Below are 72,089 nucleotides of genomic sequence, written 5' to 3'. Positions count from 1 at the left end.
TTTCCATCCGTTTAACAGAAAGTCTCACAAGTGCTTCTATACTGCTTTAGACAAAAAGGAGGACAGCATTCAGAGAAAATACATAAATTTTGACAACATAGTCCACAGAGAGCAGTGACCTGATTGTATCTTTAAAAATGGACAGTCGAGATAGCAATAACTTTTCTTTATTAACCGGTTTCGGCGTATCTACCAGCCATCTTCAGAATTTTTTGGCCCCCTATGGCTGGTGTTGGCAGCTCCTCGGATTTTTTGTAATACCACGATCGCCATCTGAAGATGGCTTGTAGATACGCCGAAACCACTTAATAAAGAAATATTATTGCGATTGAATAAAAATTCAGGGAAAAGCAACCTAACTGGAATGAATTGGACGTAATTCCAGTTTTTCATAAGATTTTCATTTGAACGTAAGCATAAATGCACTCTGCGACAAAAAGATAAAAAAACTAAAAAACGCACTATCAAGAAGTTATCGGCACGGGACACAAATCGGTAGGTGTGATGTATGTGAACAGAGAAATAAGTTATTACAATTCCAGAAATTTTGGATCACTTATTTAAGAGATGTTGGATGTCCTCTTAAGGCATATCGTGCCAAATCCTGTCCAGTTAGCGTGTTAGGTCGCTAGAATCCCGCGCTGGTTGGAGGTCCCTGCCCATAATGCTCCAGATGTTCTCAACTGGGAGAGATTCGGCGACCTTGCTGTTAATTTTGGCAAGCACGAAGACAACCAGGAGAAACTCTCGCCGTCAACTGGCAGGCATCATCTTGTTGAAATGTAGGCCCACGAAGGCTTGCCATGAAGGGCGACAAAACTGGGCGTAGAATATTTTCGACGTACCGCCGTGTTTGAAGAGTACCGCGGATAACAATCAAACGGGTTCTGCTATGAAAAGAAATGGCACCCCTGACCATCACTCCTGGTTGTCGTGTCGTATGGCAGACGACAGTCAGGTTAGTATCCTACCTCTGTCTCCAGACAGGCCTTCACTGGTCACTGGAGATCGATTCGAAGCGCGACTGATCAGTGAAGGCAGTTATGCTACAGTCTGTGAAATTCCAGGGCGAAGAGGAGTCTGCAGACACCCCAGACAGCGGTGGCTTACCAACCTGACTGTCGCCCACCATACACCCCAACAACAGGAAGTCTGAGATTCCATTTGTTTTCATAGCAACACCCTATTGGTTGCCATCCGCAGCAACATTACAGCACAGTGGTACGCTGGCAATATTCTATGCCCCGCTTTGTTGCCCTTCATAGCAAGACATCCTGGGCTTACATTTCAACAAGATAGTGCCCGACCGCACACGGCGAGAGTTTCTACTCCTTGTTTTCGTGCTTGTCCAACCCTATCTTGGCCAGCAAGGTCCCTGGATCTCTCTTCAATTGAGCACGTTTGGAACATTATGTGCACAACTCTCCAACTTGCTCCGGATTTTACTATCTAGCGCCCCAACTGTAGGGTCGTACACTCGTCCCAATTGTAGGGACTTGCCACTCACCCCAACTGTAGGTTCATGCCACTCGCCCCAACTGTAGGGTCCTGCCACATGCCCCAACTGTAGGGTCCGGCCACTCGCCCCAATGTAGAGTTCTGCCACACACCCCAACTGTAGGGTCCAGCCACTCGCCCCCACTGTAGGGTTCTGCCACTCGCCCCAACTGTAGAGTCCTGCCACACGCCCCAACTATAGGGTCCGGCCACTCGCCCCAACTGTAGGATCATGCCACTCGCCCCAACTGTAGGGTCATGCCACACACCCCAACTGTAGGGTCCGGCCACTCGCCCCAACTATAGGGTTCTGACACTCGCCCCAACTGTAGGGTCCTGCCACATGCCCCAACTGTAGGGTCCGGCCACTCGCCCCAACTGTAGGGTTCTGCCACTCGCCCCAGCTGTAGGGTTCTGCCACTCACCCCAACTGTAGGGTCCTGCCACACGCCCCAACTGTAGCGTCCGGCCACTCGACACAACTGTAGGGTTCTGCCACTCGCCCCAACTGTAGGGTCGTGCCACACACCCCAACTGTAGGGTCCAGCCACTCGCCCCAACTGTAGGGTCATGCCACTCGCCCCCACTGTAGGGTCCAGCCAATCGCCCCAACTGTAGGGTCCTGCCACACGCCTCAACTGTAGGGTCCGGCCACTCACACCAACTATGCCACTCACCCTAACTGTAGGGTTCTACCACTCGCCCCAACTGTAGGGTCCTGCCACACGCCCCAACTGTAGGGTCATGCCACACGCCCCAACTGTAGGGTCCTGCCACACGCCCCAACTGTAGGGTCCGGTCACTCGTCCCAACTGTAGGGTCCGGCCACTTGCCCCAACTGTACTGTCCTGCCACACACCCCAACTGTAGGGTCCGGCCACTCGCCCCAACTGTAGGGTCGTGCCACATGCCCCAACTGTAGGGTCCTGCCACTCACCCCAACTGTAGGGTCCTGCCACACACCCCAACTGTAGGGTCTGGCCACTCGCCCCAACTGTAGGGTTCTGCAACTCGCCCCAACTGTAGGGTTCTGCAACTCGCCCCAACTGTAGGGTTCTGCAACTCGCCCCAACTGTAGGGTCGTGCCACTCACCCCAACTGTAGGGTCGTGCCACTCGCCCCAACTGTATGGTCGTGCCACTCGCCCCAACTGTATGGTCGTGCCACTCACTCCAACTGTACAGTCCTGCCACTCGCCCCAACTATAGGGTTCTGCCACGCGCCCCAACTGTAGGGTCCTGCCACTCGCCCCAACTGTAGGGTCCTGTCACTCGCTCCAACTGTAGGGTTCTGCCACTTGCCCCAACTGTAGGGTCTGGCCACTTGCCCCAACTGTAGGGTCCGGCCACTCGCCCCAACTGTAGGGTCATGCCACTCACCCCAACTGTAGGGTCCTGCCACTCGGCCCAACTGTAGGGTCATGCCACACGCCCCAACTGTAGGGTCATGCCACACGCCCCAACTGTAGGGTCCTGCCACACGCCCCAACTGTAGGGTCCTGCCACACGCCCCAACTGTAGGGTCCGGCCACTCGCCCCAACTGTAGGGTCCTGCTACTCGCCCCAACTATAGGGTCCTGCCACTCGCCCCAACTGTAGGGTCCTGCCACTCGCCCCAACTGTAGGGTCATGCCACTCACCTCAACTGTAGGATCGTGCCACTTGCCCCAACTGTAGGGTCGTGCCACTCGCCCCAACAGTAGGGTCTTAGAGTCCTTGATATGTAATCTGTTCAGGCAAGTTAACACACGTCACTGATAACTAACGGCCGCGATCCGGTGCCAACCTGAGCGGCTGGGTGGGGGGGGGGGGGGCGAGGCTAGCAGAAGTGGCGTTTATATACGCTTCTTCCAGGTGTCGCTCTTGGCGCGGCGCGGTTCAATTTGGCACATCATTGGCCGCCGTTTCCTCACCGCCTTCTCTGCTCTTGCGTTCCGTATCTTCGTTCCGGCGCTTGTAGTTACGCCAGAGCACCAACTAGACAGAATCTGAGGCGGTAGCCATCAGGACCACATCCAGCAATTGTCTGTTTAAAAAGGACACATATAAGGTGCCTGTGTATGTGCGGATAGTAAGGTCACATGACAGTCATTACTTTATCAATCGCTTGCAACTACTCATTATCGTTAAAAGAGATTATAAATATATGTAATCTACCTTTAACACATCAAACGACGATTAAGGTGAAGAAGATCACCGCTTCGCTCTGAATGCGTATAGGAACTGAAGGGTGGTACACTATTTGCTGCGAGTTATTTTGATGTTTCTCGAATGAACAACAGGGAGAAAATTCTCTGGTAATTTGCCATTACAGTCGTTCACCATTAAAAATATGATGGGTTCCTGGATTCTGCCAAAATTGCAATACAATTGGCGAGTTATTTTTGTCTGAATTATTAAACCTTTCTTATTTGAAGAAGCATCATCATTTATTAGTAACGGCTATGTTTCTCATGTCGACGGGTTTAATTTTGTTTCTTTCGTCAAAACACAATAATTCGGACAAAATCATCTTTCATTACCTATTGCGAAATAATTCTGAAACCGAGTCATATAAAACAAGCAACTGGCGACAAGAGAGGTCAATAGCTTACGGAAAACCTCAATGTTCCGGTTTGCAAAAACGTAAGTAAAGAAGCTTCATGTTTATTTGCGTACTAGCAAATTCTCTCCTCAATAACCGTCGAAGATTGAGAAAAATTACAGCTCTAGGTTGAAAAAATAAAAGAAAAACCATAGCTTCTGCTATACCTCTGTAGATAGGAAAGTTCTGTACGTTAACCAAATAGTAAAATACTCTCCTCTCTGCGTGCTAGCACTTGCCAAAATCTCGTATCGATATCGCGAAAGGTTTAGGATATATGAGGGATGCTATGAATATTTCATTCTCGCGGGCGGTCGTCGGAAGTGAACGTGGTGCACAAATTCCATTTTCTAGGGACTGGAGGGACAGACATCTCCTCTAAGTCTGAAGGAAAATAAAACACTTTAGCTAAATTTCATTGCCAGCAACGTGTGGTGTAGTATGCAACAAATGCAAAATGGCTGCAACTCCTGTTTTTCATTGCAGACTTTTCGAATTTCGCGCAGTGTCGTACTTAGATGTAAATATGACGTTAATTACGACCATCATCGAAATTCCGAAGAATTCACCATGAAGCTGACATATAAAGCTACCTGCAGTAGCATATCATCCCACGACACATAGTTCAGGTGGCAGACGCCATAAACATTGAGATGCATGACAAACTAGCTTTTGCTTATAACGGAGCGTAAATTACCCACACTATAGCCTCATCCAGGATTTCATAATGGGAGCACTTAGCGACTTGCTACAAACTTTAAACATAATTTCAAACTTTTTCTAAATTCTTCTTGCTTGCATGCTTTACGTCAAATATTTAACGCGGCAACTCATTTGAAATTTAATAAGACTCTTGAGGCTATTTTATATATGAGAGTTTGATTCTCTGAATTGTCGAGGTTGGGGGGTTTACTGATAACGTGGAAGGCCTTCAGATTGTTGTAGACGACAAATTCTGCTCAAATCTCGGCTGTCTGCGAGATGTATATTGAGTACACGTATACAGTAATTCTAATTTAAAATTTTACTATAAGCGCATAAATTTTACGTACATCTGCACACAGGATTTTGTGTGTCATCTTGCAAGTATGCCTTTGGCTTTCAACATCAGCGAAGAATTTGCAAACACAACCCAAGTGGGAAAAAGAACGCTGCATACACAACAAAAGATATATGGGGGGAAACGAAGAGAGAAGCACTTTAAAGCTGTTTTCCAGATTAAGCTGAAGACACTTTAAGAGCCTATGCGGCTTCGTCGGAGCACATCGAAGACCGAAGGCGGATGCTGTGAAACCGGAAGTCGCACGCGAAATATAAGCGAAGTAGCGAGACTCGAGTAATTTTATCTGCGGTGGACCCGGGCCAACCCAGTGAGCCAAGCACTTAATTACAGGAGTGGAGAAAATAAATCGCACCCAGGCGCGGCTTGCAGTTATCATTACTCATTTGTTGCGCAACTAGTTCCCCGCTCCGTACCTGCTGTCACATGGACCCATTCATACTGGATTTAGATCACTGCTGGCTGTGCTTTGTCGTTGAGCCACATCGAACTGTGAAATTCTTAAGATGTGAAAAGACAAATTAAAGTTTTCTCACGTGCAGAGAGAGAAAGAGAGAGAGAGGGGGAGGTAAGGGGTAAGGTAGGAAGCACGTTAACGATCGCAAACTGCTGCTCTCTGAACAAGGAATTTGTAAAATACCGTCCACATAGTGTTACAGGCAGATCAGTTTCAATGTAGATGAGTCGCGGTACACACAATTAAGTTCTGCACGCAAGAAATTGATATGTTGCCGTGAAAATATATTAAAAAAACTCAAGTCCCCCGGTTCAAACCAAGGTTTTCGCAAAGTATAGATTCTTTGTAAGGTCAAAATCGGTACTGATAATCACCAGTCAAAAATTCCCAACTGAAAACTCGTCTGACTCAAACCGAAACGAACAGCCATTGGCTACAGGAAAAAAGAAATCTGAAATGAGATGGATCTCAAACTACATGATTTAAAAAAAAAGAAAAAGGTGTGAGTGTAATATTCGTTAGGTTGATGTACGCTGCACATGTCGACGATCTCATCAACTTAACTCGCCCCCCCCCTCCCCCACACACACACACACAAACACACTAGGGACCGATGACCGTAGCAGTCTGGTCCCTTTAATCCCCCAAACCAACCAACCAACCAACCAACCAACAAACACACTAGGCGTTAATATCTTTTTTAAGTGACATTTTTTCTGATAAGCATAAAAATAACTCCAATGAACGAGTTCCGTCAAGGTTTTCAGATTTCCCTTGACTAGAGGACCAAACTGGATTTCCAAAAGGGAGAAATACCTCCACATAACGCGCTTTCCTGCAAATCGAAAGGTAACAACAATTTCACGCAGTCATTTGACACATAACCTTAGCGAGTGCAGTAGATCACAACAAATGATCCCCTTTTTTCTGAATCCCATAGAAAGCCCCAATTTTCCTCTGTCCTTCGCATCGGGCTTTTAGCCAAATCTTTAAATTTTATGACTCCATTAAAAAGCCTCAGAAACTGTAGACATTCAATCAGTCAGCATTGTGGCTAAAGACTGACTGCCTTTTGCGAAAAAGAATGGACTTTCATATTGTATCTGCCTTCACTTCTACTGCAAGCACTTCTCTTTTGGTTGCTGTCTTCCTGCAGAACTTCTTGCTAGTACTATTTTCCTTGAAGCCATCCAGAAATCTCTGATAAGTTATGTTGGGCCTGCTGTGTGGTCTGCGAGCACTTAAAACGACTCCCTGGTAATATTAAATTACGGGAAATTCAGTTTCCACTAAATTTCTACAGAAGTGGCCTCTGCGAGTCTCATGCAGAAATGCACTGAATGCCTGCCTCTCGCATCAGTGACAAAGAAATTCCGGTCGTACTGCAGCCTCTCCTCACGATGATTGGTAATGAACACTTTCCCTGAATTACGATCCAATCACGTAACTGACTGAAACGGAAGCAACTCCCTGAGGCCTAAGTTCAACAAACTGCCCCTGTGCAGCTGAAGTAGCACTCTATCTCGATCGTTATCTGGTCAATTGCTTCTGCATAAAAGTACTTTGGTTCCCCCCCTACTGTACTGTATCGATACCTATTATAAAAATGGAGGACGCGCGGAGTGGCCGCGCGGTTAGGGGCGCCATTCACTAATTGCACGGCCCCTTCCGCCGGCGGTTCCCTCGGGCATGGGCATGTGTATGTTGTTCTTAGCATAAGTTAGTTTATTTAGTGTGTAAGTCTAGGGACCGATGACCTCAGCAGTATGGTCCCTTAGGAATTCACACACATTTGAACATAAAAATGGATGTACGTACGTGCCTGTGTGCATATGTTCCACATCATCTCCTAAACTACTGGACCGATTTCACCCGATCTTAGTACACGCATCCCTTACTATCAAGAAACAATTCCTTAGGGGTAAGAATCATCTACCTCTCATAGTTCAGGAGATATGACGTCATAAACAGATGCGTGAAACACTGCCGCGTCGTGAATGAAGATAATTTATTACTTATTTGCATCACATTTCGCAGGCAGTATCCACAAATTCCGTGGAATGCACTTAACGCAAATTTATTATTGTACGACACATAGTTCAAGAGATGTGACGTCATCAACTGAAACGCCTGAAAAATGCCCGATCATGCATGACGTTTTGCCGGCCGCGGTGGTCTAGCGGTTCTGGCGCTGCAGTCCGGAACCGCGGGACTGCTACGGTCGCAGGTTCGAATCCTGCCTCGGGCATGGGTGTGTGTGTGATGTCCTTAGGTGTAGTTCTAAGTTCTAGGGGACTTATGACCTAAGATGTTGAGTCCCATAGTGCTCAGAGCCATGACGTTTTAATACATTTACTCTTCACTACTAAGACACTCCTCCAGTCGACTCAGTTATTGTTAAGATCTGACACCTGGCAGCGGTTTCGACAGCTTTCAACAGCGACGCGCAAACGACTGTAGGCGAAAACAGTAGATATGAAGAGGCGTTGCCATAAACCATTAACAAAATCGCGTTGTATTCACGCGAAGCAGATGCGTCTAGCGTACAGAAACTGTCCGGAATCATATCACACCGAGTCTACTGTACAATTTCGAAGATTTTTTGACGAATACTTGGAAACGAAATCTTTTCGATTTTACACTACAAACACAGTCCATTATTTTGTTTTTGTTTCTAACATAAAATTGGAAAAATTAATATCCGTGCAATGCCGGGTTTGTCAGATAGTAGGCACAATAATAAACATTCTATTATTTGTAATTACCTGACATTTTCAGACAGAGTGCAATGTCTAAGACAGTGCAAATGGAAATGCCGTGTGGCTAGGGCCTCCCGTCGGGTAGACCGTTCACCTGGTGCAAGTCTTTCGAGTTGACACCACTTCGGCGACTTGCGTGTCGATGGAGATGAAATTTTGATGATAAGGACAAAACAACACCCAGTCCCTGAGCGGAGAAAATCACCGACCCAAGCGGGAATCGAACTCGGGCCGTTAGATATGACATTCCGTTTCCCTGACCACTCAGCTACCAGGGGCGGACTAAATCAGTGTAAAAATCTTTCATAATAGGAGTTTTACTGCACAGATCGCTGTTGATACATATCCTGATTACTAGTTTCAGCAAAGTTATGTTGCCATCTTCAGCTCATCGGATAAGTGAATCATACAACCTCTACGTGTGACAGATTGCCGTCTGTCCATTCTGTCCATTGAAAACATGGAGGTAAACTCACAGAGAGAAGACACTTCCGTGCAGCACTAAGTACATTAAAATAAAGGGATAACTATATCAGCAAGGCAAGAAGGTGTCAAATTCGTCAGATAGAGCGCATCCACTGCTATCACACACACACACACATATGTGTGTGTGTTGTTTTGATAACTGCAATATGGAGCCGATGTATTTGACACGTCTGTGGCTTGCTGATACAGTTATGACTTTTATATTAATGTATTCCGTCTTCCATGGGATTGTCTTTCATGTCGTCAGTGGCCAGATGGCAATGCACCACACGTAGGGGGCTTTTAATACACGCATCCGATGATCTGAAGACGGCACTAGTACTCTGATTTTGTCCATTATAAATGGTTTTGCGAAAGCCTGTGGCTGTGAAAACAATAGGTTTGTTTATAAATAACTTTTCTGCTGCTAGTCACTATTTTCCTTTATTACTGTCATAGATGACGCGATTCTAGACATGATTCCCATTTTGAAGTGTGTTTCCTTTTTGTACTATGCCGTTTTTAAGTAATGTTTTCGATGTGTGAGGTGCTTTGTTTTGTTATTATCGATAAATACTTTGCACTGAAAGTTGTGTGTGATGTTTAACAAGGGTGAGACTCAGCCCAAATGGACGATAATGAAATTTAAGCCAACAAAACAAAGCAGAACCTCACACATCGAAAACATTACGTAAAAATGGCATAGTACAGAAAGAAATATGTGAATGGGACTATTGGAGATGGCAATATAAATTTCCTGAAACCAGTAACCAGGATATGTATCAACTGCGATGTGGGTATATCAGCTGCGATGTGGGTAATAAAACTTCTATTTTGGAAGTATTTTTACATTTCACTATCAGCCATCCTTTAAAGTGTGCTGTTTTTATTGGCCCTAAGCGCCAGAATTGGTTCAGCCCTTGTTCTACGACGGTAGACGAAACACTGTATTCCGGAGGCTGCTACTGCAGTTATAGCGTACGAGTACGAAGCCCAGCCGCAAGGAAGTAGTGCGTGGATGACACACGGCGTCGCCGCAAAGTATGTCAATCGCCCGCGAGTGCCCGGCGCCGCATCGCTGGAGATCCACGGTGTTTGCGCGCCCCAGCTGCCGCTCCATCCAGCATTCCCATCGAGCAGCCCGCAAGAGCGGCGACAGCAGCGCGGCTGGCCTAGTAAGGCCCAGTCTGGCCCTCCGCGGCCCGCTGGAGATGAGAAACTTGGGGCGGCCGCATCTCATCGGCGATATTAAAGCGCCCAGCGGACGGCCAAGTTGCGGCCGCGTTTGTTTTGTTCGGCCATGTGACCTGTCCTGCATCCCGAAGAGCTCGCGTCACCCAACTTGCGAGTTCAGAGGCGAACGCGTACGGTTTTATCTTCGGCGGGCGGAGGAAACTTCTTGCCATATTTCCCGGCGGCGACGCTTATTGTATTGCTATTATTGCCGTTTCGCAAGTTTTCAGTACTGCCAAGTTTTTCAGCACTGTAGGCCGAGTTCTTTACGTTTCTTACTTGGCTCTGGCTCTGAGCACTATGGGACTCAACAGCTTAGGTCATAAGTCCCCTAGAACTTAGAACTACTTAAACCTAACTAACCTAAGGACATCACACACACCCATGCCCGAGGCAGGATTCGAACCTGCGACCGTAGCAGTCCCGCGGTTCCGGACTGCAGCGCCAGAACCGCTAGACCACCGCGGCCGGCGTTTCTTACTTCTTATGAATTGCAGTAGTATGCTCGTAAACTTATACACCATCCATAATACGAATATGATACATTTTTTTATAAGGAGAAACGTTTTCACTTCTAACTATTCTTTTTTTTTTGTTTTGTTGTTTTCTGCTAAAAGATTTCCGTCTATAAGACATTTTTCAGACCAAAGGCTCCACGCGATGTCAAGAGCCAGTTCATGGAGCCACTACGTAACTGCAGGTTCTAGTCGCTACTACACCGCGGATCCGTTAACAGACTCTGAAGTCGTGGGCAGCTTTTGGTGTGAAGAAATAAGGGCGAAACTGGTTACCAGAATTAATTTAAAAAGTTGTTGCCGTTTATACTGCATTTCATTAAAACCCGACAATGCTTCGCAGTGGCTGAATACATATGGGAATTGGATGTATGTCCTAATCTCCTTCATCTTCCTCTCTGTTTATCCCTCTTCACCTCCACCCTCCCTTTATCCATCTCCTCCTCTTCCTCCCTATCTCTGTCCATCACCTTCCCCACACTCTCAGTACATTTCTTACGCCACACTCTATACATCTCCTCTTCCTGCATCTCTCTATCCATACCCTCCTTCCCCTTCTTTACATTCGTTTCCTCCCGACTTCTCTGTCCAAATACTCCTACCCGCTCCATCTGACCTTAGCTTTTGTTACTGCAAACGGAACCTTGATAGGGAATAGAAGCCAGAATGGATGGGTAATTCGATTGGAATCATTCGTGCACGGGGGTACAAGGGAGACCTTTCCAGCTGCTGCATCTGTGAGGATACTAGCTTTAATCACAGTAGGTCGCATGGTTTCAATCTACGAACAGGTAGGCCGGCCGGGGTGGACGAGCGGCTCTAGGCGCTACAGTCTGGAACCGTGCGACCGCTACGGTTGCAGGTTCGAATCCTGCCTCGGGCATGGATGTGTGTGATGTCCTTAGGTTAGTTAGGTTTAAGTAGTTCTAAGTTCTAGGGGACTGATGACCTCAGAAATTAAGTCGCATAGTGCTCAGAGCTATTTGAACCATTTTTTTTTTTTTTTTTTTTTACGAACAGGTAGGATTACAACGTTAGCTATAAACACAACTTTCATGTTTTCTGTTAAAAATAACTTCGAAAAGGAAAACAAAATCGCATCTTTTCACAACACAGCGTGATCTTTCTCGCAGCCGGTTTTAGCAGAAAGTATTTATTGGGCAACGTGTCTGTATGTCCAGCGATGTCATGGGTGTTTTACTGATGAATGGTGGCATTTGTTCCAACTAAATTTAGATGAGTGCTTACATCATATCCTGTTACCAAGAACTGATAAGCAATTCACTCTCGCAACACAGAAAATATTAACACCACCGCTAACACTCTAAAATATCGCCTTCAATTGTATTCCTTTTTGGAAAAATATCAATACTGAGAGAAGAATTTGATGATGTTGTGGAACCATGCAACAGCATAACTGTCACATTGAACGTCACATTCTTTCTTATCAAAACATGTGACAGCAGAACTGACAAACCGATCGTCACATTTCTTTCACTGAGATTTTCATGCAGAAATACTATTCAAATTTCCTTTTCCGTTGGATTTTCCAAAAATGTTCTGTCATACGAACCTTCTCCTGACAACTACGAACACAAAAAATGAACAGCTAAATCTGTCGAGCCATTCTCAGATGATTTTTCATACATTCTGCAACTGATTTTTATTTATGGCTCTGAGCACTATGGGACTTAACATCTGCGGTCATCAGTCCCCTAGAACTTAGAACTACTTAAACCTAACTAACCTAAGCACATCACTCACACATCCATGCCCGAGGCAGGATTCGAACCTGCGACCGTAGCGGTCACGCGGTTCGATACTGAAGCGCCTAGAACCGCACGGCCACATCGGCCGGCCTTTTATTTATGTAAACTAAGTAAAACTTATAGTTACCGTGAGAGATTTTTATTACAATATTAAGTATGATCGCTGTGGTTCCATAATGAATCAAAAATTATTCTTTTATTTAATCACGAAAAGCTAATATCAGCCTTACTGTTATATGATCGTGGTGAAATTTAAGTTCATTCAAGGGTAAACAACCGATTTTTTTTCCTTCTGCAAAATTCGTAAGGGCTACGGAATACAGTAAGAGTATGTGATCTCTCAGGGTTTCTCGGCACGACTGACAAATAGGGAGTTTCCGGGTGCTCAGCCGAGTTGTAAGAATAATTTATGCGATAACACTATAACAGACTTGTGTGCAAAACTTCAGAACGAAAGTAAGTTTCCCATGCTGTGTCGCTGCTACGTAACGTAGATCGAAGAAACTTGAACCATACATAGAAAGAACCGATGCAGTGTAGCACAAAAGGCAACTGAAAGAAATACCAACTGAGATGAACACAAACGACACTTTCACACAAATATAATAATTACACTTAAGTCATTGCCATTCGTGATCGTACCCTGGACATTGCAAAAGGCGAGACATTGCTCTTAATAGGGTGTGTGATCACCACGGATGACAGTGCATACTCTACAACACGCTAACATGCTGGCCACCAGCTTAGTTCTTATGGACATCCTTCCATTTCCTACATCGGCTTGGTTGACAGCTGTTGAATGGTCGATGGTGCACGAGTACGTACTGCAGTACGCCTCTCCACCGCATCCCACACATGTTCCATGCGAATTAAGTCCGGGCAACCGACAGGCCAGTCCATTCGCCGAAAATTCTTTCGTCCCAAGACATCCTCCGTTTGCCCTTTTCGATACAGTGGTGCATTGTCATCCATAAAAGTGAAGTCAGGGCCCAATGCAAAAAATGGCTCTGAGCACTATGGGACTTAACATCTATGGTCATCAGTCCCCTAGAACTTAGAACTACTTAAACCTAACTAACCTAAGGACAGCACACAACACCCAGCCATCACGAGGCAGAGAAAATCCCTGACCCCGCCGGGAATCGAACCCGGGAACCCGGGCGTGGGAAGCGAGAACGCTACCGCACGACCACGAGATGCGGACGGCCCAATGCATGACTGAAAAGACGCGTAGGTGCAGTTTTACAATAAAGTTGACCGTTGAGTGTAGGAAGTTGAAAGATTTGGAGGACAGTACGCCTATGAAATATTATGCCTCCCCACACCAAACATGTGGACCACTAAAACGATCATGTTCGACGTTGTTCCTGAGTGCGTTACGTGTTCCGATCTCTCGCCGTATGACCATTATGTCCAGCAGTGTCCAACCTGATCATTTAGGTTTTCCCAGTGTTATGTTGTGGGGAGGCATAATTTGGCATTCCCGTACTGACCTCCAAATCTTTCTACATCGTATCCTCCCCAGGCACTGTTACTATGACACTGTACTTCCTCCCCATGTGCATTTTTCGAGGATGCATCCTCCCCTGACTTCATTTTTATGGATGACAACGTGCGACTGCACTGAAAAAAAAAACAAGGTTCAAATGGCTCTGAGCACTATGGGACTTAACTTCTGAGGTCATCAGTCCGCTAGAACTTAGAACCACTTAAACCTAACTAACCTAAGGACATCACACACATCCATGCCCGGGGCAGGATTCGAACCTGCGACCGTAGCGGTCGCGCAGTTCCAGACTGAAGCGCCTAGAACCGCTCGGCCACTACGGCCGGCTGAACTGAAAAGCTCAGGCGGGGGGAGTTCTTGGAACGAGAGTATATTCGGCGAATGGACTGGCCCGCTTGTTCATTCGACTTAAGTCGCAAGGAACAAGGGTGTCCTGTTGTGGAGAGACATAGTGTAGCACGTGCACATACACATGCACCAACGAACATTCAGCAGCTGTCAATCACTCTGGTGGAAGGATGAAACGCCCTACCAAAGAAATCCTTACCGACATTTCTGACAGCATGGGTGCACGTTGTAGAGAACGCTTTGCCGCCCTTCCTGATCACACACCCTGTTAAGAGCCGTGTGCCGCCTTTTGTAATGTCCAGGGGACCATCAAGAATCGCAGCGACATCAGTGTGCATTCTGTTCACTTCACAGCGTATTTCTTCCGGTTAGTTTCTATACTTCAGCAGTTCTTTCTATGTATGGTCAAGTTTCACCGATATATGTTACTTGGCAGTGACACATCATGCGAAAACTACTTTCGTCCTCCTAAAGTTTTACATACCAGAGTAGTAGTGGCAGTAATAGCAACAATCGTAATCTTATTCATGCGTTGATCACTTTTTCAGGACATATCATGGCATTAAAGATTGATAGTTTGACAATGATGTGGCAGGCAGTAGACCGTGGACCGACAATAGGATCATCCCGGCATTTGTCTAAATATGAGAAGAACGACGGTAAACCTAAATCAGGGTAGTCGGATGAGGGTAACAGCCTCCAGTTTCTTGAATACGAGACCAATCGCAACCCAAATCATTTCCTTTTTTTTTCTTTCTTTTTCTTTTTAAATCTTTCATTACACCTCTTAAGGAGATGGTGGGCTGCAGGAGAGTATAGATCTTTTAAGCCAATAGTTGTAATTTGTTTATTTATTCAAGACAGTTGGATGGTTATTTAATATGTAGTATTTTTAATTGCATATGGACGGGCAGTTGAGAGGAAGATGATCAACACGTTTCCTTCGCTCCAAATTCCGGCATTTGACTGACGGATAAGCCTTCCGGTCGAAAAAACACCAAGTGGGATCTACTGCCTGTTGTTAGGCTTACATATTTTCTATTTTTCTATTTTTTATGCTTCTTATGTTTTATATTTTTAATACTTTTTAGTGCATAAAGCAATGTAGTTTTCTTTATAGTTTGTTTGCAAAAAAAAAAGTGCGGAAGTGTGGTATGAATCAGAGGAACACGATCACTGCGGAGGATGCTATACCACGTCTAGTACTTACATATGTTTCTTCAATTATTTAGCTTGATTCTAAATCAAAAGACGTGATGTAAACTCGACTACAGGCAAAGGAAATAACCTTAGCTTGATAAAGAAAAACTGCAATATAGTCAGTTTTATTACACCTGCATTCTCAAAGATATACTACTGATCTGTATCCCACGAAACTCTGGGATTAAGCTCGACGTAGCTGCAATGTGTAGAGACATACAAAGCATTTTACTCAACTGCCACAACAGTTTGTTTAACGATCCGTATTATGCGTGTGGCCAGCAACACTCGAAATAATCGTGTGCATCTGACATCAACCGTGCACAGGTTTTTATCATATTTCTATATGAGAAAAAGTCATTCAAGCCAACTGCAATGGCTAAGTGAAAGTAGCTTTTTCTCTGAGGTGAAGTTTAGACTACAAGGAAATGCCCTAGCAGACCAAAGCTAGAAACTGTATACTGCTAATGTTGCACAAATATCACTCTGTCAAACAGGAAAAGCTTATGCGATGTTTAGACATACATATATTTTGTAGACATAAAGGACAACACATGAAGATTAAATACAGGACAATTAACACAAGCCGCATGATCCCTCTCGCTGAGGACAATAACGGTAGCAAGGCTGCGAGAAATGCCGGTATCGAAAACGGAATGTGGATTACAGCAAACAAATCTCTGTTAGTACTGAACTCAGATATTACAACGAGCCATAAAGCCATAAAATTCGAAGCACCTCGATGTTCAGCACGTGACCCCTAGAGACCATAAAAAAAAAAAAGTCCTGGGAAAGGGACTCGAGAACGTCGACTACAACTAAATAACGAACTGTATAAAATTAGGAAAATCAAATCATCATTTGACAGTAGATAACTATGCTTCCACAGACACGCAAAAAAGTCCTAAAAGCCAGAAATAGGATCTAGGAGAATTCTGCACAGAGGGAAAGTTCTATCAGATAAAATAATGTTAGGAACAAAAGGACGTGAAACAGAACTCGATGGATACCGACATCGACGAGCAGGAATAGGACAAGGATCAGTGGAGTGCAAAACAGCATGAGTGTGTTGTCATAGACCCAATATTATTATCATACAGTCAAACGCACACTGACTGAGTTATCTAAAATCTTGGCTTCAAAAGGTCTTTGACAAAAAGCTTGCACCCGACCTCAGTAACCGAACGGTTCTAGGCGCTTCAGTCCGAAACTGCACTGCTGCTGCGGTCGCAGGTTCGAATCCTGCCTCGGGCATGGTTCAGAATGGCTCTGAGCACTATAGGACTTGTTAACTTCTGAGGTCATCAAAAAATGGCTCTGAGCACTATGGGACTTAACATCTATGGTCATCAGTCCCCTAGAACTTAGAACTACTTAAACCTAACTAACCTAAGGACATCACACACATCCTTGCCCGAGGCAGGATTCGAACTTGCGACCGTAGCGGTCACGCGGTTCCAGACTGTAGCGCCTAGAACTGCTCGGCCATCCCGGCTGGCGCCTCGGGCATGGATGTGTGTGATGTCCTTGGGTTAGTTAGGTTTAAGTAGTTCTAAGTCTAGGGCACTGATGACCTCATACGTTAAGTCCCACAGTGCTTAGAGCCATATGAACCATTTTAGAAGCATGCATCACACTGCAGGAAAACAAATGTCACGTTAAATCAGAAAATTAAAGCTAGACTTCGGTATGGTTGATGACAAAACTATATAATGTATATTATCAGCATTTTTCTACTTCTGATTGTACTAAGCAAACGTAAAGCAAAATTTTGCTTTAGATTTATAGAATGTGATTTATATATATTTTTTAAAACGTTGACTACACCTCGGTTTTTTCACTCTGACGAGTTCTAGAACACTTTTGTCTGGGCAGTGATGAGCTATTTCTATTGCTTTATTGGTTTAAATGTCAACCTTAATGAATACTTCACGCCATAAAGCCACAGGTAAAAAATTTCCCGTAACAATTATCAGAGTAATTTTTGTGTTTTTGGTGCTTCAGTGTTTATTGCGTGCTATACAGGTCCGAATTATGAAAATTATGTAAAATACATCGTGCAGCTGTCCATATGTAATTTTTGCACTGTTAAACGCTTCTCAGAAACAGTTATATCAGTGAAACTAGTAGGTAAAAATGAATGATACCTCTATGTGTTCGGACAAATGGAAATGGAGCAGCGAGACAGACTCTTTCGGCCCAAGATGAGAGAAGAAGCAATGGCTTGCATTTTAAAAAGGAACGTCCCGTATTTTCTCATTTCCTGGCAATCGTCTGCTGGCTCTTGAACGCAGCAGACGAGAAGAAAAAGAGAGCGGGAAGGCATAGTAGGAGGAGGAAAGAAATGGTAGGGGGAAATGAGCATTTAATTGGAAAGAAGAGGGGTCAGAATTTCTCATTACAACAAAGTAATTCCGAAAATTTTATCGAAGTTCACGTACTGAAGAGAAGCAACGCATAATACTTTTTGTGAAACGTGAGAGATATTAAAAAGCAAGCCTCCTGATGTGTTCTAGTGAACAAAAAAAGGTAGTAGCGATTGAGCGTTTGTCACGTGTATGTGAAATCACACTAAGAATCGTGTCGTTACGGTTTATGGGAAGCACAAAAGAACTCATCTGCTGTCCAATGAAAGACAATACTTACATGGCTACAGAGGGTAACGCTGAAAAATGTCAACAACTCATGACACTGTATGAATCTGTGCGTTCTTGAGCGTAAAAAGAGGGGATGGAGGAAGAGACATTTTATAGGTTCGTCTTTATGTTGCATATTAGTAGTCAGCCAAAAGACTGGTTCCTAATTTGGGAGGCTATTCTACTCTTTATGAGACGACGAAAAGATTTTTATCATTTTAGTCGTTATGCGTCCAAAGGAACCTCAGGATCATGTAGGTAGAAGGTATACATGCTAAAGCTTTTGTGGAAAATTATGAGCGACGATTTACATCGGGGGCATATCAGCACAAGACTATGCGCTAACTTGGTGGTTAAATACCTAGCCAACTTCTCTATAGGCAGTAACAGTCTGGAAAAAAAATAATGCAACGATTGTTAAAAGGAAGTCGCACATTAGTGTAACGTCAAAGAGAATTAGAAATGGTGGAACTACCTCCGACTATTTCTACATCTACATCCATACTCCGCGAGCCATCTGCTGGTGTGTGGCGGAGGGTACCTCAATCGGTTCTCCCTTCTATTCCTAATATTGTTCGTGGAAAGAGATTGTCGGTATACCTCTGTGTGGGCTCTAATCTCTCTGATTTTATCCTCATGGTCTCTTCGCGAGGTATACGTAGGAGGGAGCAATATACTGCTTGACTTCTCGGTAAAGGTATGTTCTCGAAACTTCAACAAAAGCCCGTACCGAGCTACTGAGCGTCTCTCCTGCAGAGTCTTCCACTGGAGTTTTTCTATCATCTCCGTAACGCTTTCGCGATTACTAAATGACCTTGTAACGAAGCGCGCTGCCCTCCGTTGGATCTTCTCTCTCTCTTCTATCAACCCTATCTGGTACGGATCCCACACTGGTGAGCAATATTCAAGCAGTGGGCGAACAAGTGTACTGTAACCTACTTCCTTTGTTTTCGGATTGCATTTCCTTAGGATTCTTCCAGCGAATCTCAGTGTGGCATCTGCTTTACCGACGATCAACTTTATATGATCATTCCATTTTAAATGCCTACCCCCAGATAATTTATGGAATTAATTGCTTCCAGTTGCTGACCTGCTATATTGTAGCTAAATGATGAAGGATCTTTCTTTCTGTGTACTCGCAGCACATTACACTTGTCTAGATTTAGTTTCAGTTGCCATTCCCTGCACCATGTGTCGATTCCTTGCAGATCCTCCTGCATTTCAGAACAATTTTCCATTGTTACAACCTCTCGACATACCACAGCATCATCCGCAAAAAGCCTCAGTGAACTTCCGATGTTATCCACAAGGTCATTTATGTATATTGTGAATAGCAACGGTCCTACGACACTCCCCTGCGGCACACCTGAAATCAGTCTTACTTCGGAAGACTTCTCTCCACTGAGAATGACACGCTGCGTTCTGTTATCTAGGAACTCTCCAATCCAATCACACAATTGGTCTTATGGTCCATATCATTCATGAATTATTGAAAGAATCAATAGAACATAATATACAAAAATGAAAGTTTGTTTGTTCGTCTTATGTGGATTCCTGTATCACTTATCTGATTACGACGAAACTTTGGTGAGGTGTTGTGCTCATGCCCCCAAAGGTTTATGTGGAGATAAGAACCACCTGCTACCCTAAGTATGGGGGTGAAAACGGAGTGGAACAGGAACTCAAGGACGCCTGGAGCCATTTTAATCAAACTTCGTATATGCATGATTCATTATTTGTATAAAAATACTGTGGTGATAATGTAGCCGAGCCAAGCCTGGCCGCGCGGAGTAGCCGCGTGATCTTAGGCTTCCTGTCACGGTGGGCGCGGCTGTCCCCGTCGGAGGTTCGAGTCCTCCTTCGGGCATGGTGAGTGTGTTGTCCTTAACGTAAGTTAGTTAGAGTTAGATTAAGTAGTGTGTAAGCTTAGGGACCGATGACCTCATTAGTTTGGTCCCATAAGATCATACCAAAAAATGGTTCAAATGGCTCTGAGCACTTTGGGACTCAACATCTGTGGTCATCAGTCCCCTAGAACTTAGAAGTACTTAAGCCTAACTAACCTAAGGACATCACACACATCCATGCCGGAGGCAGGATTCGAACCTGCGACAGTAGGAGTCACGCGGTTCCAGACTGAAGCGCCGAGAACCGCACGGCCACACAGGCCGGCTAAGATCTTACCACAAAATTCCATATTTCCGAGCCAAGCCTAGAGATTTGAAGACGTGACATGTAAAACTATTCGATAATGACCGATATTAGTATCAAATCCATATTTTTTTGGGGTTGTTACACTTAGTTCCGACAGGCACGACGTTGTTTCACCCCTAGAGTCGGGGGTAAGGTGGGAAGAGTGGAAGCTGCAAAGACAGCGACATATCAGCACATGTCTGTAACGCATCAAGGAATTTCTCAAAAACTGGCACACATATAACTGTCTAAAAAGAATTTACTGTGACACTAAGACACTATAGCACCCCTACAGCTGAGGGTTTGGGATGAAAGCCGTAACATCGAAGCGTAGCTCAGAAACGTCCAGAGCAATTGCAACAAAATTTGTTATATGCATGGTATGTTATTCACGTGAAGAGACTGTGGGACTAAGATGCCCGTATTATCACTGAGGGTGGGAATGACGAGGGGAAGGGAGGACATGTAGAAATATCCGAAAAAGAGTCGGTAATTTTTTCCTGTAATATCTGACTTGGAATACCTTTAAAGTATGAAGCGCCATCCGTCTATCATTCGCGTTATTCAGTGTTTCGGAACCAAAGATCCTGCAATACGATTCAATTACACAGATACGCGTAACATCTTCTCAAGAGCCGCATGATGTGAAACAGCGGAAAGTCAGACAGCTGCCAGTGATAGTACTTTTCCTCGAAACGACAAACGGTTACCGGCAGAATTATAAGTTTCCTCAGAATTCAGATGAAACTGCAGGGCGAAATTCGCTAGAGAGATGGCTGGAGCTTCACAACAAATATGTTAAATGTATGTGAACTATACACTGCCGGAAAAAAATGCAACACATTCAGCGACAAGATAATTTTATCGACAAGTGACAGGTACTTTATCATTGTAGAAGTATATGTTAATAAGATAAGACCACGTGATACACGCATGTTACAGTCAAGGGTGACAAAACATTGTATCATTATACATGTACCCTCTTTGACGGCAACGCATGCGTCTATTCTCGCATACAAACTATTGTAAAGGTACCGGACGACATACTGAGATACACTGTCCTAAGTATATTTCGCCTCATGTTGCAATCCGGCATGGTTCTTGCTGGCCCTGGAGACTGAATAGGTTTCCGCTTCATTATGTCCCATATGTATTCAGCTGGCGACAGATCAGGTGATCTCGCTGGCCAAGGTAATTGTAGTTCATCACGAAGAGCAAATAGCGTCGCAGCACCCGTCATGGATTTGCACGGCCCTGTTGAAAGACTTCAAAGCCTTCTTCTCGAAGAAATGGAAGTATCAGAGGGATAACAAAAATCAAATGGTTCTGAGCACTATGGGACTTAACATCTGAGGTCATCAGTCCCCTAGAACTTAGAACGACTTCAACCTAACTAACCTAAGGGCAACACACACATCCGTGCCCGAGGCTGGATTCGAACCTGCGACCGTAGCGGTCGCACGGTTCCAGACAGAGGGATAACAGCCTGTGCAATGTAACGGATACTGGTTACTATAATGACCGCGTGTAGTAACTTGCGGGCCTCCACACCATAAAGCGTGGTAGAAATGTTTCTAATGGCTCTGAGCACTATCGAACTTAACATCTGAGGTCATCAGTCCCCTAGAACTTACAACGACTTAAACCTAACTAACCAAAGGACATCACACACATCCATGCCCGAGGCAGGATTCGAACCTGCGCCCGTAGCGGTCCCGCGGTTCCAGACTGAAGCGCCTAGAACCGCTCGGCCACCTCGGCCGGCAAAGCGTGGTAGACACATGCATTCTGGAATGGGCAGCTCACCAGCTCTACACCGTACACATATACAGCCAGCACTCGCACACAGATTTAACCTACTCTCATCACTGAAGACAACAGAGCGCCCTTCCACTCTCCGCTCGATTCCTTCAAGTCATCAGAGAAACCATGCTTGGCGGTGTCGTGGTCGTCAGCGGTAGCCTGGCCTGAGGCACAGGTGAATTTAATCCTGCTGCAATGGTCTCTGATGATTGGTTCAAATGGCTCTGAGCACTATGGGACTTAACATCTCAGGTCATCAGTCCCTTAGAACTACTTAAACCTAACTAACCTAAGGACATCACACATATCCATGCCCGAGGCAGGATTCGAACCTGTGACCGTAGCGGTCGCGCGGTTCCAGACTGAAGCGCCTAGAACCGCTCGGCCATCAGCGGCCGGCAATCACTAATATTCCAGTCCCTCAGTGTGCACATATTATACCCCCGTGCCGCTGAATACAGTCCTCGATGGTGCTGCATTTTTTTTTCTTGTAGAGTATGTAGCGTATGTGTCTACTTTGTATATGTGTGCCTACTTACAAACAAATCACACGAACTGCAACGTATGTTGGGCACAGTTTTTAACAAATAAATCTAAAGAAACTTTATTTTTGACTATACACGAATAGGAAGTCACAGGAACATGACCTTTAACAAACAACGCAAATAAGTTTGCCTGCACTGAAACCAAAATACATGCGATACGCGTGTACTGTGCAACAGTCTATATAGTACTCCCTTCTTTTCAGTGTTCATAGAAGAAAGGAATTGGTAGCCCTAAGCTCAGCAGCTGCGTGACGGCCCAAATTAAATAATCGAGTAAACCAGAAGCAACTCACATGTTTGCTAAAGAGCTTCCACTTCTCAGGTAGCCGTTATAGTTTAACGACTCCCCGAGATTTGGAAGCTCAGGACGTACGAATATGTTTAAGGTAGCAGACGCCTGCGCCTATTATTAGGAAATTTGCTATGTAACTAGACTAGACTTGGCCACTGTTTCTATGTTTCGATACAGTGTATCGATACGTGGAACTGTTTCAGTGTTTCGGAACGGCTGTGGTTCACTGTTTCGAAACAGTAGTGTTTCATTCCGCCCCTGTCTCGGACCAGATTCGATCTCGAGCCAAACACAGATACTGTATCGTTGTTTCAAAATAAGGCTGTTTCAGTCCACCTGTGCTTGGAACGGACTGATTGTATCGAAACAGTGATGTTTCATTCCGCTCTGTGTCGGACGAGATTCGGGCTCGGCACAGGTACTGAAACACAACATACCACTTCATGAAACACTTTCAAGAGTGTCGAAATCTTTTTGACAAACAATAGCATGAAGCTTAAGATATCCGAAAATAAAGTTTCGTTTCTAGCTGACTGTCCAATTTCGAAATGGCGTTACATCTACTATATAAACACTAACCAACAATAAAACAACCCATACTACTCACATTCAAAATAATGAATATGTGAAAATCATTCAGTTAAATTATACTTTTTTTATAACATACGCTTCTCTGTTCATGTACAGTAATCATATTAAGAAACGCAAGTAAGCCTACAACATTTTGAATAAAAAAAGGCGTAGAGTGACAGTTATTATACATATACATAAATTTAATGTAGGTATAATTGCAAGCAATCTGTTTGACATATAACTGATAATGCAATGGTGAACGGGAAGGGCTGGGAAGCATGATGAATTTATAGGAACGGTTCGGAACACCTTGAAAGACCAAAATTTTTTTGTTATATTTTGTTATTAATTCGAATTTTTTGGCGTTATTTGTGAGTCTACAGTCACTGTGCCTATTATCCACAATGATTCCCTTGTGTGCGTGGAAATTAGCAGGATGGGTATATTACCCATACTAACGGAATGTGGCAATCCCAGTAGCATATGCGTTGTTTCTGCAGTTTGCTCCCATCTCCAGTTCCGTTCGTGGTGGCTCTTCTGACTTCAGCTATGCCTGTCCTCAGCCAATTGAAAAGTATGAAAGTCACAGGACACGAAAGCAGCGCATTTGCTGCAGGAAATACGAAACTGCCAAGACGCCTAAGTGATAGTTTCACACTTTCTGCGATATGATTATCGCTCTCGCACCTCATTTGTGCTTATATGGACATACTTATACAGTAGACATTCAAGATGATAAAATGTGTAGGTTTATTAGATTACAAAATACGAACTGTTTCACTGTTTCGAAACATTACATTGTACTGTTTCATTTGTTTCGAAACAGTTACGTGTTTCGGTTTGCCGTACTAGACCATCCAAATGAATTAGCGGAACCATACTACCTCTGGATATTTTAAACAAAAGCTTCAAACAAATGTTTGCCAGAATAGAATGGCACGTTAAATTCCAGGATAAAATCTGGTTTACCATAATATCAAATACCTGATCGGTTTAACGACCTTCCTATCGATTTGGTTCAAAGTTAATATATATCGCAAAGCGGCGCGCTTCGCCTGCGCGAGCGAAATATTTATTCCTTGACTTAGCGTTGCTCTATGGCGAGGGAAGAAATGTAAGAAAATCGGTATGTGGCCGGGATTAGAGGCGAGAAAGGATAACAGACGACTTGTATGAAGTGTGTGCAATGAAACAGCATGTTTTTTTGAGATTCGTATGTGATATGTAACGTTAATGTGGAATTTAGTAACAGCCATAACACAGTCTGGAGCATTTCAAAGGTAAATTGGCGTATTTAGTTTTGATCAAAAGATTCTGCGATGAACTGTAATATACAACTAACTTGAATAGGACTTCGAACATTTGGTGGTCGATGTTTGCTGTAGAACCTGCTTCAGTAACATGGTCAAAAGCATAGACAAAGTTTCCTCTGCTACAACGAACTCATTTCACTCGCTGACAATCATCGAATGACCAAATGCGAATGGCAGTATCCCATTTCGAGAAGATCCTACAGAAGTTTTCTTTCTCTTGCATTTCAAGAATTTTACAGGCGACCATCAAAGTCGGCAGCTGCTTCTTCATCATGAGAGTAACTTGTCTACGTGTACGAAACTACGTACGCTACGGGAGTAGTCGACGCCGCTCTGGAAATTGATATTGTCCTTTACAGACATACAAACAGAGACACTACCACACTAATTCAATAACAACGAGTTTAATATTTCAGCTTAAAAACATTAATTTCTTCTTTTGAGCAATCATATTATATAGGTAAAAATGGATTGCCATGTTTGAATGATATGCTAAATGTTAGAAAAATCCTGTTGTTTGCTGGGGATCAAAAACCCATTTATTTGACATTTGCAGTATTTCTTATCTTACGCCTTACCCCTTCTCTGCCGTCAGTGTCAAGTCACTCATTATATAAATGTAAATTCAATATAACTGTAAATTCACTCTCCCTGACATTTAAGTTAGATCAGGTTACTCTCCATTCAGAGGCTGTTGCACGCAGCGACTGTTATATTGACTTGTAAATAATAGATTTCAGCTATCAGTTGTCCTTTTGAAATTTTATTGGCAGATCTAGATTTCAGTTAGAAACTAGCAATTCTCATTGCACTATCGTTTTTGATCAATGCATGTAATGCCTGTTGGTCGGGCTTCATCCACAGTTCACTGAATACTCATTATTCATAGTCAATGAACTGTGGATGAAGTCCGACCAACAGGTATTAAATGCATTGATCAAAAATGATAGTGCATTGAGAATGGCTAGTTTCTAGTTCAGATATAGATCTGTCAATAAAATTTCGAAAGGGTGACTGATAGCTGAAATCTATTATTTACAATTAAATTTAATTTAGAATTTCTGTTGCAGTATAGAAGTTGAGGATTTAACGTGTGTTATTTAAGACTCTCCTTTTTTCGTTGTAGCCCAAAGCAGAGCATTCCTTATAGGAATAACAATAATAGTGTTGTTAAAAAAGCAAGCACACAGAGTAATGTCTTTCTTCAGAACGGAAATTAATTATGGAGGTCATAAAGCAACAGTTCTTCAATGGGCAAACAACACAGTGGCCAATAGCTGACTGGAGGCATGTGGTATGGGACGATGATTCGTGATACGTCCTATTTTGGAATGATTTAAAGCTACACGGCCTGCCCAATGTGATATTTAATCCTTACTTACTGTGTGGAGAGTGTAGTTTGAGCTGGAGGAAATTCTGTGATGTTTTGGTAGTATTTTTCGTCCCATGACTCACGTCACCGTTAACGTGTACAAGGAGTCATTCTGCTAAACTTTCTCAGTGACCACGTGTTCCGTTTTTATTAAAAAAAAAATTTTTTTTCAATCGTGATCATGATGAGTATGCTGTGGGAGCCCTCGTGGACAATGACTAACAGTGGCATAAGGTACCCTCCGTCTGATGGCGTGCGGATTAAGTACGTGGACGTAGATTTAGATGCAGATGAAACGAGCCAGGTGAGTAGACCACCCCCCGCGCTGTATTTCGTTCTCCGGCGCTGCGAGTCCAGACGTACACGAGGTACAGTGGAGCAGGAGTAACGTATTGGGACGGGGGTGGACCGTGATGTACAGAGTGCGGCACGCGTCCGGCCCCGCTGTGTATGTGCGGCGGAAACAAAGGACGTCCTCTTTCGTGCACTCTCCCAGAACAGCCGTTAACGAGGGCATAAAGATACCGCGCTGTACAAATCATGGCCCGCCACCGTGCCGTGTGGTTTCCGAGCTGTGTCCTCCGAGGAGACCGAACCGTCCCCGCACATTTATCGCGGCTTCTGCTGCGAGAAATAATTCCCCCCGCGCCAGGGAAACACGGAGGTGGTTCCGAGGCGGGGCGATTCATTAAGACTTGTCCGCCGCCTTAGCAACTGGGGAGCGCATCCGGCCACCCACGCCGGGCTTGATAGCGCGCTGCTGTCCGCACGCTGAGCAATGGCGCCTTGTGGGGAAGGGGTTGTCTTCCGAGTCGCCCAGGAAAGCGTCCTGTGCTTGGGGCTGTTTCCACGCTCCTGTGGCGCTAGGTCGACACGCTTCGTCCTTCCCGTTCCTCGCTCTTGTTTCCTTTTCCTTGTGGCGAGCACTGGATGGTAACACTGGCATCGTACACTACTGGCCATTAAAATTGCTACACCACTAAGATGACGTACTACAGACGCGAAATTTAACCGACAGGAAGAAGATGTTGTGATATGCAAATGATTAACTTTTCAGAGCATTCACAAAAGGTCGGTGCCGGTGGCGACACCTACAACGTGCTGACATGAGCAAAGTTTCCAACCGATTTCTCATACATAAACAGCAGTTGACCGGCGTTGTCTGGTGAGACGTTGTTGTGATGCCTCGTGTAAGGAGGAGAAATGCGTACCATCACGTTTCCGACTTTGATAATGGTCGGATTGTAGCCTATCGCGATTGCGGTTCATCGTATCACGACATTGCTGCTCGCGTTGGTCGAGATCCAATGACTGTTAGCACAATATGGAATCGGTGGGTTCAGGAGGGTAATTCGGAACGCCATGCTGGATCCCAACGGCCTCGTATTATTAGCTGTCGAGATGACAGGCATCTTATCGGCATGGCTGTAACGGATCGTGCAGCCACATCTCGATCCCTGAGTCAACAGATGGGGACGTTTGCAAGACAACAACCATTTGCACGAACAGTTCGACGACATTTGCAGCAGCATGGACTATCAGCTCGGAGACCATGGCTGCGGTTACCCTTGACGCTGCATCACAGACAGGAGCGCCTGCGATGGTGTACTCAACGACGAACCTGGGTGCACGAATGGCAAATCGTCATTTTTTCGGATGAATCCAGGTTCTGTTTACAGCATCATGATGGTCGCATCCGTATTTGGCGACATCGCGGTGAACGCACATTGGAAGCGTGTATTCGTCATCGCCATACTGGCGTATCACCCGCCGTGATGGTATGGGGTGCCATTGGTTACACGTCTCGGTCACCTCTTGTTCGCATTGACGGCACTTTGATCAGTGGACGTTACATTTTAGATGTGTTGCGACCCGTGACTCTACCCCTTATTCGATCCCTGCGAAACCATACATTTCAGCAGGATAATGCCCGACCGCATGTTGCAGGTACTGTACGGGCCTTTCTGGATACAGAAAATGCTCGACTGCTTCCCTGGCCAGCACATTCTCCAGATCTCTCAACAGCTGAAAACGTCTGGTCAATGGTGTCCGAGGAACTCGCTCGTCCCAATACGCCAGTCACTACTCTTGATGAACTGTGGTATCGTGTTGAAGCTGCATGGACAGCTGTACCTGTACACGCCATTCAAGCTCTGTTTGAGTCAATGCACAGGCGTATCAAGACCGTTATTACGGCCAGAGGTGGTTGTTCTGGGTACTGATTTCTCAGGATCTATGCACCGCAATTGCGTGAAAATGTAATCACTTGTAAGTTCTAGTATAATATATTATCTAATGAATACCCGTTTATCATCTGCATTTCTTCTTGGTGTAGCAATTTTAATAGCCAGTAGTGTACATACTGTGTCACACTACTGTAACCACAGTAGAGGTGAAGCGCTTAAAATGCCCGCTCCATGTGAGGCGTAGCGCCGTATAACGATCCTGCCTTGGAGGCGGTTAGTCAGAGCTGGATAGTGACAGATGGTGACGCGAGACTGGACGCGCACGTAGTTTATGTATCAGCCGATAGAGGACTATATTGGATAGGGGACTGTGATTTTAGTTTCGATTGTGCCCACTAGAGTGCAATAAAGTAATAGAATTCTTAAGATGGCAGGGGTAAAATACAGGGAGCGAAAGGCTATTTACAATTTGTACAGAAACCAGATGGAAGTTATAAGAGTCGAGGGACATGAAAGGGAAGCAGCGGTTGGGAAGTGAGTGAGACAGGGTTGTAGCCTGTCCCCGATGTTATTCAATCTGTATATTGAGCAAGCAGTAAAGGAAATAAAAGAAAAATTCGGAGTAGGTATTAAAATCCATGGAGAAGAAATAAAAACGTTGAGTTTCGCCGATGACATTGTAATTCTGTAAGAGACACCAAAGGACTTGGAAGAGCAGTTGAACGGAATGGACAGTGTCTTGAAAGGAGGATATAAGATGAACATCAACAAAAGCAAAACGAGGATAATGGAATGTAGTTGAATTAAGTCGGGTGATGCTGAGGGATTCAGATTAGGAAATGAGTCACTTAAAGTGGTAAAGGAGTTTTTCTATTTTGGGAGCAAAATAACTGATGATGGTCGAAGTAGAGAGGATATAAAATGTAGACTGGCAATGGGAAGGAAAGCGTTTCTGAAGAAGAGAAATTTGTTAACATCGAGTACAGATTTCAGTGTCAGGAAGTCGTTTCTGAAAGTATTTGTATGGAGTGTAGCCATGTATGGAAGTGAAACATGGACGATAAATAGTTTGGACAAGAAGAGAATAGAAGCTTTTGAAATGTGGTGTTACAGAAGAATGCTGAAGATTAGATGGGTAGATCACATAACTAATGAGAGGTTTTGAATAGAATTGGGGAGAAGAGGAGTTTGTGGCACAACTTGACAAGAAGAAGGGACCGGTCGGTAGGACACGTTCTGACGCATGAAGGGATCACAAATTTAGCATTGGAGGGCAGCGTGGTGGGTAAAAATCGTAGAGGGAGACCAAGAGATGAATACACTAAGCAGATTCAGAAGGATGTAGGTTGCAGTAGGTACTGGGAGATGAAGAAGGTTGCACAGGATAGAGTAGCATGGAGAGCTGCATTATACCAGTCTCAGGACTGAAGACAACAACAACATTTTCATTAAGTTCAAATGGTTCAAATGGCTCTGAGCACTATGGGACTCAACTGCTGAGGTCATTAGTCCCCTAGAACTTAGAACTAGTTAAACCTAACTAACCTAAGGACATCACAAACATCCATGCCCGAGGCAGGATTCGAACCTGCGACCGTAGCAGTCCCACGGTTCCGGACTGCGCTTTTCATTAAGTGTTATTATGTCATTTTGTGTATGTAAAATGTTATAAATGTGTTTTAGCAGTATGAATGATGCGTGAGTGTGGTTTAAGGTTAATATGAAGATAATTGTTTAACGAGTTATGTAGTAGCATTTAGTGTGGGAACATTTCGAAGAAGTATGGATATGGACAAAGGGGATTTTTATAGAATAGATTTGTAAAGTAAATTTTTGGTAAAGGGAAAGTTAATTCAGGTATAAATAACAATAGTAAGTAACTTTATGCATAAACAAAACTTCAGCGTATTAGATAATTACGTCGGTAAAAAGTGCAGTCGTTAGGTTTACTATTTTGCTATTGGTTATCGATGAAAAGCGCGGACTGACGCGGGAGAGTGTTGTTTTGCTGCTGGCTGTTGAGTAAACTGACCAATGGTAAAGCAATAATCTTCGCGCGCCTTTCTCTGCTGGTAGAGAAGACTTAGAGTATTCTAGGGAAGAGTGGGAGCCTAGCCGTGCAACAGTTCGGACGTGTGTAGTAGTAGTTCCGATGGAAACGATAAGTTGCCGGATCTAGCAGTGTTTCATACATCAAAAGTGTGGTAAAGTGACGGCATAATTATTCAGATGGGCGTGTAGCAGTTTCGGAATTTTTACGTGAATTTTGTGACGAGAAAAGACATATATTCCGCGTGGCGTATTGAGCAGGTCGGGGGCTAAAAACTGTGACTACATTTGGTACCGACAGACTTAATATTTGACGAACATCCTCAAACAAAAACAATCCGTATTTTTGCAGCTATTACGTTTTCGGGAAATGCAGCACCATAAACTTGCTAACGTGAGTGAAAGGGATTGTGAGTGACTGTGTTAAGACTAGCACAGGCTTGGCAGTGATACTTGTTCACCTAAGTTTCAGAATATATCTATCTACATCTACATCCATACTCCGCAAGCCACCTGACGGTGTGTGGCGGAGGGTACCCTGAATACCTCTATCGGTTCTCCCTCCTAATCCAGTCTCGTATTGTTCGTGGAAAGAAGGATTGTCGGTATGGCTCTGTGTGGGCTCTAATCTCTCTGATTTTATCCTCATGGTCTCTTCGCGAGATATACGTAGGAGGGAGCAATATACTGCTTAACTCCTCGGTGAAGGTATGTTCTCGAAACTTCAACAAAAGCCCGTACCGAGCTACTGAGCGTCTCTCCTGCAGAGTCTTCCACTGGAGTTTATCTATCATCACCGTAAGGCTTTCGCGATTACTAAATGATCCTGTAACGAAACGCGCTGATCTCCGTTGGATCTTCTCTATCTCTTCTGTCAACCCTATCTGGTATGGATCCCACACTGCTGAGCAGTATTCAAGCAGTGGGTGAACAAGCGTATTGTAACCTACTTCCTTTGTTTTCGGATTGCATTTCCTTAGGATTCTTCCAATGAATCTCAGTCTGGCATCTGCTTTACCGACGATCAACTTTATATGATCATTCCATTTTAAATCACTCCCAGATAATTTATGGAATTAACTGCTTCCAGTTGCTGACCTGCTATATTGTAGCTAAATGATAAGGTATCTTTATTTCTATGTATTCGCAGCACATTACACTTGTCTACATTGATATTCAATTGCCATTCCCTGCACCATGCGTCAATTCGCTGCAGATCCTCCTGCATTTCAGTACAATTTTCCACTGTTACAACTTGTCGATATACCACAGCATCATCCGCAAAAAGCCTCAGTGAACTTCCGATGTCATCCACAAGGACAAAATTTCCAACCTTTCATTTCGTGTGAAAACTTTCTCCCGAAACGTAGATTAGTGACTTTAATTGCAGCCTGGTTCACGTCGAAGAACAGTAGGTTTCGCTCGGCTTCCATACTGATGATATGCTGAGACAATGTTCACAGGTACGTGCAGGTACGTCGTAAAGGGACGGAAAGAACCGCGCCGCCGTACATGGAGTACGTGACAGAGCAGTTATGTAAAACTTCCAAGCTACCTGTAAAATTTATTCAGGTTAGAGAAAAACGAAAACATGAATACGTCGCGAAGCATGTTTGAGTAACACGACGAAGTATGGTATATTTGAAGTCAAATGTTCAACAGAAAAATACAATCGGCTGTGCCATATCAAAGCGTAATAGTACCGCTCATGCTCTCCATGTACGCTATCTGATCAAAGGTATCCAGACATCTCCATGTAACACTAAACTGACCACTAGATGTGACGAGAGCGCATCAGCCAGTAGAAAAGGAGGCGGGGAGTAGAGAAGCAGTAACATCACAATAGGTGGATTACGAGAGCTCAGTGACTCCCAGCGTGAGGTACCCACTGGATGTCACGTGAATAACAAATTAATAGGGAAAACTCCAACCTTCTAATACTGCGCAAGTGAACTTCTATGATGTGACTGCGAAGTGGAAACGGGAAGGATAAAAAAAAAAAAAAAAAAACAAACATGCATACTGTCAAGGACCGTCGACCACTGCAGAGAGTGGCTGTGAAAAAAAATCGCACGAAGTCAGAGGGAGGAATCACTCGCCAGTTCCAGAACGCTACCAGCACTCCAGATAGCACTATAACTGTGCACAGGGAATTACAAGAGAATGGGGTACAATGACCGAGCAGCACCACATAAGCCACACATACCTGTACTCAACGCTAAGCGACGATTCAGGAGGTGCAAAAGGTGATGTCACTGGACAGTGAATTACTGAAGATTAGTGATTTGGATTGACGAATCACGCTATTCCCTACGGCAGTCCAATGGAAGGGTCTGGGTTTGTTAAATGCATGGAGGAAATTAAGTGCCATCACATATAGTGCCAGCAATTAAGTTGTTTTGCGTATTTCTACAGCTACATACATACCTCGTAAGACACTGGACGCTGCGTGGTGGTTTCCCTGTACCAATGGTAGTTACTTCCTATCCTGCCTAACGAAAAAAGAGAGCGAGATAAAAACTTCTGTCTTTATGTCTCTGTGTGAGTCCTAATTTCTCGTTCTTATTTTCGTGGTCCTTACGCGAAATGTAAGTTGGCGGCAGCAGAATCGTTCTGCAGTATGCTTCAAAGTTTTAAGTTTTCTCAATAGTGTTCCTAGAAAAAAGAACGTTGCCTTCGCTTCAGAAATTCCCATTTGAGTTCCCGAAGCATCTCCGTAATATCTGCGAGTAACAAATGTAGCAGCCTGCCTCTGAATTGCTACGATGTCTTCCTTTAATCCGACCTGGTGCAAAATCCCAAACACTCAAGTAGTACTGAAGAACAGGTCGCAATAGCGTCTTTTCCTAAAATTCTCCAAATGTATCGTAGTCGAGCATTCGCCTTCCCTGCAATAATCCTGTCATGCTTGTTCCATATCATATCACTTTCAACGCTATGCAAAGATATTTAAACGATGTGACTGTGCTGAGCAGCCGGCCGAGGTGGCCGAGCGCTTCTAGGCGCTACACTCTGGAACCGCGAGACCGCTACGGTCGCAGGTTCGAATCCTGCCTCGGTCATAGATGTGTGTGATGTCCTTAGGTTAGTTAGGTTCAAGTAGTTCTAAGTTCTATGGGACTGATGACCTCAGAAGTTAAGCCCTATAGTGCTCAGAGCCATTTGAACCATTTTTATGTTGAGCAGCACACTACTAATGCTGTATTCGAACACTGCGAGTTTGTTTTTCCTACTCCATCTACATCAAGATGCATTCTTCTACACTTAGAGCCAGCTACCATTCGTTACACTAACTAGAAATTTTGTTTAAGTCGTCTTGTATCCTCCTACAGTCACCCAACGACGACACCTTGCCGTACACCACAGCATAATCAGCAAAAACTGTCTACCAGGTCATTTGCGTGTACATGGAAAATAATAGCGGGCACAGTCTAACATAACAGTCGCGACACTTCGCTTCGATTTTGTTGCCTACAGCGCCAGCAGCGCCCAAGCAGGAAGAAGACTCAACAGCTGTCTTTTTTTAGGCTTCGTAAGGATCCGGAGAGGTATATACCATCATGTTACTAAACTGTACCGTCAGGATTCACTTGTAAAATTTATGTGTATAAATGATGAATGTTTCGTTTTAGGAGGAGAAAATGGCTAGTTAATAGCAGAAGAGAAGACCTTATGAAGAAAGACCTAGTTTGCCTGTATAATAATATTAGGTTTTGTCCACTACATTTCGAAGAAAATCATTTCATGAACGCAGACAACAACAAACTCGTGTGGAATGCAGTACCCACACTGTTTGACATTCCAAATAAGCCACCTCAACTGACGATGAAGAGGAAACTGCCACAAAGATTCGACAGTCAATCTAAAGTTGTAAAACAGTCCTATGACACAGAAGCAGCCAGTTCAACTCTCCATGTATCGTGTGAATTATCAACACAGACCTGCTTTGGCGATGAAGTGGTTAGATTAAGTGCAGCTGTGCGTGTCTTACAAAGTGTGTGAAGTGTCAGAATGTGCAGATCGAACGAAACTATTACGGGACAAGGAAAGTACATACAGACAGATTGTTTGAAAATTATTCAAATTTTTGGTTTTTCATCAAATGTAAAGTAATCAGCTCATTATAATGTTTTCAGCATATTTCTCCCACTATTTGGCAGTTGCTTGTCCCACTTAGAATAATATAAAGATGAAGGTCGTACTTGTGACAACAGGCGACAATGACACACACAGTAGCCCTACAGAACGATAAACGAGCTGTCGATCGCTTTTGCATGTAGAGGTACGTGTCTGTGCTTCTTACATGTGAATCTGTGTATTTATATTCTTTTGATATCAACGTGGTAAGCTGCAATTCTGTCCAATGTCACAAGTGTTTCTTCACGAATGTGTTGTAGCTTGCCACTCTATTCATGGTTTTGTCCATATTTGCGGTTATTTCAGAATCATTTTTAGAAACATATATGCCTTCTGATACTACACAAACTCTTGGAGGCAAGAAAGTAACTGGAATAATTCGGAATTTAAGTAGGAAATGGATGCAAACAAACATTATGCACACGACGCGCCTGACGTTCACCTTACCTGCCTCTTGGAGCGCTAGTGCCGCTCCATCTGTCAAACGGCAACAACTTTTACAGCAGTAAGTGTCGCGACTGTTATGTTAGACTGTGATAGCGGGTCTATCACAGCTCCCTGGAGTCCTCCTGACGAAACCCTTGTCTCTGATGAACAACCATGAGAGGGGATTAGACGTATCCACTTCATTTGTTACAAAGATTGTGTTCAAATTTTGCCTGTATACTCAGCCGCCACAAAAAAATCCACACATTCTCCTATACTAATTTAAATCTATAAGAAATGACATGATGCAAGGCCATCAGTCTTGCAGAATACATTACTATCATTTAGGTATATTTTCTTCGATATGGCTCTGTTTCGTACATTCCAAATTATTTACGAACATATGAGGGCATCAGTCAATGGATAACACAATTAAATACAATTGACCACAAGTGTGATTTTAAAAATATTTTTCGTTCTAAGAGAGAGTCATTGTGTGGCCCCCTTATGGCGATTAAGAAAACACTAAATGCGGAAGGTTATGGGCACATTTCACAGCTTCAGTAGAGGAACGGTTTGGAGACGATAGCTCAATGTATGACCACGACAATTCTTCCACAGTTCTGTCGTCGCTTCGAGTACGTGTACAAGTGAAGTGTGAAAACTGAAACTGCCAATAACACGGTGAGGCAATACTCTCAGCTACGCGAAACGCAGTACAGCATTGTGTGAAGAGAATCATCGGACGTGGGAGAACAAGAAAATAAGGAAAACGAAGCGTTTGAAATGTGGAACAACAGAGTGATGTTGAGAATTAGATAGCCTGATAAGTTGACAAATGAGGACGTTCTCTGCAAAATCGGCAAGGGACGGTATACGTGTAAAATACTGAAGTGACGAAAGGACAGGATGATAGGACGTGTTTTAAGACATCAAAAAATAACTTTCTATGTTAATTGACCGAGCTATAGAGTGTATAAACTGTACAGGAAGCTAGAGAATGGAATGTATCCAACAAATAACTCAGGATGTTGAGTGCAAATGCTGCTCCGAGTTGAAGATATTGGCACAGTAGAGAAAGTCGTAATGGACCGCATCAGGCGAATGAGAGGACTGATGGGAAAAAAGAGAAAGAAGTGAAAGGTAAATCGAGTCCTTCTCAGTTCTGACATCAACAATTTGCTGACTTCGTAAGATTTCATTCTGTAGCTTAATATTAAAAATGAAAGCACTTCCTAATGTTCTGCAAACTTATATTTATTTCGTCACGAACAGGCTTTGGGCTTCTCAGGCCATCTTCAGGTGACAACTGAATGTCGCAAACGCAAATAAACATGATGTGCGACTTATTCAGATATCATTTTAACAGAAAATACCTAAGTGACAAAGTGTTTACATGGGATACACAAGAAAAATATCAGAATAATTACAGTAATTAAAAAAGGGGTAAACAAAGCTTTTATGTACAGATACATGATAAATGGAGATAAATGATGAGAAATAAAATGAATTTACAGTTTGAATCTAGTATTTGTAACGAAAACTTAATTTAACAAGGGAGAAAATGGAAACTGAAAAAAAATGGTTCAAATGGCTCTGAGCACTATGGGACTCAACATCTTAGGTCATAAGTCCCCTAGAACTTAGAACTACTTAAACCTAACTAACCTAAGGACATCACACACACCCATGCCCGAGGCAGGATTCGAACCTGCGACCGTAGCAGTCCCGCGGTTCCGGACTGCAGCGCCAGAACCGCTAGACCACCGCGGCCGGCAAATGGAAACTGAGTTTGATAGTTTAATACTAGGCTGGCATTCTGTGTCACGTGTTTGTTGATTTCTATTATGTCCAGTATGGTAACCTTTCTGCTTTTTTGAAAGAATGTAAAAGTTCACATTCTACATCATATGGATGGTTCTCTGCAAAAAATCATCAGCAGAGGTCGAATCTTTTTCCTTTAATCGGCAGGTTCTCTCGAGTCCATGTAGCCTAACTGCCACAGCTCTGCCTGACTGACCATATACGCCTTTTTACAATGCTTGCAAGTGATTTTATGTATACCGCTTTACAGCAAGGTTTGCATTTTGTCTTTATTATTGAATAAAAATTTTGTTACGTTATTGGTATTATAAAAAGCAGGTCTGTAGCTGCGATACTTTAAATATGTTGGGAGATTGTCTAAAGGGTTGCTAAGATATGGAATTTTGCATCAGGCTTTGAAACTATTGAGTGATTGTTGTTGGCCAGCGTACAGACGTGGTGAAATTTTATTCATTTTCTTTTTTCACAGAATATGAATCAGGCCAGAGCTGTATCCATTGCCGGAAGCAATTTCTTTGACGGTTTGTAATTCTGTTTGAAAGGCTGATTTGGATAACTGAACAGATATAAAGTGATACACCACTGAATTGAAAGCTGTATGTTTGTGGCTGTGTGGATGGTACGAGCTTGCAGGGATTACTGTATCAGTAGCTATGCTTTTTCTGTAAATGCTGAATAGGTGTTTTCTTGTACTAAAATCTATATTAAGGTCCAAGAATTTTATAGAAAAGACTCCCAGCTCCATTGTAAACTGAATTTACCACTGTTGGGAGCTTAAATGCTGTTTTAATGTATCTGACTGTCTAGTAGTACACGCAAAACACCATCGACATATGTGAAGCAGTACTTCATTTTAAAATTCATTGACTCTTTCCATAAGAAATTTTCTTTGAAACTGTCCATGAAAACTTCAGATAGCATTACAGGAGTGCAAGGTGAATCCATAATTAGACGATCTGAGTGGCTGTAATACTTGTTTTGACACTGAAAGTAGCTCTATTTTACACACAATTGAGCAGCGGCAATTACATCACGTAATTCAAATGGATTTACTTTCGATATGTGCAAAAGATCTGTTAATATGTTTATGGATTCATCAGTGGGCACATTCGTCAATAAGCTAGTCAGAGCAAACAAAACTAGTGTGGAACTGCGTGGGATTTGCATATCTTTAATATTGTCTTTTTAATGCTATAATCAAGCTCTTTCGCTAGCAATTAACTTGGAGCAGGAAAGGATGACACTAATAGGTGTATCGGAACACTATCTTTATATAATTTGGGTAAGCCATATAATCTACGAGCCATGGGATTCATATTAATTAGCCGGCCGGGGTGGCCGAGCGGTTCTACGTGCTACAGTCTGGAACCGCGCGACCGCTACGGTCGCAGGTTCGAATCCTGCCTCGGGCATGGATGTGTGTGATGTCCTTAGGTTAGCTAGGTTTAAGTAGTTCTAAGTTCTAGGGGACTGATGACCTCAGAAGTTAAGTCCCATAGTGCTCAGAGCCATTTGAACCATATTGCCCACGGCTGTTGGCCTCAGATATAATACTTTTACTTGATTTGACGGTAGATTTATTTGATCATTGAAAGCTGCAGTCGTATGTTTTGTTGACGGAAGTCGGAACTATAAAAGATCTGGTTCACTTTTGTAAGTAATCACTTTTGTTCAAGAGAACTAAACTGTTTGATTTATCAGCTTTCGCGGACAACTGCGTTTACGTCTTCGCGGATATCACGATCAAAACTGTCGAATTCACACGGATGCAGAACATTACGAAGTGTTTTCCTTTCTAATGTTACTATCATGTTCTGCCAAGCACAGATGGAAAATTCAGTAAAATATGTTGAGATGAATGAATAAGAAATATGCGCCTATGTATTGTACCAGTTACGGTCATATACGCGTTATATAAGAATTTTCGGCCTGTTAGCGTATCCACTTACTCGGCGTAATACAAAAGCGGAGATAACGCCGTGAATGAGAATCTACGAAGAGAGCCGAAGCTTGGCATTACCTTGATGGAAAAAAAATCTCCGCGTCTTGAGGCATCAAAGGTGCCGTGATGGGACAGAAATCTCGTCTGCGTGACATTATCGGAAAGCTCTTTGATCAGCGAGAAACGCTATCGAACGTTGCTCAAGAGAGAACCACGGTCTGAGGCGTACCTTGTTGTGGTAACACTGAAAGGTTGGGTCGCCACAAATTGATATTCTGCATGTTAACTCGAATCAGGTGATGCTGAGCAAATTCTGTTAGGACATGACAAACTAAACGTAGTAGATGAGAAATGGTGCTTTGGCATCAAAATAGCTGACAATGACCGAAGCAGAAACTCTAAAATTTCACACTAAAGTAGCAAGAAAGAGAGAGAACTATTGACATTGAACATCTGTATGTGTTAGGAAGCATTTTCAGGTTTATATAGAGGTGAAACATGAACGATAAACAGTTCAGGCAAGATGAGAATAGAAACTTTTGAAACGAGGTGCCGCAGAATAATGTTGCAGATTAGGTAAGTAGATCAAATAACTGATGAGGAGGTACTGAAATGACCTGGGAAGAAGCGAAAATAATGGCATAATTTCGCCAAAACAAGGGGTCGGTTGATAGGACACGTCCCGAGACACCAAGGAGTTACCAGTTTGGTAAAGGAGGACGTGTACACCTAAAAGTTGTAGAGAAAGACCAAGCCTCTGTAATGCTGGTCGAGTTTAAGAGGAACACCAAGTGGGTTGAGGCGTGAAGAACTTTGGTTGAGGATAGGGGAGTGGGAGGGGTGGGGGGAGGTGTTCAAATGACTCTGAGCACTATGGGACTCAACTGCTGTGGTCATCAGTCCCCTAGAACTTAGAACTACTTAAACCTAACTAACCTAAGGACATCACACACATCCATGCCCGAGGCAGGATTCGAACCTGCGACCGTAGCAGTCGCACGGTTCCGGACTGCGCGCCTAGAACCGCGAGACCACCGCGGCCGGCGGGGGGAGGTGTGCTAGGGCAGACTTTGCAATGCAGTTGTGTCAAGACACTATGCCAGCGTGGCGTAATGGTTGGTCCATCTGCCTAGTGAGCAGGAGATTCGGGTTCGAATACCGGTCACGGTAAAAATTTTCATTCTTAGCTTCAGACTGCATATATACATAAAAGACCAAGACTTGAATACAGTAAGCGAATTCAAATGGCTGTAGGCTGCAGTACTTATGCAGAGATGGATAAAGGTCTTGCACAGGATAGATTACGATGGGAAGCTGGTTCAAACCAGTCTTCGGGCTGAAGACAACAAACAACAACCACAACTTTAACAACCTGCAATTCTTATGATTTTCCCAATTTAACTCGGAGTAATTTATGAAGATTTTTATTACCAAAAAAGTTAAGTGCTGGCCAGCGTTTACTAAAAATCTGGACCAGTCCGATGAATGTCATCACTTGCGAAAGATGCGCTCCTATCATCTGTGGAATTTATTAACTGGGTGGAAAGAGAGGGACTCAACAAGTCAGTTTCTTGAACTTCAGTGTTGCAGTAAGGACGCAGCGAAAAAGAGAGGGGGGGGGGGGGGGAGCAGATGATCAAGACCCCCCCCCCCTATCACCTACATGAAATTACACACGATCTAAACGCCGTGTAGTACAACGGGAAGATATTTTGATTTTCAATCAAACAACGAAAATGGGATACTCACTATCGATAGTCAAATAGGTGATCATTGATGTGAACTATCGATAGCACTATCGGCTACCGCCCATAGCTAGATTAACTAACTACTGTACATTGTTGGCCGTACTTGAATTCAGTTGTTGTTTTGGTAATCAGTTTAGTTCTTAGTAGCTGCTGAGTTTATTGTAAGCGCTGCTGTTTATTGTTTTTTTGCTGCGTGCTGTTAAGGCAGTTTATTATTATGGATCCACTAGCGTTATGATAAGTTAAAAGAATGTACAACAGCGTGATTACCCATATACAGCTGCTTAATGCTAGCAATGGAGTTATTACCTGGAGACCGGTAGATCTTTGGGGTTGCAATATTTCAGTATTTACAAGGCAGCCGAGCGGCAAATATCATTTCATTAATTACGCAACTTGAATTTTCCTGTGTCGCCCAAAAAATCGGGTTGGTCAACGAAAATATCGTCCATACATCGATGGCTGCATTTCTTTAGACAATTAGCTCAAAATTCTGTCACTAGTAGCCAAAATATCAGCCAATCTGGTCACCCGGGCGGTACTCAAATATTAAAAAGCAGTATATATGGGAAGGTGCTAAAAGATGAAGTTATCACTCTACCAAATAAAGAAATATTTAACTGTGCATTTCCATGTTTATTAAGTATTGTTGACAGTGTATGTTACACTTTTTTAAGAAAAGCTTTTCTTGCTTCATTTTACGGAACAAATACTACTTGTAAGAAGGTTTCCAAAAACCAAATTGTATCCACACAATTAAAAAAAAAGTGTTTTCAGAATGAAAAACATGGGTCCTTTTAAGGTCCTTTTTGACAAATCGGACCCCAGACCACCCGTTTGGCAAAATCCTGGCTACGGCCCTGCTTGCAGCGAATGAATTTCAGTGGTGGAGTGTCTATCAATGTAGTTGACATCTGTTGGAGGTTTTCTGTGTCCAGGCAGGATGATGTTAACGTTGAATTACCGTCGTGTACTTCTGAACCAATTCAGATACTCCAGAACGCATCACTCTGCAGCGTAGTGTATGCTGCTTTTAGACTTCCTGGCAGAGAAAAAACGTGTGTCAATTGTGAAGTATTGTTCCGGCGTTTGAAGTCTTTTATCATGAATACATGTCACTTCAGAGGCGCGCTTCTCGGATCGTAACAGGAAATGGTAGCCTTTATGAAGTGTAGCAGAAATGCTCGGCGAATTTTGAAAAGAAGTCCTTGAAGGAAGACGATGTAGTTCTCGCGAAACCTTATTGAGTAAATTTAGTGCACCTGTATTCGAAGAAGACTGAGTAGTATTCTGCTGGCAGTATCGTATCTCTCGCGTAGGGATCAAAAAATAAGATAAGAACGATAAGACGGCGTACAGGAGCATTCAGTCACTTCTCCCTGTCTCAGTTCACGGATGGAACACGGCAGAAAAATGGCTAATATTGGTACGAAGTATCTTCTGCAATGTGCTTTCAGTAGCCTTCGAAATATGTACGAGGGGGAGTCAAATGAAAATTTTAGGTGTAATTAAAAATCGACATTTCGAGCCATTGTTCTGTATGTTGGTAGTACTGCTACCAATGATGTAAGGAATGCCCTACAGGTGGCAGCGTACTACAGACAAGCGAAATGCAGCCACAATACCAGTTCAAAATGGATCCATAAAGGAAGAACACCGTTCTGTTATACCTTTCCTGCGTTTTCTGAGCACTGAAGGTACGAAAACTACTGAAATCCATCGCCGAATGAAGGTCCATATGGTGTTGCATGTCTATAACTGCACCAAGTGCACGAGTGCAGTGGAAAATTCGGATTGTGACCCCGGGTCAGACACACTGCGTTGCGACACCAGAATCTACTGCAGCAACTGAAGCTATTATGGAAAGTCGCCGTGTGCCGATGGATGAAATAGTCGCAAATCTCAACACTGATCATGGCTCAGCACATGACACAATTCATGATGTGCTTAAGTTTCGCGCAATGTGTGCAAAATGGGTGCCACAGCAGCTAACTCCAGAACTCAAAGAGGGACGCGTTCACGTATGTGAATAACTTTTGCGGCGCTGTGAAGCAGAAGGTGCTGGCTTCTTCACGAAAATCGTAACAGGAGGCGAAAACTGAGTACCCTACCACCAATCCGAAACAAAGAGAGCAAGCAAGGAATGGCGACACTGTTCGTCATCAAAATCCAAGCAGTATCGGACGCATCCATCTGAAAGGAAGGTGTGTCAGAATCTCTTCTGCCGGCCGGGGTGGCCAAGCGGTTCTAGGCGCTCCAGTCTGGAACCGCGCGACCGCTACGGTCGCAGGTTCGAATCCTGCCTCGGGCATGGATGTGTGTGATGTCCTTAGGTTAGTTAGCTTTAAGTAGTTCTACGTTCTAGGGGACTGATGACCTCAGAAGTTAAGTCCCTTAGTGCTCAGAGCCATTTGAACTATTTTTTTTTTTTACTCTCTTCTGACAAGGGAACCTCCCCATCGCACCCCCCTCAGATTTAGTTATAAGTTGGCACAGTGGATAGGCCTTGATAAACTGAACACAGATCAATTGAGAAAACAGGAAGAAGTTGCGTGGAACTGTGAAAAAATAAGCAAAATATACAAACTGAGTAGTCCATGGGCCACATAAGCAACATCATGGACAATGTGAGCTCAGGAGCGCCGTGGTCTCGTGGTAGCGTGAGCAGCTGCAGAACGAAAGGTCCTTGGTTCAAGTCTTCCCTCCAGTGAGAATTTTACTTTCTTTATTTTTACATCGTTATTATCTGTCCGTTCGTTCATTGACGTCTCTGTTCACTGTAATAAGTTTAGTGTCTGTGTCTTGCGACCGCATCGCAAAACCGTGCGATTAGTAGACGAAAGGACGTGCCTCTCCAATGGGAACCGAAAACATTTGATCGCAAGGTCATAGGTCAACCGATTCCTCCACAGGAAAACACATCTGATATATTCTATACGACACTGGTAACGGCATGTGCGTCACATGACAGGAATATGTTGTCGACCCACCTAACTTGTACACTTGGCGAATGGGTAAAAAGATTCTTCTACCTTGCCCGATTTAGGTTTTCTTGTGGATGTGATAATCACTCCCAAAAAAATGATGAAAACACAATAGTTTGTCACATAAACTGAAAATAAAAAAATTAAACTTCTCACTCGATGGAGGATTTGAACCAAGGACCTCTCGTTCCGCAGCTGCTCACGTTACCACGAGACCACGGCGCTCCTGTGTTCTTAGAGTCCTTGATGTCGCCTATCTGCCCATGAACTACTCAGTTCGTATATTTTGCTTATTTTTTCACAGTTCCACACAACTTCTTCCTGTTTTCTCAATTGATCTGTGTTCAGTTTTTCAAGGCCTATCCACTGTGCCAACTTATAACTAAATCTGAGGGGGGGTGCGATGGGGAGGTTCCCTTGTGAGATGAACGAAGCGTTGTCTTGGAATACTACACTAACGGCAGGAAACACCACCACGAGTGTGTAATTATAACACGTTAGAAAATCAGTATGGCCTGCAATAAGCTCCGAGCGACGTGGGCTTCCGACTACAGGTCTCATTTTGCAAGATGACAATGTTCGGCCTCATACTGCCAAGGCAGTTCTTGCAATTGTCGATGTCCTGCACTTCCATACACTAGATTACCACATCCACCACACTCATCAGACATCCATATTAGGTGCATTGTGCTGTCATCTACTGCCAGGTACTCCATATCAGCGACCTTAGTAGTCATTAGACATGGTGAAAATGGCTCTGAGCACTATGGGACTCAACATCTTAGGTCATAAGTCCCCTAGAACTTAGAACTACTTAAACCTAACTAACCTAAGGACATCACACACACCCATGCCCGAGGCAGGATTCGAACCTGCGACCGTAGCAGTCCCGCGGTTCCGGACTGCAGCGCCAGAACCGCTAGACCACCGCGGCCGGCAGACATGGTGAGAGAGCAGAATGGGGCGCTCGGCGGAACTCACGGAATTCGAACGTGGTCAGGTGATTGGGTGTCACTTGTGTCATATGTCTGGACGCGAGATTTCCACACTCCTAAACATCACCATGTCCACTGTTTCTGGTGTGATAGTGAAGTGCAAACGTGAAGGGCACGTACAGCACAAAAGCGTACAGGCCGACCTCGTCTATTGACTGACAGAGACCGCCGACAGTTGAAGAGGGTCGTAATGTGTAATAGGCAGACATCTATCCAGACCAAAACACAGGAATTCCAAAGTGCATCAGGATCCACTGCTAGTACTATGAAAGTTAGGCGGGAGGTGAGAAAACTTGGATTTCATGGTCGAATGGCCGCTCATAAGCCACACAACACGCCGATAAATGGCGAACGATGCCTCGCTTGGTGTAAGGAGTGTAAACATTGGACGATTGAACAGTGCAAAAACGTTGTGTGGAGTGACGAATCACGGTACACAATGTGGCGATCCGATGGCAGGGTGTGGCTATGGCGAATGCCGGGTGAACGTCATCTGCCAGGGTGTGTAGTGCCAACAGTAAAATCCGGTGGCGGTGGTGTTATGGTACGGTCGTTGTTTTCATGGAGGGGACTTGCACCACTTGTTTTTTTGCGTGAAACTATCACAGCACAGGTCTACATTGATGTTTTAAGCACCTTCTTGCTTCCCACTGTTGAAGAGCAATTCGGGGATGGCGATTGCATCTTTCAAAACGTTGGAGCACCTGTTCATAATGCACGGCCTGTGGCGGAATGGTCACACGTCAATAACATACCTGTAACTGAGTGGCCTGCCAGAGTCCTGACCTGAATCCTACAGAACACCTTTGGGATGTTTTGGAATGCCGACTTCGTGCCAGGCCTCGCCGATCGACAGCGATACCTCTCCTCAGTGCAGCACTCCGTGAAGAATGGGCTGCCATTCCCCAAGAATCCTTCCAGCATCTAATTGAACGTATGCCTATGAGAGTGGAGGCTTTCATCAAGGCTAAGGGTGGGCAAACACCATATTGAATTCCAGCATTACCGATGGAGGGCGCAACGAACTTGTAAGTCATTTTCAGCCAGGTGTCCGGATACTTTTTATCACATAGTGTATATTAAAGCACCATGCGAAATTAAATTTCTGACCGTTCATAAAGCGTCAGATACCTCGTTGTCCACAATAGCAGAGGAAACTAAATATTGTGGCGTCATGACAATAAGCAAAAATTTTATTTCACTTGTAGCAGTTTTCAGAATCGGCAAATAAGGTCATGTCAGAATTTTATTTTCTCCACCGGTTGTCATTCCATGGACGTAAGGCCTCTGCATGTTTTCAATCACTTATCAGTAAATAATTTCAAAATGATGGAGAACAGCAATCAGTCGTCCTTTCCTTTCAGGAATAAAGCAAAGTCACATCAAAGTCGTTGAATGAATTCCACATTCTTTATGGAAGGTAACTTGATGCAGTAAATGTTGTTTTATTTCGTTTGCAACTGCTGTCATAGTAGAGAAATGCTTAGAAAACAGCACATGTATACGATAAATTATACGTTTCATTATGAACATTTGATTATATCATTTTTATCATCAGATAAACGAAAATACACAGTGGCGATAAGATCTTCCGATGCATCACCAGAAGCTTCCTTGATCGGAAAAGATCTCTATAAACGTATATCAGGGACGTGTACGTATAATGGTATTTATGTCAGAATGAGTCTATATAATGTATTGCATCCACATCGCTAAATTACATATTTGAAAAGTCCAGTTGCAAAAATATCGAAGAAATAGACCTGGAAATACTATTTTACAAGACATGTGCCTTGTTAAAACATTATCCTAGAAGAAAGCTATTTCTACGCATAGAGAGTACTTACCATGAGCGCAAAATGGAAATGTTTCTTTTCTTTGTACGTTATCTATATCCACTGAAAGTCAAAGCGTGTTGTGGAAGGTAATAGGTGCCGAACGTTTCAATTTATGCCTCTGGCACTCACCTGAAACAAAAGGATACGGAAGTTTCGTAAATCTCTTGTAAAAGAAGCAACTCAAAATTACAAAATGAAAAGACTATTTCTTATAAATAAGTTACTAGTTCAACCAAAGTGCTACAGCTTCTTTAATGAATTCTAAATGTAAAAGCACTTAGCACTGAAAGCATGTTTATTACGAAAGTCAACGTACAGATAGAACCGAAATGAACTCCTGGAAGGAGAGTTCTGTTATTTGTACAAACATAGAATATTCTCGAGTATGCAAACGTTACCAACATAGGAAGCTTTGAGTACCTTCCCGAAACGATGAATACTAAATAACAAATATTTGCCGGTACTGAAGTCAGATACTGCAGACATGAAATGTGCCAGCCACAGACGCTAACCGCTACTCCACAATGTATGCATTACAGGTGAAGGCAATAAGTTACGCTTAATAAAAACTCTGCAGCCTTTTAAACAGCCGTTTTCCGAAGGTGCAGAGATTACACACAGAAAGTACTTGAACAATGATGAGAAAAACAGCCGCTGCATTTCAGTCTAACGTCGTTCATTCTTTCTAAAACATACTACCAGTTTCAACACCACATAGTGTCATCTTCAAGCCCCGAACGTAGCCTGACATCAACAACTGCTTCATAAGCAATGAACAGAATCGTATGCAACGGACCAAAATTAACTGGATTCCGTACCTTCCATGGCAATAACAAGCTCAGCATTATCTTCAGAAATGACTGCCCTCTTTTTTATGCTGACTTGCATCTTGTATCCTCCTCGCTTCTTCCGCCATGCATTATTTTGCTTCCAAGGTAGGAGAATACTTTCAGTTCATCTATTATGTTGTCTCAGTATTGATGTATAGTTTAACGTTATTCTCATTTTTGTAGCTCTTATTTACCTTCTTTTTTCTTAAGTCTCCTCTCAGTACATATTCTGTACTGATTAGATTGTTCATTCTATTAAACAGTTCTTCTGATTCTTCCTCAGTTTCACAGAGGATACCAATGTCATCAATAAATCGTTTCTGGATCTTAATACCACTCCTAAATCTTTCTTTAATATCCATCAATGGTTCTTCGATGTACACGTTCATTTTTTTTCAGTTTTTCTCTCGCATTTGCTATATTCAGTATTTTCTTCCGAAAATCTGATGGAACGTCTCCTGTCACATACATTCTACACACTACCAGCAGGGATAGTACTCTGTTTAAGATGAAGAGAGGCACGCCGGATCAGATTTTGTATAACAGTAAAGCTTCGAATACGGGCCAGTGAATGGGATTTGAGCATTGTGGTCTGTTCTTATGTAAGTAAAATATCAAATAAGTCTGTTTCTTAGTTGTATTAGATAGCAGTTAGTTTGTCTCTCACTACCTCTCCCTTCCACTGCTTTTGAAATACGTGTCTTATTTTTATTGCTTGTCATATACAATCTGTCTTCGGATTCACATTGTACATTTCTGTCTTCGCAATTATTTCTTCTATAAGCTAAATGCCGTAAGTAGGGAAATTACTACGTAGTTTGTTATATTAACAGAAGCTTCCGTCGGTTCTTGGTAGAACAACATTATAATAATAAATGATATTCAGTGCAGCTGTAAATAATACATTGTAGACTCATAAAACAGTTATTTTCGCCCCCTGCAGTTAAAAAATTATTATATTAATATAAAAATTCTACATAAATGGAAGGTATTAATTACTTCATTTGCTGAATATGTACACCTAAAGGATAGTATTAGTTCGCTTGTAACATTCACACCCAGCCTTTGGATGTTTCGTGGAGACGGGCGAAAATTGAAGGTTTATCCATTTCACGACCTTTAGTACTAATTAATCCATTCCATTCTGGTAGGGTGCTACAGCATTCAGTTTCGAATTATTACAGAATAGATAAATAAACAGTCTTGGCTGCGAAATTATTTAATATCAATGAAGGGTTTTACCCTTTTGGGGCATCATCAGATTGTGTAAAAGTAGCTGAATATGTGACCCATCTGCCATAAAACCGTATAAAATGGAAAATGGACGCAACAGTAACTCGATATGTAATCCATCCATCCAGCTACTTTTACACTATCTGATAATGCCCCAAAAGGGTGAAACGCGTCATTGGTGTTAAATAATTTCGAAACCAAGACTGTTTCTTTTTATTATTGTTCTGAAATACCTTTAGTATTGTATGTAAACTTTCTGAGGGTGCGTGTGATGCCCTCCCGCCGCCTCCCCCCTCCACTCTCTCTCTCTCTCTCTCTCTCTCTCTCTCTGTGTGTGTGTGTGTGTGTGTGTGTGTGTGTGTGTGTATTTCTGCTCCTGTTCGCGTAACACATTGTGTATTGGTTTATATAGTGCTGTGTCGTAATAGGCAATAAATGTCATGGTGAATGGCTGAGGACCCAAAACGCACATAAAAAGTGGGCGAAGGGATAAAAAATGAGAGAAACCCCGTTTCGGCAGCTACGGCGAACTCGTCTATATTTCTTTTTCAATTTCCACTGTACATCATACATCGCAAGCCAATAAGGCTCTGAAATTTCGAATGTATTTGATTCTCTTCCAAGAAATCTACTCGTATTTATTTCCATGTTTTTTTTTTTATTTTTTTATTTTTTTTACTGGTTTCGAAGCCAATGAAAAGCAGCTAAGGGTCTCCATTTACAGATGAGTTGATTCAAGTGGTACGGAAAAGTGAGGAGAAAATTATGTCCCTAGTAATTTAACTGAAACTGGTATTTTGTAAGTATTTATCCATTAGCTTATCCTCACGCCAGTTTTTCCAGCCATACTTTTCCAACACTGCTTCTGCAAAAGGCAGTGGTTTCACTTCCTATTATATATGCCCCTTGTAATATCTCAACACTTATACTTACTATTTTATCGAACAAGATTAAGCAGATCGTCAGAGACATATTTTTGAAGGTCATAGGACAGGTAGACAATTTTTAAGCGTCGCGGCTGGGAATTACTTTCCTCTCATGTTCCTATGCAATGTTCAGCTTGCTCCGTCTTCTTCTTCCTTTTTGCTCGCGTAGACTTCGGAGCATATCGCACGAATTACACTACGCTGTATGGCTCAATCTGCACAAGAGTTAAGTCAGGGCCGCAGGCAATGATTACTGTTACCTTGTTGAGCACAGTTTATTGAAAGAAGTCACAAATGCGACGTAAAAAACTATTTTTTTCGTGTTTTCATTTTTTGTCACTGCACCCATGAATGCTCTCAGTTCTAATTGCCTATGTTTGAGAAGGTTATCCTATTTGCTCATATTTGCAGAAGTATAATATTACTGTGCGAGACAGATATCTAGGAAATTTTTGGAAATTTGTGCTAAGATCCTATCGGACCAAACTGCTGAGGTCATCGGTTCCTAGGCTTACACACTACTTAATCTAACTTAAACTAACTTACGCTAAGGACAAGGCGCATGAGACCGCGCGGCTACCCCGCGCAGCAGACATCTAGAAAGGTAACGTTGTCAAATGCTGTCACATGTAGAGAGAGAGAGAGAGAGAGAGAGAGAGAGAGAGAGAGAGAGAGAGAATCATACATTTTCAGTGAAAATTGTAATTTTTGCTTCCGTGTTTATTTAATTAATGTTGACTGAGATCAAATAATAACATACTTTTACATCAAAACTTAAAAATTCCAAAGAAACTAATAATAATATCTCTTTTAAAAATTTTCAATGTTTATAACTTTCAATCCTATGTTTCGGGGGCGCCATATTTTATAACAGCCGACTTCGTTATGAATTCGCTTATCTTCAAGAATGTCATTTCGGACGACCTGGCAGTAAGTGAGCTGTGTATGGAATCAATGGCTTGAGAGCACATTGAGGAATGCGATTTAGTCTGAGAGAAGAAATTAAGTCATGTGACACTGGAGTTAAAAGGAAGATCAAGCTTACAATTGCGAAAAAAAAGAAAAGAAAAATGCTTTTTCAGTCTCACACGTTGAAATCTTTCAGTAGCAAAGTGTTTGTCTTATTGAAACGTTTTGTTGTCGACGATTGTGATATGAGCGGTATGTTGTTCAAGCAAGCACAGGGAATATCTTGTCACTCAGGTTTATTTCTGACCACTTCGCCCCGATTTGTAGTTGCATGAGCCATCAAACGTCCAATAATATTGTCAAACCGTCAATATATTAACGGTCTGAGGTCGCGTATTGACATACTGGCGATAATAGAAATAGTGACAAGCAGTACTGATGGCCGGTCAATACATCCCGAACATGTGAGGTCGAGAATTGACAGTCTGAGATATTCCCCATTCAAATGCTGACAGAGTTTCATGAACTAGCCACACGACGTTTGTTTGTATTGTTATTTTTTCTGTTCACCTTTGCGCCTGTCATACCTTAAAGCCAATTTTTCAAGTTGTCTTTTAACACAAAAGTATTTTAGTAGGACTTCCCAAGGGTAAACATTGCGTATATCACTTTAGGATAGTCAACGGAGGATTCTGTACGACAATTCTTACTTTATTATTGAGCTTGTGTCTCCTTGTTTGAAGAAGAATCGCCTTAGGAGCGCCTTTCCAGTTGCTATTACTGCGTAGGCAGGATTTTTGACATAAAACAAATCGGAAACTACTGCCAGCGAACACTTTCATTGCATTCGTCCGTAGTTTCTTCGCCATCACAGATTCCCTCTTATTGTAGTTCAGAAACAAAAAGATAACACTCCGATTGCATTGGTAAAATTCATGTGATACGCCTGCATAAGGAAATGCTGCTTCCCATCTTAACTTTGGTTACACCTGTTCAGCACATTTTCTTTATCATGTCTAAGAAGGAAGAAGAGAGAGAGGGAGAGAGAGAGAGAGAGAGAGAGAGAGAGAGAGAGAGAGCACTTTCTTCAGTGGAATGCTGTCGGTTCGGACCGCATGATTCTTAATCGCTATAATATCATCCGAGGTCAACAAGCTTTCCCCTTTCAAGGAAGTGAAGTATGGTACACCTTCATGTTTATGGAGACGCAATGATTCGGCACAAGATATTTCGACAGCAGTAACAGCCAAACAGTACGCTTCATCATTTCCTTCTTTCCAGCGCTGGAAAGGATTTTATGAGTAAACTGTTTACAAGTGCCGGAGTAGCGACTTTGGCTAAAAAATGTCGTAGTAATATTTTAGGGAGATAGGAAGAATGGTACTGGTCGAATTGTGATAGATATGAGTTGTTATGTGGAATAAGATGGCTGTGGCACTGCGAATGTCACACAAAGTGAAATCTTGCGAACGCATCATGCCACACTGTGTGTTGTTGCATTATTTTATTTCATGTACCGGTCTACCAAGGAATGTACAAGATAAATTCTGTGGTATTCGCATGCTAATGGCAGGTTACAACCTCTTCCTTAATTTCCATTATCAACGATAAGAACCCAAACACTACACAGCTAACGATGATGATTTACTGCTCAAAGTTCCTATTGCGAACGATGCCCTGGCTCATCTTTTGCAGTACGCGCGAATGTGACGTGAAAAGCAATGATCAGTTCTAAAGATGCTGCTGGACGTCAGGGAGGACAGCTGATTACTGTAGTCAGCAGTAAGGGCGCTTGCTGGCTACATGTGTGTTTTTGTAGTGTTCTTCTGATTTAAATTCTTCAATGTTGATCTTTTTAAATGTCACAAAATGTTATTTTGCGTCCGTACTCACGGCTTTACTCAACAAGTAGCGCGCAGTTGTCAATGGAGATTTTCGGGTGGTAAGATTGGTCGCGTCCCTTACCTTTCTCAGTCAGTAGTTTGTGGTTATCTATGCCTCAGTGACCACGGAAAGTAGGAAAGGAAGAGAATCGAAGCGTTCGAGATGCTGTGTTAAAGAAGGAACCCGGAAATTAATCAGGTGGTTTCTCGCAGAATCGAGGAGGGCTGGAATATGTGGAATACATTGACAAAAAGAAGGGATACGAAGACAGAAAATTGTTTAAGACATCAAACATGTTATAATATCTTCCGTGATACTAGAGGTAACCGGATAGGGCAAAAACTGTATACAATGACAAATAAGTGAGGACTTTGTGCGTAACTCCTGTTCTGAAATGAAGAGTCTGACACAGGCGAGGGAGTAGTGGAGAGCCCCGTTACAACAGTCAGAACTGTCTATCCCCCCCCCCCCCATGCCTAACCAAAACGCCTCACAAAAGAAGGGCACTCGTCCGCAATAGGCGCCCACACCAATTTGGTTGGTTTTTCATCATCCACATTACGCCATCGCAGAAGATTAGTGTCTGAAACGCAATGTTGCCATATCACTTCCAATATGGAAGCAGTCCAAAAGTTTGTTGGCAACTCCGTAAAGGCCGTGTCACCGGTGCATACAGTCAGTCATACCACACACCCACTGGAAGATGCAAAAGGGGACACCATCTTGTTATATCAGTGAGTCTCGCTTGCCTACTGGGCCATGAGCCGAAAAAGTTCGGGTTCGAATTAACGACTATATAAGTAATGTGAAACGAAATGAAGACACTTCTTTAAGGTAAGCATTAAAAAGTGAAAACAAAAGTTAAAATCTTCTATGTTGTTAGGCCGCGTCATATTTCCTCTAAAATAATCGACGTTTCGACCCCTCTGCTGAGATCTTCTTCAGGATCTTCCGTTGTCCACATTGCTAGAACACTGTTCTACCAACAATGTTGTAGCAATAGTGGACACCGGAAAATCCTGAAGAAAATCCCATGAGAGGGGTAGGAACGTAGATTATTTTAGAGGAAATATGACTCGGCCTAACAATCCAGAAGATTTTAACTTTAGTGTCAACGGCCACGAAAGCCTGCAAACTTACATAAGTGAAAACAACATTTGCTAAAAATAGATCATACGGTGAAAAAGGAATCGTTTCCTTTCCTACGAAACGCTCCAAAAGTGATGTATCATTTCACTTTTGCTAACTATTGTCAAAACTATCCGGATGAGTCGGAGAGACATTTACGTTGGTTTAATGAGTCAGTTACAGTCCTACATGGTTTCCTCAATGCAGCTTCAGAAAGCTATTTAGAAAGGATTCTAATCATAGGGGACGCCTTTTTCCAGTTTGCGCGTTGAATCGCTAAATGGTATAGTCAAAAGTTTCAAACACTCGAGTGTTCTATTGCGTTAGGTTGTAAGGATGTTGTGAGGATTCGCATAGCGCCAGCAGTAGGCTAACCTTTAGAAAAGTATTACACCGGATTTCGCAATTCTGCATCTTCTACACAAATGAAGACAGAAACTTGGGGAGAATTTTAACTCACGCACAGTTCTAAAAAGATTTATTTCCAGAAGAACCATCCGATTTTATGAGGGTGTATGTTTTACATACGTGCACATATAACCTTGGGATACTGTTTATAGTCACGTTTAGGAATAACGTTTTCATTTACCTTTCACATATGTTCTATTTGCTGTCCATTTGCTGTCCACCGACCGCACGACAGATACCCAGACGATGGTCGAACCAGATCACTGTTTATGCTATCATGTCTGGAGTGACTACAATCACTGCTGTTGTTATTGGCTCACATTCACCCAATATCGTGGGAAGGGAAGGGAAGGGACGCTGACAGATGATTTGCCAAATCCCCATAGAAAAAAAAAACGTGAGGAAACATCAGCTCTGTGACCTTTGAGGGTAATGGTGCAATCCGATAATCCGTATTCTCCCTATTGTCGACCCATCTTACAATCAGCTAATTGGCAACAAATAACAAATGCTCTTGCGTAGAAACATTAACTTTTACTATATGGTGGAGCATCGTTAAAAAAAAATTCAGTGTGTTCTCGCAGCTATGTAGTGAATGTACGAACGCACTACCTATACCAGGAAGATCCCTACCAGTATCCACATAAGCCGTCACAACTTCTGTCATTGTAAACTTTTAATATTCACATCAAATTTCCGTCTTCAAACATGTGGATGATATAGACATGTGCAATTACATTTTTTAAACATCCAATATATTTCACGGTCCAGTCACATTAACGTGACCGCCGCCTACGGTGGACGTCAACTTGCAATAACCACTCACACAAGTCACGTTCAGCGCTGTCAGTGGAGGATGTGTAAAGCGTGTCGGGGTAATGCGTAACATGGTGCCGCCGTTTGACTGCGGAAAGTGAGCAGTTTATCTGACGTCCAAAAGAGCATGATCATTGACTTTAGGGCCAAGTGTGGAAGCATTTCTGAACTGGCTAAGTTTGTAAACTGTTCATGTGCCTCCGTGGTTAAAGTATACCGTGAATGGCAAAATGGCGCTAACCAAATCCGGCGCTGAGGCAACTGTGGTGAACCGCGAACGGTAGATGGTAGGAATGAACGATGGTCGCGGAGATGTGTACGGGCGAACAGAAGTTTAGATCAACTGACCGCCCAGATAAACGAAATGGCTACCAACGGTCCGTTCAGCAAACTTTGCTAAGTATGAGTCTCTGCAGCAGGTTCCACGTTCATGCACCCCTCCCGACTGCTGTTCATCGGCGATGAAAGTTCGAATTTGCACTCCAGTGCCGCAGCTGGACGGCCAATGAGTGGTGACAGGTAGTATTCTCAGATGAATCACGTTTTATCCTCTATCGGACTGAAAGAAAACACCCTGGAACAATCGTCGGGAGAGTCCAGGCCAGAGGAATGTGCGTTAATTGTCTGGGAACTGTTTTTGGGGCATTCCCTAGGCGACTTCGTTACTTTCGAAGGCACAATGGATCAATAAAAGTATGTATGTATGCTTAGGGACCATGTCCATCCCTATATGCAGCTTATTTCTCTTCGGCAAGATGGCATCTACCAGCAGGACAATGCACCATGTCTCAGCTCGCAGTGTACGTGCATGGTTGTAAGAGTAGCAGGATGAGTTTACTATACTCCCCTTCCTACCAAACTCCCCGGTTATAAACCTAACGAGAATCTGTGGGGCCACTTGGATCAAGCTGTTCGCGTCATGGACCCTCAACCGAGAAGCCTAGCGCAGCTGGTCATGACACTGGACTCAGTATCTTTCAGAAACAGAGAAGCCTAGCGCAGCTAGCCACGACACTGGACTGGACAGGGTATCTTCGAGGATCCGAGAAGCCTAGCGCAGCTGGTCGCGACACTGGAATGGACTCGGTATCTTCGAGAAACTCTATGACTCTCTTCCTGCATATCTGGCAGCGATCAGCACAACAGAGGGTGGTTATTCAGGCCTTTGGCAGTTGGTCAAATTAATGTGACTCAACGTTGTATAACTGCATCAGTCATATTCGTAGGTGTATATTGTTAACCGCTTCGTGGGCGGAAGCTAACGTCGGTGCGGGAAGGCATTTCCCTATTGACTGCTTTCAGGCGTCGTCTGACTACTGCTCTGCAGCAACGAGTTTCTTTAATTTAGGGAAAGATGATTGATACATAAAGCTAGACGCGTCAAAACTAGAGTGTTGTGTTACTGACTATAGTGTTTAAGACTCAAATCCGTAAGCGTGCTACATTTATATCTTAACTCCGTTGTTACTAGTTTTGATTGTCACACACAAAAGTTCCAGAATTAGTATCCCCATCCCAAGAGTCTACATGAAGGAAAGGTATTCATCCCCCAAAATCTAATCACCGACACATGATCAAAGTACTATGATTGCTTGTGGCGAGCGGGTCTAGGTGCTTCAGTCTGGAACGGCGCGAGCGCTACTGTCGCAGGTTCGAATCCTGCCGCGGGCATGGGTGTGTGTGATGTCCTTAAGTTAGTTAGGTTTAAGTAGTTTTAAGTTCTAAGGGACTGATGACCTCAGATTTTAAGTCCCATAGTGCTCAGAGCCATTACTATGATTGTTTGTTTTCGTACTCGAGATAAATCTTTGCTAGGCCCGGCTGTGTATCAGCTTCCTAGATTAAACTCCTAGCTCTTAAATTTCCACACACACACACACACACACACACACACACACACACACACACACACACACACACACACACAGTAATAATGATTCGTCTGTTGGAACGGAGCGGAAATCGCCATTGCGAGCATGCCGCCTCCGGAAGGAGAAGGTTGTGTGCTAGTACCTATTTCGCCAACTCACGTCTCCTACGAAGTGCTGCACCCGACGGACCTCAACGCTGGACAGCTATACAATGAACACGACGTTCATATATTGGAAACTGGAAACGGGGCCGTGGCCTCCCGGTACAAATGACGGGACGATGACAGACTGCTTGGGCCACTATGTTGTCGGTATTGCCCAACGCCTCAACCGCGGGCACTTAACATTTGCCCTGAGCCTCTATTGACACAGGGAGACGAACCATGCCCCGCTCCCCGTCCTCCTCGTCCCGACCACTTGTGAAGTTCACAAGTCTCGGGCAATCGCCAACTGCCAATATATTTATTGATGTCACAACACCTTTTGCACATGGTTTAATACTGCCGCGTGCTTTGGTGTAAATGTCATAGCTGCTGGATGGCGACGTACAGGTTACAGGATCAGTTCTCTCCACCTGCAAATAATTTACCATTTAATATTTGTGACTTATGGAAAGTTCATTTCGCGAGTTGTACGAGGGTGGAAGCACTATGTTGCCTAAATCTTATAGGAACATACGCTAACCAACTTTTAATAACCTTTCCGTAATGCACAACCACTGTCTTGCAGCGTGGTTGCAAATGGAGTTGTTGAGTATCTTCGTAATGGTCAAGCGCTTACTAATAGAACGCGTGATGAAACAGGTCGCTGGTTTTTGCAATTTATCTAGCTCTTTTACACTGTCCAGTCACATTAATATGACACACGTGAAAAGCCTAAATTACCACCTTTTGCAGTGTCCACCGTTGCGAGATGTGCAGCAAGAGAATCAACGGGGTTCTGAGAGGTACTACAGGGATGTGAGGCCATGCCGACTCCAGTGTTATGGCCAGTTGCGCTAGGTTGCTCGGCTGGGGATCCGTGGCGCGATCGCTGTGGTCACTCAGATTGTCCTCGTAGTTTGGTGGTCAGGGGAGCACGGTAAAGTCACCCTGGTGCTCTTCGAATTAAGCACGAACACTGCGTGCTGTGTGACACGTTGTATTGCCCTGCTGGTAGATGCTGTCGTGCCGAGGAAAAACAGGCTGCCTGTAAAAGTGAACATAGTCCCCACGGGTAGATGCATACCTATATTGATGCATTCTGCCTTTCAGAATGACGAGATCACCCTGGCTACGTCCTCCGGCCTGGACTCTTCCGACTATTGTTACAAGCTGTTTGGTGGCAGCCGTTTTACGCCGTACTCGCGAACTGCCATCTGTCTGATAAAACCACCTATCGTCACTCACTGGACATCCAGTTGCTGCAGTGACATGGGAATTCCAGCCTTCTTCGCAGATTAACTGCAGTCAACACGGGTGTATGTACCACCATTGTAGTCCCTAGTTCATCTGGGTGGTCAGTTGCACTTCACTTGCACGTGCTGCAAACATGTTGGCTCAACGCCAGTTACAGGCAGCGTCATTTGGCCATGTACGGCGTACTTTAACCGCGTCAACAAGCAAAGATTTTACAGAATTAACCGTTTCAGGAATGTCCCTCCCCCTTTTTGCCCGAAAGGCAATTATCATGCCCTTCGCTCCATTTTTAGCATTCCGACAACGACTGCACTGTTTTCCACATCCCTCCAACAGGCTTTGTATACCCTCCATTGTTAGTTCTGCCACCTTAAATGATTTGTCACAGAGAGTAATACACTCCTGGAAATTGAAATAAGAACACCGTGAATTCATTGTCCCAGGAAGGGGAAACTTTATTGACACATTCCTGGGGTCAGATACATCACATGATCACACTGACAGAACCACAGGCACATAGACACAGGCAACAGAGCATGCACAATGTCGGCACTAGTACAGTGTATATCCACCTTTCGCAGCAATGCAGGCTGCTATTCTCCCATGGAGACGATCGTAGAGATGCCGGATGTAGTCCTGTGGAACGGCTTGCCATGCCATTTCCACCTGGCGCCTCAGTTGGACCAGCGTTCGTGCTGGACGTGCAGACCGCGTGAGACGACGCTTCATCCAGTCCCAAACATGCTCAATGGGGGACAGATCCGGAGATCTTGCTGGCCAGGGTAGTTGACTTACACCTTCTAGAGCACGTTGGGTGGCACGGGATACATGCGGACGTGCATTGTCCTGTTGGAACAGCAAGTTCCCTTGCCGGTCTAGGAATGGTAGAACGATGGGTTCGATGACGGTTTGGATGTACCGTGCACTATTCAGTGTCCCCTCGACGATCACCAGTGGTGTACGGCCAGTGTAGGAGATCGCTCCCCACACCATGATGCCGGGTGTTGGCCCTGTGTGCCTCGGTCGTATGCAGTCCTGATTGTGGCGCTCACCTGCACGGCGCCAAACACGCATACGACCATCATTGGCACCAAGGCAGAAGCGACTCTCATCGCTGAAGACGACACGTCTCCATTCGTCCCTCCATTCACGCCTGTCGCGACACCACTGGAGGCGGGCTGCACGATGTTGGGGCGTGAGCGGAAGACGGCCTAACGGTGTGCGGGACCTTCATGGAGACGGTTGCGAATGGTCCTCGCTGATACCCCAGGAGCAACAGTGTCCCTAATTTGCTGGGAAGTGGCGGTGTGGTCCCCTACGGCACTGCGTAGGATCCTACGGTCTTGGCGTGCATCCGTGCGTCGCTGCGGTCCGGTCCCAGGTCGACGGGCACGTGCACCTTCCGCCGACCACTGGCGACAACATCGATGTACTGTGGAGACCTCACGCCCCACGTGTTGAGCAATTCGGCGGTACGTCCACCCGGCCTCCCGCATGCCCACTATACGCCCTCGCTCAAAGTCCGTCAACTGCACATACGGTTCACGTCCACGCTGTCGCGGCATGCTACCAGTGTTAAAGACTGCGATGGAGCTCCGTATGCCACGGCAAACTGGCTGACACTGACGGCGGCGGTGCACAAATGCTGCGCAGCTAGCGCCATTCGACGGCCAACACCGCGGTTCCTGGTGTGTCCGCTGTGCCGTGCGTGTGATCATTGCTTGTACAGCCCTCTCGCAGTGTCCGGAGCAAGTATGGTGGGTCTGACACACCGGTGTCAATGTGTTCTTTTTTCCATTTCCAGGAGTGTAGTTTCCTTAAATGTTTTTTCACAGAGAGTAATAGTTTTCTTAAATATTATCGAAATAAATCAGAATGGTAATTGAAATTCTCTCATAGCGTTATTTAATATCCTTCATCCATACCACTGAGATAATGACTATATTCTATGAATTTTCAATCCAGGCATAACCATTGTATGCATTATGCACTACATGCGACTAACTGAATTCATAGTATCAGAAAAAGAACGTCTTACCGTCCCCAATGTGCACGTATTGTTCCATGGCCATTCACAGATATTACTTTATCCGTTGCTTCATTTTTAAATTAGAATACTATCTTTTCTGCCGGCCGGGGTGGCCGAGCGGTTCTAGGCACTACAGTCTGGAACCGCACTACCGCTACGGTCGCAGGTCCGAATCCTGCCTCGGGCACGGATGTGTGTGATGTCCTTAGGTTAATTAGGTTTAACTAGTTCTAAGTTCTAGGGGACTAATGACCTGAGAAGTTGAGTCCCATAGTGCTCAGAGTCATTTCAACCATTTTTTTGAAAATTAATCAGCTTAACAAACAAGTGGTAGACTTTCACGCTATGGTTCAAATGGCTCTGAGCACTATGGGACTTAACATCCATGGTCATCAGTCCCCTAGAACTTAGAACTACTTAAACCTAACTAACCCAAGGACATCACACAACACCCAGTCACCACGAGGCAGAGAAAATCCCTGACCCCGGCGGGAATCGAACCCGGGAACCCGGGCGTGGGAAGCGAGAACGCTACCGCACGACCCCGAGCTTTTCACGCTATAGCAGTCCTTTCCATGTATGGTCCACGTTCCATCGAGCTATGTTACTTGACCGTGATCCATCATACGTGAATTACCTTCGTCCAAAGTGTTGTACACCACGGTACATATTGCGACCGCTTAGCGCCATCTCATCTGCAAAAACAGAGCGCCGCCGCTGTATTCCGGCGGGAGAGAGACAAGCCCTGTCAGCTGGCGTCGCCACTTGTCGATACCTGGCGCCAGCCACAAAAGTGCGGCTTTCGACGCAAAAATAAGACGCTGCCAGCTCCGGCGCTCCGCAACGCGATATTCACGTCCGAGTGCTTTCCGATAGCACGCCGTCTCGCGCCGCCGCTCTGCCAATAAAAGCAGCCAGCGGCGGATACGGAATGTATAAATAAATGCAGAGCCAGACGAGAAACACAATTCCGTGTTCCGCCGCCGTAATGCAGTATGTTTGTTTTATGAGCACATCCCTCACAATAAAAGGCCTCTTCCGCCTGTTGGACGTTATCCGTTATCGTAATGGCGGCGCTCGTGTGACTCGGCCTCCCGCCGGCCGCACAACAAACGCGAGGCAGGCGACAGAGCTACCTGTTCTCCGAGAACACGACGAAAAAGCACACCCATGCATTGTGCCATCCGGCCGACATCGCTTCTTGCTGGCTACTATGTGCCACGGCATCGGTTTTCTGGCAGTGTGTTATGTAGTTCTCTTCAACGCTTATTTAACATATCTGGCAGGGAAGTCCTACACGAGGTCTTAAGAAGGTAAAGGGGCTATAAGGGGCAGAGGAGTGAGAAAATGGGAGGTATTACACATCATCGCATCCTCTCTGTCTTTTTGTGCCTGAGGCTATTGCGCATGAGTCATTACTTCGACCAACTGTGCCTGTATGGCTAGTTGAAACCATAAACATGCATAAACAGTCGATAGATTTCAACAAATTTGATACACGATCTACTTCTTCTCTGAGAAGAAGTACTAAGGGGTAAGAATTACCTAGCTGTAGAGAGATGGGGATGGTGGTGAAAAGGTATGGTAACTGCTGACATATAGGCTGCCCTGCACAGCAAACGTGTTGTACAGGTTATACTGGAATGTTTTACAGGGTCTTGACATGCAGAGGGGCCGGCTAATTAGAGATGGGGCCCCTCCACGCCCGCACCAACGTGGTGACCAAACCAAAAGTTCTACTGTCACCTCCGTCAACATGTTAATTATCTAGTAAGTGGGTCACAGATGCTGGGCTGTGATGTTATCCGTGCGTCTGGGTAAGACTACACATTAACACAGTCCATCAGGTGACAGATAGTGGACGAAATGCGAGTGAGAGTAGCGATTTGAAGAGCAGAGGGAAAAAAGTGCCAAGGCTCGTGCCGTGGGAAAAAAACCTCTGCGACAGTGGGATGGGTAGTAAGAGCAGTAGTGGCTTACTAGCTGCGATAGTTCATGCAAGGTTGGATTTGGGCTAAGCAGACAGAGCGTAAGGAGGAGACGGATAGTGAGAGAAGGATAGAGAGACAGAGAGGAGGAATATGCTTATATGCATATGGTGTCTGTTCTTTCAAACATGAAAGAAAAGACACCATTGATGACCTGCAGCCTTCTAGAACGAAATTAGAATTACATTAATACCTTCAGCTGCTGACGGGCGTTGATATATATCAACAGGGACAGGTGAAATTGTGTGCCCTGACCGAGACTCGGACATGGCAGATGCTCTTTCCATTTGAGCCACCGAGGGCACAGAGGATAGTGCGACTGCAGGGACTATCTCGCGCACATATTACCCGAACTCTTACGGGACTTGGTAAGAATGTCTTCCACGAGTAATGAGTGTGTTGGGTAGGGACACTACGAATGTAGTGTGTGGCCATATAAGGTGAAAATGGTTCAAATGGCTCTGAGCACTATGGGACTCAACTGCTGGGGTCATCAGTCCCCTAGAACTTAGAACTACTTAAACCTAACTAACCTAAGCACATCACACTCATCCATGCCCGAGGCAGGATTCGAACCTGCGACCGTAGCGGTCTCGCGGTTCCAGACTGTAGCGCCTAGAACCGCACGGCCACTCCGGCCGGCCCATATAAGGTGAGAATGTGGGTCTCGCGGGAGGCTTGCGCGAGATAGTCCCTGCAGTAGCACTATCCTCTGTGCCCTCGGTAGCTCAGATGGATACAGCGTCTGCCATGTAAGCAGGAGATCCCGGGTTCGAGTCCCGGTAGGGGCACACATTTTCACCTGTCCCCGTTGATATATATCAACGCCCGTCAGCAGCTGAAGGTATTAATATAATTCTAAGAGAGGAGGGAGGTGGAATCGGGCAGAGAGAGGTGGAGGAGAAGATGGACAGAGGGAGAGGAGCAGAAAATGGAAAGAAATAGCGGGGAGGAATAGATGGGCAAAGAAATGGGATGAAAGAAGAGAGGGAGGGGGAGGAGATGGACAGAGAGCGAGGATAGAAGCAGATATGAGCAATATATGTGCCATACATGCAAGCAGGCACTTCCGCAAGTAAAAGGCTAGTAACTGAACGAAATATGGTCGTCAGATTATTCGTATCCGACGATTTCTCTGAAAGAGAAGTAGCTCAATACGTGAATAAGAAATGCTGTCGATCAAAGGGCATTTGTTCGATCCTACTGCAGGGCTGTACAGCAAAGTGGTGATCTTGGATCGATACCAGCCCTGGAAGATCGGTGAGGATAGCCACACCCTCTACTATTTGCGCTGGTCGTGCAGGAATTTATGAATACAGAAATTCTTATAAGAACTGTATATATTCTTAAAGCATTTTAGTGCAGAAGCTGTACCTATAAGAAAGTAGAGAAATGTGATGGGCTTGGAAAAATGAGGTGAACAATTACGCCAAGTTTTTACTACACACGACAAGTTTCCTTGCAGCATGGTTTGCTGTGGCGACAATGACCTCAGTACTGCTCGGACCTGACGTCGGAATATCCTTCATAGAGACGACACGACATGTCTCCTCTCTAACACAGTCCGCCCACCAGTGAGCTCTCGGTCCACTGCGGAACCGTTGGCCTTCCTTCAATGGTTGGCTAACAAGAAGCTGCTACACTGGCCCCTCCAGGTTTCCAACCAAATCGGTGTCTTATACACGCTCCTTACACAGGAGCGGAAAAGATTTATCTCTTTAATTTACTTTGTAAGGACGATTTCGCACGAGGCCTAAGAATGACAATATGTTGGCTTCTCCACCAAGTTTGACGTTAATGCCGTCGCTTTCAAAGAAGCGGTCACTGCACAAATTCCCCCCCCCCCCCTCACCCTCTCCCAAGACCGTCACACCATCAAGAATACTGTGTCACCTTATTGTGCGTCATGCTATTCCCCTGTTGTGTCCCATGTTCACGTCACTGACTACTTTAAAAAAAAATATGACTGCAAATATCTCAAACTGCCCGATTAGCACATGTCTGCTTCATGGTGGCGAATCAAAATGTTCTTATCACTATAATCAACATAGCCATTTACCACTCATTGCTAGGTAAAGCTCTTCAGTAGACCTTTCTCTGCATTATGGTCTTGCGAATTCCTGTTGCTTCATCTATCCTCAGCTCATCATGTGTATTTTACTATTCGATCTATATGACAATTTTTTTTTTAATTGTTCGTTCTCGCATTCTGTTGGCGTGTGAACGTAATCTTCCTTTATTTTCGCTGATCTTTTATTTTAAACACAGTCAGTTCTGTCCTCGCATCGATATTTTAAAATCTATCGACTCTCGCGCGCTCACACAAATGCCGTTTGTGAGCAATGTATCTTAGTGCGATATTAGTATTCATTTCCCACGACTCTGAACTGAGCAGCAAAGCTCGCACAACCATCGTTTTGGAATATTCCTTTCGCGTTACTTTTCTCGTTTTCCTATATAAGAGTCTCTGGACTGTTCTAGATGTGACCTGGTGCTTAATCTAGTTGTGACTGATTTTATGATCAATTTCTAACTTTTGTTCCAGTTATGGTATTGGAAATAAGGCTCTTGTTTAATAGGTCTACCACCTAGGATTATTTTTGTTAGGACGGGAGATTTACCTCTAAAAGCCATTGCCTTGGTGTTTTAAACAGAAATTTTCATGTTACACTTCGAGCAGATCTGTTGAACAGATCTTCGGCGGTCATCTTCAGTTTGTTGAGTAATAACGTGATCATCAGCAAATAGCGTTGTATTTACGTAAATTCTTTCATTTATATCAATTTCTCCGCCTGCTCTTAGCTTCCGTTCACTGATTATGCCACCCGATTTTAACTTGTAATAATATTGAGACAAATGTCACTAGGTAACTGAAGCAGCGCTAGATGTAATCGGCACGGTCTAGAGTTTCAGAAAAAATCCGCTAGATGTCGGTACGAGCGCTGAGCTAGAACGTGCAGCCAGCCTCGCGCAATATGGCGTCCGCGCAACAGAAGGCGTATTGTGTTATTGAATTTATTCGTACTCAATCAGTGTTCGCAGTTCAGCGGGCGTTTCATATTCAACTTCGTGCTAAAACACCATCACCAAAGAACATTCGGCGGTGGTATAAATAGTCTGAAGAAACAGGGTGACTGTGAAGGCAAAAGTCCTGGCCGGCCACGCGTTCCTGAACAAACAGTGGAACAAATCCGACGAGCATTTGAGCGGAGCCCCCGAAAATCTACGCGTCGTGCTAGCCGAGAACTTGCGTTACCGCGCATGACAGTGTGGCGTGTGCTACAGGGTCGTTTTGCCCTCAAACCATACCGATTACAACTGGTACAAGGTCTTCGACATACTGACAAAGTGAAGCGAGTGGACTTTAGCAATGCTATTCTAGAGGACATGGAAAATCACACTTTTATGTGACGGTTGATATTCAGCGATTAGGCAACTTTCCATATTAGCGGTAAGGTTCTCTGTCATAATATGCGTATATGGGGGCTCGAAAATCCTCATGAAACAATTGAACACGAACGTGATTCACTAAAAGTGAATGTTTTTTCTGCTGTTTCGCAAAGCAAGGCTTATGGACCCTACTTTTTTTGAGGAAGAAACTGTAACAGGACAATCATATCTTGCAATGCTACGGAACTGGTTATTCCCACAACTTCATCATCAGCAAGGTTGAGCACCACGGCACTGGCACAACAACGTGCGCAGTTTCCTCAATTCCAACGTGCCTCAACGTTGGACAGGGCGTACAGGACCGCGGGACTTGGCTTTACACTCTTGGCCTCCTTGGTCCCCTGACTTAACACCATGTGACTTCTCCCTTTGGGGTATGTTAAACAATGTGTTTACGTTTCTCCCTTACCTCATGACATTGATGAACTAAAAACCAGAATATCAGCTGCTGTAGCTTCAGTGACAGAAGACACATTACGCTCAGTTTGGGATGAATTCAGCTATCGGCTATATGTCGTCCGTGCAGCCAATGGAGGACATATTGAACAATTATGTTGGATTTTTATAAACTTCAGTTTTTTCTGAGGAATATAGTATGCAACTTGTTGGTGTTAAGCCCTTCTTCCTAATAAATAATTCTATTTAAAATCGGGTCATTCTCTTTGGGACATCCTGTATTAAAAAGTGAAGGGGGCAGCAGTTTTCATCTTTTTTTTTTCTCTCCAGTAAAGAGCTTCCTCGAGTCTCTTACCATCGATTCGCATAGCTGCATGACCCGCACAGCTCCATTTCATTTTAATTACAGCCTTAATTACTTCTTCCACTCCATTCTGGTCTCGTCATCCATAACAACACAAACTCAACACTACACGGTACAAGTACTCATCGGAGTCATCCACACGACGCAGATACACACTTGAATCTTCGTGGCAGACCGGAAGAAGGCAGTGGTAAACCTCCTCCACTAGACGAACAACAAAAATGAACATGGAACAATTGGCACTCGGCTGAAATCGACCAATTAAATACGGCACGAAAGTAAATATCAGGCTACAGGCAGGCCTGTCTCTTACCACAACCTTTATCTGGCAGTCACATTCATTGGCTTCGACAACTCACTACCATATTAACACCTTTTAACCTTATCTACAACATGGGTTACACTACAGGTAAGTCTTTCATCACAAGCATATCTACCAATTTCAGCCGAACGCCAGTTGGAACGCACTCATTTCAGCATCGGGTCTCCACTAAACTTTGCCTAGAATATCGGTGCAAGATTCGTGCATCTGCTCTCCTACGCTCTTTCCTTGAGTAGGGGACTTCTTTGAATCTGACCTCACCATTGCTCGCCAGCCAACAGTCATTTATTGATGAAGGTCGCAGTACATGTCTCACTCCTAAAAAGAATACCCTTTAATACACACTCATTATAAGCATTCTTTTACAAGAATTTCGGTTGACAACATTTTAAACTTCTATTTAATTTTGCAAAAGTACTCCAAGTTAATTCTACTCTTCAGTTAACTTCTTAGTCGGCACACTGTCATTGTCTTCCACTTTCATAAATACGAAAAAAGGGCTCGCTAGTGCTGTTCTTCCACTTTTAATGTGTACTATTTCCTTTTCGGCATGTTTGTCATACATTATTTTAATTTTTCTGTAATTGGTTTTTGAGTCTACTTTAACACTTACTCTAAGAAACTGTTCCATTCTTTGTTAAGTTTATCTGCGCCATAGACACGTAACACAACTTCATCAAAAACAAGAAGATGGTTCAGACATATTGCATTAAGACGTATGCTATTTTTATTCTTCCCTTGTAAGCCCCTGAAAACTTTAGGTGGTAGTGATGAGATAGTTTTGGTGACGAAACACGCTGCTGGACTCCTGAATCTATTTCGACTTCCTCACCACCATGATCACTTTAATGGGAACTGCAGAATTTTCTTCAACATTTTTCAGCATATTTTCATAAAAAAGTTTGAATCACACGCTTTATTCTCAAGGGCAGTATGAACAGCATTTATTGTAACTGGATCAGAAGCTTTTTCGAAACTCATGAACCCCATCACTTGCTACTTTCCATGGATGAGTCACTTGTCCTAATCTGTTACCGATCTGTATGTTACAGTGTGTGCGATACGCCGTTCAAATTACGTAGGTGGTAAGACTACAAGCCATAAACTACTCAAAAATAACTTTTTTTAATTTCCTTTCATCATCAGCATCTGTATGAGTACCGTGCGAAAGGCGTCTTTCAGATTTCCCAGTCCACTATGATCATCAACAGTACCGGCTCATGTTGGTCCTACACGTTTTCTTACATCTACTCACAGTCAAGTGACTGGCCTCCTACGTCTTATCATATCTGTCAGAATTTCCTTGGTCATTCCTCCATTGGCCTGAATATTTGTCCCACCCGCTTTCATAAGGTTTCGTTGCATCCTCCACTCCAGTCAGTATTTCAGTTAATTTACAACAAGCATCTATGTATCACTCGCTGAGTAAGTTCTCGCAGCACAATTGTATATTCTCATTGCCGTAGGTCTAAACTGGTAATATACACTGATTGTAAACTTCCCTTTCAAGTAATATCTGAAATTTAGAAAAGATGTGAGACAAGGACGTGCTCTCTCTCCTCTTATATTCACTGCTTACGTCCAGAAAGCTAGTGACGACCTTCGCTAAACTACAGAGATGGAGATCAAACTGAAAGGACGGACAGGAGATAGACATCATGTGTTAGGCACATGACATTGCTGTGAATGCGAAGACGAACGAAGATTTAGAGGAGGTCCTCAGCACAATGGAAGTATCTTCTGTGATTAGTATGGTATGAGAATAAACAAGCGAAAGACTAAAGTGACGGTATGCACTAATGAAGAAGAATATGAACCTATAAGAATAAGAATTTGAAGAGAGGAGCTAGAAGTGATAGAGGAATGCACCTGTTTGGGAAATTGAATCGAAAGGAATGGTAGAAGCCGGAGAGAAACTGGTACAATACAGGAGGCTAAAATTACATTCAGTCCCAGAAAGAACTTACTCACCAACAAGAACATATGTATGGAAATGAGGAGATTGATCGTGAAAGCATTTATGTGTAGTGTGGTCAACACGGGTGTGAAACTTGGACAATACGATAACAAGTGAGAAAACGACTCAAATCCCTGGAGGTTTGGCGCAACAGAACGCTGATCAACATCAGCTGGAGAGACGGGAGTTACATATGAAGAGGTGCTGAGAAGAGTACAGGAACCAGATTTTTGTCGAGGTGCATTCTAAGAAGGAGAGACAAACTCATAGGATAAATTTTAGACACAGCAACGCAAGTGGAACAATAGTTAAAGGAGCCTTTGAGGGAAAGAATCGCCGGGGACAACCAAATTTGTCATACATAAAGCAGATTGTGTATGATGTGGAATGCACTACATACTCGGAAATGAATGGGAAGGTAAACAGAAGAGGTGAATGGCGTACTGTTGCAAACCAACCTCAGCAATGAACAATAAAGAGAGATAGCTTTGACACACACTACTGGCCATTAAAATTGCTACACCACGAAGATGACGTGGTACAGAAGCGAAATTTAATCGACAGGAAGAAGATGCTATGATATGCAAATGATTAGCTTTTCAGAGCATTCACACAAGGTTGGCGCCGATGGCGACACCTATAACGTGCTGTCATGAGGAAAGTTTCCAACCGATTTCTCATACACGAACAGCAGTTGACCAGCGTTGCCTGGTGAAACGTTGTTGTGATGCCTCGTGCAAGGAGGAAAAATGCGTACCATGACGTTTCCGACTTTGATAAAGGTCGGATTGTAGCCTATCGCGATTGCGGTTTATCATAACGCGACATAGCTGCTCGCGTTGGTCGAGATCCAATGATTGACAGCAGAATATGGAATCGGTGGGTTCAGGAGGGTAATACGGAACGCCGTGCTGGATCCCAACGGCCTCGTATCACTAGCAGTCGAGATGACAGGCATCATATCCGCATGGCTGTAACGGATCGTGCAGCCACGCCTCGATCCCTGACTCAACAAATGGGGTCGTTTGCAAGATAACAACCATCTGCACGAACAGTTCGACGACGTTTGCAGCAGCATGGACTATCAGCTCGGAGACCATGGCTGCGTTTACCCTTGACGCTGCATCACAGACAGGAGAGCCTGCGATGCTGTACTCAACGACGAACCTGGGAGCACGAATGGCAAAACGTCATTTTTTCGGATAAATCCAGGTTCTGTTTCCAGCATCCTGATGGTCGTATCCGTGTTTAGCGACATCGCGGTGAACGCACATTGGAAGCGTGTATTCGTCATCGCCATACTGGCGTATCACCCGCCGTGATGGTATGGGGTGGCATTGGTTACACGTCTCGGTCACCTCTTGTTCGCATTGACGGCACTTTGAACAGTGGACGTTACATTTCAGATGTGTTACGACCCGTGGCTCTACCCTTCATTCGATCTCTGCGAAACTCCACATTTCAGCAGGATAATGCACGACCGCATGTCGCAGGTCCTGTATGGGCCTTTCTGGATACAGAAAATGTTCGACTGCTAGCCTGGCCAGCATATTCTCCAGATCTCTCCCCAAATGAAAGCGTCTGGTCAATGGTGGCCGAGCAACTGGCTCGTCACAATACGCCGGTCACTACTCTTGATGAACTGTGGTATCGTGTTGAAGCTGCTTGGGCAGCTGTACCTGTACCCGCCATCCAAGCTCTGTTTGACTCAATGCCTAGGCGTATCAAGGCCGTTATTACGGCCAGAAGTGGTTGTTCTGGGTACTGATTTCTCAGGATCTATGCACCCAAATTGCGTGAAAATGTAATGACGTGTCAGTTCTTGTATAATATATGTGTCCAATGAATACCCGTTTATCATCTGCATTTATTCTCAGTGTAGCAATTTTAATGGCCAGTAGTGTATAAGGAAATATTGATTAATTCGGCCCACCGGCGGATCAACACTCTGGCGCTGTAGGGCCTGTCTGCCACGCCGATCGTGCGCAACTGTTTTGGTTCGTCGTACAGAGAACTGAAGTCGAGGGTAGGGTCAGACTAAGTAGGGAAGTCACACACACGCGCGCAAGCACGCGCGCATGCGCGTGAGCGCGCGCACACACACACATACACACACACACACACCCTTGAATCATATTTTCCAGCAGACTGGTCGGGCCTCGCGTTTTTCTCACGAAGCGAACGGACCCCAGCCACTGTTCCATCGGGACAGGCACGCTTTTCCCTGCAGCTTGTAGTTGTGGTGGTGGGCGGGGGGGGGGGGGGGGGGGGAAGAGTGGTGGGAGGTGCACTGTTATTAATTTTGTGGGATTAATTCCCATCTGCATTGTTCGGCTCCAGGCAGGCAGCGGCGTCAGTAATTTAGGCCGCGCGCTTCAGAATAAACAAACTTTCCCAATATTGCCCTGTGATCCCCGCGGGGCCCCCTCAGACGCAAGCCACGACGACACGACACGGGGCCACATTATAGTCCGTTAGCAGCTCTCCCTCCTCTCCGAGGAGCAGGGCTACAACACTCCCACCCTACACTCATTTTATCTGCCTAATGTATCTCGCTCCCACTGGGACAGCGAGTGAGGCTACCCTGAAGAGATGTCGTACTACGCTGACCGCTAATAAGTAAACTAAATTATACGGGGTGTTTCAAAAAGCATGCCGGGATTTTGAATAAGTGCTACAGATAAACAGCTCAAGTTAATGAAACGATGTAAATGCCAAATTGAAGTGTTTTTTTTTTCATAGCTTAATAAGTTTTCAAGTGAGCACCGTTTGTTGTTCCGCAGACTTGAAAACGATATTCGATTTCATGCCATGTGTTTGTAGCATGTCTGGTGTTGCAGACGTGTTGACTGTCGAAATTCGCATAGACAATATTCTTTACGTAGCCCCAGAAAAAGAATTCCAAAGGGATAAAATTACGACTTCTGAGAGGCCATGGAATAGACTCATCCATGCCTATCCAACCGGCAACGGCCTTGCCGCAGTGGATACACCGGTTCCCGTGAGATCGCCGCAGTTAAGCGATGTAGGGCGTGGTCGGCACTTGGATTGGTGACCATCCAGGCCACCATGCACTGTTGCCATTTTTCGGGGTGCACTCAGCCTCGTGATGCCAATTTAGGAGCTACTCGACCGAATAGTAGCGGCTTCGGTCAAGAATACCATCATAACGACCGGGAGAGCGGTATGCTGACCCCACGCCCCGCCTATCGGCATCCTCCACTGAGGATGACACAGCGGTCGGATGGTCCCGGTAGGCCACTCGTGGCCTGACGACAGAGTGCTTTTTATGCCTATCCAACCATTTAGAGGAGGAGGAGGAGGAGATTAGTGTTTAACGTCCCGTCGACAACGAGGTCATTAGAGACGGAGCACAAGCTCGGGTTAGGGAAGGATGTGGAAGGAAATCGGCCGTGCCCTTTCAAAGGAACCATCCCGGCATTTACCTCAAACGATTTACGGAAATCACGGAAAACCTAAATCAGGATGGTCGGAGACGGGATTGAATCGTCGTCCTCCCGAATGCGAGTCCAGTGTGCTAACCACTGCGCCACCTCGCTCGGTTCCAACCATTTAGAAATCTGTTGTTTGCTGCGTTGCACACTTCTAGACGGTGATGAGGCGCGGCGCTATCTTGCATGGAAACAACACGTTCATCGGTCTGTTGCTCAATTTCTGCGGTTCTGATACAAGTTTGCCAGATTTCCTCAGCTTTGTCCTCACCTGTTCTCTGCCGGGCCGAGATACACTTCCTGTTTCTTGAATCTTTTTCAACCATCGACGAATAGCTTAATAATCGGGTGCATTTTGTCCAGAATAAGTTTTTCGTAAGCGGCGCTGCACACTAACAAATTATTTATACTTTGTGCCCGCATCTCGTGGTCGTGCGGTAGCGTTCTCGCTTCCCACGCCCGGGTTCCCGGGTTCGATTC

This window comes from Schistocerca nitens, chromosome 8 (assembly GCF_023898315.1).
Source record: "Schistocerca nitens isolate TAMUIC-IGC-003100 chromosome 8, iqSchNite1.1, whole genome shotgun sequence".
In the NCBI taxonomy this organism is placed as follows: domain Eukaryota; kingdom Metazoa; phylum Arthropoda; class Insecta; order Orthoptera; family Acrididae; genus Schistocerca; species Schistocerca nitens.
Note: the sequence above shows the minus strand (reverse complement) of the source record.